This window comes from Carya illinoinensis, chromosome 14 (assembly GCF_018687715.1).
Source record: "Carya illinoinensis cultivar Pawnee chromosome 14, C.illinoinensisPawnee_v1, whole genome shotgun sequence".
Lineage (NCBI taxonomy): Eukaryota > Viridiplantae > Streptophyta > Magnoliopsida > Fagales > Juglandaceae > Carya > Carya illinoinensis.
Genome location: NC_056765.1, coordinates 1,792,382 through 1,844,852, shown reverse-complemented (window position 1 = coordinate 1,844,852; position 52,471 = coordinate 1,792,382). Strand labels below are relative to the sequence as shown.

Here is a 52,471-nt window from a genome sequence, read left to right as displayed (position 1 = left end):
AAGCAATGCTGTTTTCTCGTACACAAGGATTCTTTTGTCTTTAGAACATACCAAGATTGTGAAGAAAGCAATCTTAAGCATAAGTGACAACACACACACACACAAAAAGATAGAGAAAGAGAGAGCATGTGACATGATCGATCGGCATGCACAACATTAATTAATTAATCAATTAATAATAATACTACTACTAATAAAAAGTTGGCAATTAACAATATAGTACAAGAAAAAGGAATATTAAATGGTCCTATTTTCATATAATAGTTTGATAATGAATGTGGAAGAATGGGCCGTACGTACGTGGCCGCCGAGCTCCCTTGTTTTTACTTTTTATAGAGTATAATATTAAATATAAATCTCAAAAATATAAATTTTATATAAGTTATTTGAGTAATATTATGTATAGGTACTTTTATATACTCTATACACACTTTACTAATATATTTGACTATATAATTTTTTTTAATAATTAACTAATTATATTAATAGAGTGTGTAAAAAAGTATATAAAAGTGATTGCACATAAATTTTTTGAAATTATTTATAAAAAAATATCTTATTAATAAAGGATAATTTTTTTACATTTTTTATAAAAACTTGTACGAGACTTATCTATTTAGAGTTTGTACAGATTATTTCTCTTCTATAAACTCCATATATATATATATATAAATATATAATATTTACAGTATTAGAATATTGTATAAATTTATCCTTATCACTCTATAAAAAAAGGCTAATTATGAGATTTGTATTAAATAATTAATTTTTTAATAATAAATCTCATTTTTTTTTAAGAAAAATGCAAGAAATTTATACATTTTAAAACTGTATCCAACATAATATAGATATATATATACACACACGTACTAGCATTTTAGGATTAGGATTTGTTTGTATTATTCTTGTTCTACTAGGTAGATATGTATTATTCAACATTATCTTAAGGTGACATTTTCTCTCTTGTTTCTTTGTATTGTAGCATAGAGACCTTCACTCATTAGGTCATCTAATTAATACCAACCGGATTTACGGCTCTCTTTATTCCCCCGAACAAAATAAGTTAAGAGGATGCATTTATTGCCTTACAAATTATGTTGTTTTAGGATTTCAAATCGCAAAGGACAAGTGGAGTTAATATTATAATCTTTATTATTACAGTATTGATTACTGTAATTATTTTATTAAGGCCGTCGTCATATCTTAACTCATTATCTAAACTTCTCTATTATTAAAAATATAAAGGTCAAATAAATTTAGCATTTGTTTTTGTAGGTATATTGCAAATGGTAATATTATACAATCATTTGTTAGAAGACTTGACTTTGTAAAAACAAATTTTTAAATTGACGTAATTTTATGTAGTATATTAAAATATAAAATAATTTTTATTATAAAATAAATCTAATATATTATACGAAATTATGTAAATTTATAAATTTAATTTTATAATTTTATTTACTAATCTCGTAAGAAATGAACAAAAAAGAGAAAGCAACAAGGCTAAAAAAAGGAAAATAATTCTTATCATCCTCACATTTCACACACTATATTTATTTTAATATTTTTTTAATTTTTTTATAATAAATATGTATTATATGGATGATAAATAAAATAATTCAATTAATTTAATAAAAATAAAATGAAATAAAAAAAATAATAAAAAATAATATTTTAATATATAAAATATATAATGTGAAATGATGTGTAGCATTTTTTTAAAAAAATAGATAAGAAAACTTTACCAAAGATGTCTATCCAATCAAAACAAAACTGTGGACGACCAAGACAATTAAGCAGATCTAGTCGGAGTCTCGCAGGCTGTTGTACCTGGTGGCCCACGCACCATTACCAAACTGTACCTTAAAGCCTTGGGTGTCTTCTGATCTCCGATTCTCCATCAGGTCTGAATGCCGAATGAAGTTCGTAACCAAAACATGTGCATAGCAGCTCCAAGAGGCGGCAGCAACAACAACCGCAGCTGCTGCAGCATTTAACTCTCTCTCTCTCTTCATTCACAGCTCCAACGGAACCATAGTACGTCGTTGCTGCAGATAAGCTCACACCTGCACCCCCCCCCTCTCTCTCTCTCTCAACTGACGTTTGTATATATATATTTGCTTGTCTCTCTCTCTCTCTTTTCTAAAGAATTATTCCATTACCATGTCGTTTTCTTCTTCTTCTCCACCGCTTCCATGGCCGAACGTTCTCGGAGGCACGGTCTCGGGATACACCACACCTGCGCCACCGCATTCATCGTCATCCATCAACCCTAGCATTCTTATTATCATTTTCATCCTCGTCGTTACAATCCTCGCCTCCTTCTTCCTCTGCCTTCTCCTCCGCCATCTCAACCGCCGCTACATCCGCCGCCTCTCTCAGGCCCCTTCCACTTCCAACTCCAGTACTCGCACCGACTCTCAGTTCCTCTCCGCTAGCCGCGTCTCTCCGGAGAATCCTAACCGCTCGTTTGTCCAGTCCCTACCTCTCTTCACCTTCTCCTCCATCATTCGCCGCACATCCTCCACTGCCGACTGCGCCATTTGCCTTTCCAAGTTTGAGCCCAACGACCAGCTCCGTTTCCTCCCTCTCTGTTGCCACGCCTTCCACGCTCAATGCATTGACACTTGGCTCGACTCAAACCAGACTTGCCCGCTTTGCCGATCATTGATCTTTACTTCGGACTCCGACCTTATGAAGGCCTCGCTCGCTTCATCCACCGGTGCATCAGTCTCCGGAGAGAGTTTCAGGCTTGAGATTGGAAACGTGAGCCGCCGGCGAGCCGCGTCAGAAGCCATGGAGACGCAGAGGTCCTATTCCATCGGATCATTCGAATATCTCGTGGAGGAGGATTGGGAGATCAGTTTGAGCAATACGCACCGGAGGAGCTTGTCTGACAAGGAGGAGAGTGGAGCTGCGCAGGACATGGAATCCACTCTAGCTTCCGAGATAGCGGGCGGAAGGAGTTGGCTCAAGGAGTACGTAGATAGGATCTCATCCTCGCTCTCATCCCGTGCGATGTCATTTCGGAGTTCCGGAAGGTTTTGCTCTGGAAGCAGTCGCCGGAGCGAGATCACCGGCGTGGGCGATTGCGACCTCGAAGCAAACCGAGTCGGCGAAGAGATAAGCGAGATGTTCAGATGGCTCTCAGGGGTATGATTGTAAGTAGAATATTTTCTAGGTCAATTCTGAATTCTCCATAAATAATTCTAATTCTTCAAAATTTTATAATTTCTCTCATTCTTTTTTCGTTTTATTTTATTTGTTTGTTCCGTTGTTAAAGTACAGGGAATTGGGTTGGACTGGATGTAATGCCTTGTTTGGATACATAATTTATACGAGGTAAAATTAGATATTTAATAAAAAATTAAATAAAATATTGTTATAATATAATTTTTTAATATTAATTTTATTTTTAGATTTGAAAAAGTTAAATTATTTATTATATTTAATGAAAATTTAAAAAATTTATAATGATTATATAAGATAAGGTGAGATAAGATAGTTTAGTTTTACGTAACCAAACCAATAAAGAAAGAAACTTGAAATATGCAAATTATTACGTATTAGGAATATCTGTTATATTATTATAAGTTATTATATTTTCAAATCAAGACATAGAGCATATTATTCATATTGTTTAAATAGTAATAGTTAAATTTTTAAATTTATCTTCTAAATCAAATTATATTATTTAAATATTTTATCAAACATATTCTTACCGACTCGAGAATATAGAAAAATCAATTCCTCTCCTTAAAGGCCTAATAAGAGGAGTATGGTAACTTCTTATAAAGTCCAGGACGAGTTTGTTCATAAGCCATGTGAGACTTTTCAATACGCCCCTCACATGTGGGCTGATATTTCTGGTACCATTATCGTGAGTAGGTCACGGGAGCCTATTATCTGTCATAGGTTAGCATGCTCTGATACTATATAGAAACATCAATTTCTCTTCTAAAAAGGCATAATAAGAGGAATATGATAACTTTTTATAAAACTCATCCTAAATTACGTGGGATTTATCAATAGAGAATAACATAATTAGATAACATAATTATTACTTGTAAAATAAGAGGACTCTCGTATTATTATTTATAAGAATAAGGTATTATTTGGATAGTGAGTTGAAATGAAAATTAAATAAAATATAGTTAGAATATTATTTTTTAATATTATTATTATTTTAGTATTTGGAAAAGTTGAATTGTTTATTATATTTTATATGGCATTATAGAAAAATTGTAATAGATAGTGAGTTGAGATGAAAGTTGAATAAAATATTATTATTATTTTAAGATTTAAAAAAGTTGAATTATTTATTATATTTTATATGTGATTTTAGAAAAATTATAATGATAAAATGAGATAAAACTTATATCCAAACGAGACTTAAGTCCTCTATTCCTTAGATTTTTGTTTTGATTTTGTTAGTGCTTTAGATAGAGGTAAAGGAAACAAGTAAAACGGTAAAGGCTTGTTTAGTTATACAAAATCAAACTATCTCCTTCCATATAATTATTATATTTATTTGTTTAAAGATATGTGACCTGATTAGAATAACTCACAAGCTTTAAAATGAAAATATAGACTTCGAAACCTTCATTTTCTAAATGTATAAAAAAATAAAATAAATAATTATAAATTTTTTTTATAAAATATAATAAATAATTTAACTTTCAATAAAATATTTAATCTCATTTAACAAAACTCGTCCTTATTTTCAAAGTTCTGCTCTTTCTGTGGCGTTTTATGATCTGGTGGTTGATCGCGTACGGTGTTTCATTATGATCATCACCAACCATTTTGATGCCTTGCTTGCTGCTCTCATTCTTTCTCTCTCTCTCAACGAAGTTTGTAAAATTATTATTCAAAATTAATGACTCGTAATTATGGGACTCTGTTATAATTCCCAGACAAGAAAAAAGTCGCCGGATAGATAAGTATTGACTTTGTTCCCTTTTATTGGCGACTATTGATCGGAACACGAGAGAAATTTATGGACGGGGGGATCCCTTTCTTTTTGGCTGGGATTCCTAGCTTGCTGAAAATGTTACCTACAAGGAGAAAGCAAAATTCCTTGACTTAAAGCTTTCAAAGATTCTAATACTGATTATGAATAAGGGGCACTTTAGAAACTTTTCCTTGTTTTTCTTCCCTTTTGTGCCCAATATATATGTTAACACATTTACCTAATCTATGCCAGTTTAAAGCCAGTTTTTGGTGGGTTTTACACTAAACCTTCTTATTTATGTGTCAATTAGCTGTGACATTACTGTTATCATATTATGGATGAAATGAACCCAATATTATCGGTATAAAAGGTTGGGCTTGTTCTGGGTGGAGCTTCCAAAAGCTTCGACCCATGCTAAAGCCCACCTGGTGTGCTGAGGGGCCAAGACAGGACAGCACAGATGTTTATGAAGTTTTCTTTTGAGTTAGTACTTTTTCTTTTTTTGAAGTTTTCTTCCCCTTCTTTCCTGCAACTTTGTTGGTATATGATTCCATACTCAGCCACCACTTTTTTGCTTATATTTTCCCCATAAATTAGAGTGACCTTGTTCAATTGTTTGTGGGTTGTTTCGATCCTCCCATAGGTGACTTTAGGGGGTGTTTGGGAATGAAGTAAGGTTGCAATTCTTACTTGCATCACTTTGCGGCATGCACTGATTTCTTGGGAAGTGAGTTATATAATTCCACCATTCCATCGACCTACTCTTTTACCAAATGACATTCCAGGATTGACTGCTTCAATTCCAGTTTATGAATGTATTTTGTGTACCTAAACAGGTCATGCCATCCAATCTAAAACTAGAAATGTACATTCAATAAGAAATTAAACTACAAGTCTGAAAAATCGTACGCGATAAAAGTTGAGATTCTCTATTACTTACTTATCTTAAATGAAAGCAATTCGAGACAAAATTTTTGAGCATTGTTTGATGATGACATTCAGAGACAAATAAACTGTTACAACTGTTGTAGCATATAAATAAGTTGAAAGGCAATGGATATGATGATAGAAATCATAGCACTCAACTTCTGTCCCCCATTGCATGGAATACTGCTTCCACTGTAGCACCCTTTCTTTTGCTTGATCCCAATCCCATGATCTTCAAGAACAAATGTGGAGTTTGTCTTCCCGCTGCTAAATAAAATACACCAAAAGAAGGATCCTTTATGGACCCCAATCATGCCCACTCCCATTTCAGTATGTGATTTGTTTCTCAGAAGAGATAAAGATTTATGGTCCTTAACGAGAACATGGGAAAATGCTAGCAATGGCTCGAGATACTTTGATTGACAACCCACAATGTGGCCGGTTATGGTGCTAAAAGTGGGTAGCTCCACTCCACAATTGGGAGCAAAAACTTCAGTGAAATCATCTTCTGAAGGTTTACAGTTTACCGTGTTGTTGCTCGTGCAGTTCTCCCTGCATAATTCAACATATTGCAAGGCCATGCACCCAAGTCCAGGACTGTTGTTCAGGTGTGGAAGTTTCTGTGCAGTTCGATTCTTGTTGATAATGTCCACAAGATCATTTGCAGCATTTCCTGTGCAACAAACAGAAAATAACAATCTAATTACAAAATCCTGGTATGTAAGCATGCATGTTTGCTATTAACATATCAAAGTTCTTGATAACTGAGTTGACCATTGACCCATCCGTTTTCTTTTTCACCACCTTCTTTTTTGTCATGGATCTGTGGCAGACTAGCTCCCAAAATTTCACCTAATGATTGTGTTAGTAAATCTTACACTCCAATTCGATTCTAGATGCTAAATCATTCCTTCTATTTGTTCCTAAATAAGAATAAATGCCCTTTGGGGACAGGACTTATGAGGACACTGGAATCTTTGTGTGCCATGTAACCTTCAATTACATCAACAGTGAAAGGGCCTGTTATTCTAGCTGCAATTATATTTCAAAAGGAAATATGTATCCTAATCCTACAAAGGTTTCAAACCTTAATGAGCCAAAAGCTTAATGTTATTCGGCTCTATGAATGAGTAGATGCTACAGATTACACTATCTTCTTTCTAGTTTTTAGGTCTAATATTTAAAGTACATTCTTTCTAGTTTTATATGTCGATGACACAGGAGAGATCTCATAAAATACAATATGATTTTCTATGATCTATGGAGAAGGCTCTACTAAACATAATGAAGCTTCACCATTTGAGATCGATTATTGTCCTCACATGTTGCAGAAAATGATTTTGATCTAGGATTTCTATATCCAAGCAATGAAGCTTTAAATCTAGCTTCGACCTCCGACACTTACCATGTCATATATTTGGAAATTTACCCAAAAATACACTGGATGCAAATGTGATAGGGCCGGATTAACAAGTTATAGTTTTTTATTGCTTTTGTCGCATGGTGAGGAAAAGAGGGGCATAGAAGATAGGCTAAGAAGCGTAATTGACAGCAAACACTGCTCTGATTCCTAGACAAGAGATTCGAGACTAGAAATAAACGTTGTGAACTGCTTATCAAGCATGGTTGGACATGAGATGGAGATGTGCTCTTGTATTTGGTTGACAGCAGGACAACCATTTTTACCTTATTGAAGTTGTCTACCATCTCTTAGATGCTTGATAAAAAAACAGTCCCACTCAGTCACTCTCTCCATAGAAATAAGTAGCCAAAATCTTGCACAAACTCCTTGCCGAGGGCTTTAGCACCCCTGGGACCAGTCGGAAGCTATTCTCGGACACCCGGAGTCAAAAACAAAAAAAACAAGTAGCCCACGTCTGTTTGAGGCTTAGCGGCTCTCTAATTGGCTGTATATATCTAGGATCCTAATCATTTTCTCTAAATATAGCATTTTATCCTATCTTCTTGTGGTATCAGAAAGAATAATACTACATACAGCCTATCGTGTGCAAGTTTATACAGACGCTTTGAAAATGTGGATCTGCGCTTGCACAAATTATTTTCCATTTCTATTTGCCCTGGGAAAGTCACTGAATCTATGCAAATATCAGAACAGAAGCTCCAGTTGCATAATACACAAGCTCAAAAGATCAATGGAAGATGCTTCACTTCCTAATCTCAGAAACCACAGCTACAGAAAATACAAACTATGACATATGAATAATAAACTTCGCCACAAAAAGGGAAACAAACAGAAGCCAAAAGAACTACTTCGAAGGAAGATGGATGCTTTGAAATCAAAGTTTGAAAACCCAAAGGGGGGAGAAAAAGGAAGAATGCGGGACAACATTACCATGGTTCGTGGCGGCCACAACAGCAACAAGCAGCAGATGACATAGAAAAATCCACTCACAGTCGAAGAGCTTCTTCCCCATTATCGCTTAAATGTGAACTGAAATGGGTTTTGCTTTGTCTGAGAGAGAACGGAAAGGACAAAGAGGAAAGCCGAGTCCAAGAAAAGGTTTTGCTTTTGTTTATGAGATGTTTGTTCGATGGGATGGGAAAGAAAAATGGGGCTGAGCGTTTTTTCTCCAAGGAAAGGAAAGCATAGGGAGGAAAGTGAGTGACTACTGATGGAGTGTTGCAGAGTTTGGGGACAAAAGGTAGGAAGTGGTGGACCCAAATAGCCGTTTCTAACGTTTGTTTGTTCTGTCCATGGATTTCTTTTCGTTAAAAATATTAATTTTTGATGGACCCAGTTTTGACAATTGACAGAAATTACAGGCAAAAGAAAATGGTGCAGATTTCAAAACATAGAATTCTGATGGCCCAGCTTTGATAGAAATTTTGGGACTGTAAAATTTATCATCCTTCGTTTTAGAGATATCTGTTCATTGTGGGAGAATCTTGGCATATGAAAATGGCAAAGTCGAGATTTTAAGCAGAACAGAAAGGGAAGTTGAAATAAGTGATGAGACGGCAGTGCTAGAGAAATTGGCCCTTTGCAAGTTTACATTATCATATGAGAAATGTTTTCAAAAGAGTAATTCGGCAAATATCATTTTCCTTCTCATTTATGAATCAAACGTCATCTTCTCCTGCAAAATAGCGTTGGCTCAATTGTTCATTGATTAATGGCAGGAGCTGCTTTCGGGCATCATCCAAGACCGTTGATATACGTTTGCGGTTAATAACTCTCTCTCTAGAAGGAACTACGGCAAGTAGTTTACTTTTTACTGTTGGAGCCACACGTACGTCGTTTTTGAGGCTTTTAAAGAAGGATTTTTAGTTGGTTTTGCGCTCTCCCAAAGTTCCGAACACTCGCAGGTACAGGAGTCGCTCGCCTCTTTTCGTCTCTCGGTCTCTGTATTTCTTATCCATGGCGTCTACTTTCGTCACAGTGCCAAAACCCTTTCTATCCAAACCCAACGTCCCCTCTCTATCTTATAACCAGAGACTACTAGGTTCTACGCCAAACCCCTTTTAGAAATTAACTTCCACTTTGGTTTCGGTATTTTTCTTGAAATTTCCGTTTTTATTCTCTTTTTTAGAATTCCATTGAATTTCTGTGTGTCTGGGTCATCAACAGGTCTGCGGAGAAACTCTCTGAGAATCAACGCCATTTCCAAGAAATGGGAGCCCGCCAAGGTTTTTACAATTTCACCATTTATGTTTTTTGAAGTTTTCTCTGCCTTGCTAAATTTTCCTGACCTATTGGTGTTTTTGAGCTTTATACTTAGTGGTCTTACTTTTTGTTGCAGGTGGTTCCTCAAGCTGATCGAGTGCTTATTCGTCTGGAGCAGCTGCCCGAGGTATGACTTCTTTCGTTGCTTATGCTGGACAAGGTTTGGACAAAACTTCTCATGTTTCATTGGCGTGACATTGGAAAATTAGCGATTACAATCAACAATAGATTCAGTACATAGTTTTAGCAATTGGGGCGAGTCTGTTTTTGCCATTAAAACACTTTCCCGTATGTTTGCAAATGCACGGAGAAGGTGCTTTCTGGTGCTTCCGTAAGCTGATCGAGCGGGCCCTAAATCCCAAGTACTTTATAACTGAAATTCATCGATCTAACTTTAGGTAGTGACTAGTGAGCATTAAACTATGCATGTTGCTTCACCACTGGAGGGGCCTGCTTTTGTTTCATATCTAGTTTCCCCATCAAAACTGAATTCCTACCACGGTCTGGGCTACCGTTGCATGTATACACAAGTTCCAAGATATGAGATATGAGCATCTCTTGCTAATGCTGATATAGGTGAAATGATCTCTTCTTATATAAAAAAAAAAAAAAGGTGAAATGATCTCTTGGCCATTAGCCTAGTATGAGTTGGTGTTCTCTCTGTATAGAAAGGGTAGAATGGAAAAATAAGAGATCTTGGATTTTGAACATTCAGCCCGTTGTATTTATTCTGCGCTTGACTCAGAATCATAAGAAAAAACAAAGGAAGTTCACATTTTGACCAGGATTCTTTTAATGGCATTGCACGGGATTTTTTTTTAAGTAATTGTTGCGTATAACTATTCGTCTCATGAATAATCTGCTGTCTTATGCAACAGAAATCAGCTGGTGGAGTCTTGTTGCCCAAAGCCGCTGTTAAATTTGAGCGGTATCTAATTGGAGAAGTATGCAACATTCCAATTGTTGCCGTCTAGTGAAAATGTGGATTTTGTGTTTTTTAAGGAAAAAAAAATTGTTCCCTCTGGATACTTTGACGAGCCATGCAATATTTGTTTCAGATTCTCTCTGTTGGTGCTGAAGTTGGGGAAGTGGAGGCTGGAAAGAAGGTAAGCAATCAGAATGTGTTCAGTTTTGGTAAAGTTCTGAAGTGAGTGGCTGTCGCCCGAAACAATGTTGATGCTGCTGGGACCATAAACTTTCTGATGAATGAATTTTTTTCATATACTTTATTGTATTGTTTCCAACAAATCTTTTGATTGCTTGGTGTATCATCTAACTGGAGTAAATGATTATTTTGTTGCAGGTTCTCTTCTCAGACATAAATGCGTATGAGGTGAGTATTGTTTTATTGTGAAGTTATCATCTAGCACCTGGTACTAATGGCCTTTGCCCGTCGTATACTAAGGGAAAAACTCTCCTCTAGTATGTTATTTCTAATATTATGCATTTACCAAATAGGGTCATTATATTTTTCAAATTGAATTTAGACCTTGTTGTGCTGCTAAATAATTTTAGGTCTACTTGTACACACATTTCATGCTTTCACTGAAGATGTTCTTAAACTGTGTTTTATAAGTGTTTCATTCCTTTTTCACATGGTTTCAAGCTTACTGAATACTGTGATCAACAATCATATGGATTTCCAAGTAGGAGGAAATATGTTATGATTTTGAGATGGTCTTGCTTGAAAAATCTCTGAGAATTGCACGACTAGCTGTGGTTGCATTCTTCTACTTTGGGTGAAATCATCTTTTTTCCCTTATCTCCCAAATATGGAGTAAATATGAGTATAGTTCAACTATAATAATCAGACTAATACGAGTAAATCAAATTACCTGTTGTTTTGGTGCTATTTCAGGTTGATTTGGGAACGGATTCTAAGCATTGCTTCTGTAAGTCGAGTGACTTGTTGGCTGTGGTCGAGTAGTTGTCAGCAATTTGCTGTTCTTTGCGCGAGGCTACCTCCTATGATTCTTGGCCCTTCTTGTGCACTTCTTATCCATTTAGAGCAATGCTTTCTTCTTGCAAATCATTCTCTCTGTCACCCTGTAATAGAGTAATATCCAGGTCATGTTGAATTCTGTCTATTACCGTGCTTATGGGCACGAATTGTATTAGAATTTTACATCTTATGAGAATTTTATATTGTAGCACAAAGTAATTGTGCATTAAAAGATAATCATGGTTGAAGGGAGGGAACTTCAACTTCTACACATTTCCAGGGAAGTAACGTTGAGAGATGAATTTAGCCTTCATGGGAATTTTGGTTTAAGCATGATAATGGGGATTGAAACTGTTATTTTTTGGATGGTCATGATGCTGGTCTTCAAAGTTGGGATGGACTCTTTTTGGGTAAAATTAGAAATGCAGCTTTTTCTTTCTCTGCGAATGAGTAATGCGAGGAACGAAACTCAAATAGATAAGTTCTCAAATTTTTATTTTAATTTTAAATAAAAATTTGTATGAAATTTATCTATTTAAAATTTATACAAATCTTTCTAGCTTTCGGAAATTGCGAAAAGCTTTCTTTTTCCCTACCAGGCTAGCAACATCCGCTAGGGAACTAGTACATAATTTAAATATGGTATGTCAAAAATTAATAACAAACCCGTTATCATCTTCCTCCATTAGACTCAGAATCAAACCTAATAAATTGAACTCTCTTTCCTCTCCATCCTCCCCAACCACGCCTCAGTCAAAATCTCTCCCCCTCACACATACATACACGCAGACCAATGTTAAAGGAGATGAGAAAAGCAGATTTTGATTGAGAAAAGGGGAAGCTAAGCTGCTTGTGGATTCTGCAGTCAGTTTTCCGGATGAATGAAAATATTAGTTCCTAAGGCGGAAGCAACCAGAGCCATAAGCAAAGAAAAAACAAAGAGTACATATTAAAACTCAAATATACGGAACTCAATCATCCCTTCCTTTCTTTTTGGAGAATACCAAGCTACAACTTTCCCAGACGCTAGAGCCCTCAACGAGTAACATAAGCTGAATATGTAATCCTCCACATGCGGGCCGTGTCTCCCGGGCGAAGAACCCAGCGAAACACTAGAATCTACTCGACAGACAATTGGCCCATAAACCTGCAAAGGCAAGGTAGTATGAGTAAGAATTATCTGATTGATTTCAATCTATGCACACATTTATAAATAACTTAAATGCACTGGCTTCAAGCTGAGCCACCCATCGAGAATTAGTAGTAAAAATCTGCTAAAGTAGTACAAGTTCTCTTAAATTGCTGTACGAGACAAAAGTTTACCACCCGTGGTCTCATTCATACAACGCTCTCAACCAACAAGGAAAAACACAATGCACAACTTTGTCTCCTCTAACTATTACTCAAAACGAAGAAAAAAAAAAATGTTAGGAAACAATACTTTCCAGGCCATTCAATGGGGGCATAGCCTAATTTTCTAGATTTTTCATTTACATGGGCCTAATAAAGCACAAAAAGGTTTAAGGTGGTGCCTTCCCCTTTCAAAAGGTGGAGGCCGTGTGTGTAACCCTTAGAGATGGGAGATTGTGGGGTTCAGAGTTGTTGGCATACCTGCTGTTGGAAGATCAAATTGAACCTAGGGGAAGAGGCAGGATTTTCTGCTCTATTAACAGAAGACCTCTTCAGGCCATTGAGAACACTTGTGGCAAAAGCTGATGCTGAACAAATATCCAAGCGAGCATCTACCCTGGTCAGGTCACGGTATAGATTTCTGAAATTGCCATGCTGGAAAGTATAGCATAGCGAACCAAATAAATCAGCACTCAGTGGACTTCTCTTCCTAGCATTCACAGAAACGTCCTCATCTCCCTGTGATGCAACAGCCACTGAGCTCTCCCCACCCCCAAACCAGGCCGCACAGGTGCCACCTAAGATGTATCATCAATTGTAGATAGAAAACAAGTAAATGATTACATAGAAGTCTTCTATACTAACAGGTGAAAAAAAAGGAAAAGGAAAAGGAACTGAGTATAAAAAGGTAGAACAAGGGGAAATTTGATAACCAATGGCTTACTGCCATAAAAAATCTCATTAACTTGAATCTGAGGACAGTTTTCATGATTTGTTTGTATCCCTCACTAGTGCTTAGTGGAACTTAGGCATTTTCTATGTATACTTCTTGTGTACTTGGGCTATGCCTATTCCTATCAATAAAGTTTTACTTTTACTTACCAAAAAAAATCTCATTAATGTGAAGCGGTCTAGTTAGTCCAGAAGGCCTTCAAAACCACTGGAAAGGGGCCAGGCCCAGTATGTGGGGTTTGAAGCCACTTGATGGTAGTCTCTTTTAGGGATTAGTGGAGAGATAAGCTACCAATAGTTAAAACATTACCTAAGTCCTCAATAGATCAGAACGACTAGTTCTATGAAAAACGTATTACAAGTTATGGGTGGTAAATTCATTGTAACTTGAGAAACAGAGACAATGACTAGTTCTATGAGAAACATATTACAAGTTACTGGTAGTGAATTCATCGTAACTTGAGAAACAGAGACACGCTTACCTATATAGGAGAACTAAATTACCTGGTAGTTCCTACATTTCTCATGTCGTGATAGAATGGGGCAGGCTATCTTCTGTTTATGACAATTCCATAGCAATCAACTTGGTAATTCTTTCTCATGTATAATGTTTAATAAGAAACTTCTTCTTTCTCATGTATTATGTTCACTAAGAAACTTTCTTAGAAAAAAAAAGATCACAAAAAAAGAAAAAAATAATAATAAAGAAGATTTAAAAAAAAAATATATTTTCTATCTATTTTTATCTATTTTTGAAGAAGATACTTGTAAAAAAAAGGGTATAGCATTGAAAAGATAAAAAGTTGCACTTGATTTATCTAAAAAAAATGTAAAATCAGTTATAGCCTTATCACAACCTGAAAAAACAGAAAAATCTTAGGGAAAAAATACCTATAATTCCAGAGAGAGCTGAAAATGGTTCTCTGAGCTGCACATCATATGAAGGTCGCACAACCGTGCCCAGCTCTGTTTCCACCATGACATCTTCCCCTTCTTCCTTTCTCCAAAAGTCATGGCTCTGCTCATAAGAAATTGCAGCCTTGGCACATAATCCAGGCATTAAGGTCGAAGGTGCCTCACCATTTGTGGCATTAAGTGCCTGAGGATGACCTCTATTTTTGTGTAAACCAAAGCGGTAACGGAATCCAGAATCAGATACGAGTGATGAAATGTCTAATGATATTGACTCCGGTACTTCCCAATATTGTCCTTTGTGGTCCCTAAACAACTCGGGCCATGCAGCCTCCAATGTAACATCATGAAGAGGAAGCTGCAAAATGCAAATAAAGTGTTTAGAAACATTGCTCATTTGGTTATCCACATAACTAGAACCACAAAACAGTTGAGACATGAAAGGCTTAAAGTTCTGTGCTTATTCTTCACCAGCAGGACCTTTTATGTAGCCATTATGCAGATCAATATTTTTGAGGAATCATGGACATAATATTAGATATTTACAGAGAAATTGTGAATCAAGATGTTCAGAAAATCACTCTGTACAGATAATCATTTTTCAGAAGGAAGATACAAATTATCTGTGGCAAGGTACAGGTACAACGCAGAAACTAGCCAAGAGCAAAGAACAAAAATGCAATCAACACAACAGTCCGTAAAACAAAGAATATAGCTAACTGGGATTATCATAATACAAACGAAAACATAATGATTCTCAGTTCTTTCCAATAATTAAGATGTAAACATAAAAATATGGCTGCTTTACATGCCTGGTCATATAGCATCAATTTGTGTCGGCGTCCTTTTTTCTCCCCATGCCCTTCTGTGGACAACAGTACGGATGCCGTGGGAGTCAAAGAAAACTGTGACCATAATCCCAGCGAAAAGGGTGATTTGTCAATGAAATGCTTTGCCACATCTTGGAAGAATCCAGGGAACTCCAAATCATCAAAACTAGACAATCTAGACAATTCATCTTTAATAGAAGAAATTAATTTCTTTGGACGGAACTGCCCAACTAATCCAAGCCACCTGTACTCACATGTTATGTAAGGTACCTATTAGTGCGTGAGAAATTTAGGAATTCACTGAGGGATGTCATCCCTCGACAATATTGATAGATAATAATTTTTAAAAAAATCGAATTCTCATTTCCAACTCATGATGCATCCCTTTCTTTTTAGAATAAATGCTCTGAGCAACAAAAATGTAAGTTCCAAAATTTCAAGCATTTATGAAAAACATTCTAAACCCCGCAGGTAATTGTGTCCAAGTTGAACATAAACAATTATGAGGTGAGAATAATGAGTTAAAAGAAGTGAAAAGACAAGACAAGATCATGAAATAATTCAATCATTATCAAAGTCCAAATAAATTCAGGCATCAGAATATTAGAGTAACTAGGACAATTATTTATGCTGAACTAGTCGATTACAATCAAATAGAAGCATTCAATAGTGAAAATGTTTTTCAAACTTTATTCGGAACAGAATTACTCAAGTAACATCAATAAGGGAGTTAAGTCACAAGGGAGACCAGGAAACCAAATAGACTGCAGCATGAGAAAGTAAATGCAAATTTACCGCTACTGAAAGAGGGCGAATAACACATTAAACCCTGCCCTCCACTCATCTTCCAGCCAACAACTAACTACGAGTAATAAATATGGTTGAAGTGTATAGAAAAACTTGGGCTAAAAATATGAGATCCATGGAATACATTATACAACTTTGAAATAAACAGACACATTGGAAGAACTGATGGTGAGCTTAATAGGGGCAGATAACATGATTACAATGTGTAAGCTTGCTTGGGCAGCTACCACCTACAAGATTAACTTAGATAGAAACGTTAGCCTTAAAATGGAAAATTTAAAAGTAAAAGCGGATTGTTGCAAGCAGCAATAATATTTTAAAGATGAAAAACTCAAATCAGCATAGAATATTCCATATCTATAGGATGCTTATCGAAGAAATTCCAGATAACAATAGAATTTTATCTTGTCTTTTTCGGAGTCCCATTCTAGTGTTTAAATTTTAATACCCCTCACATTGCCACATCTTCCCAGAAACCAAACAAAGCACAAGGAAAGCTAATAAAACCCAACAAAGAAGAGGTTCGTCACCACTAACTTACCACCTAGGAGTTTCCGCATTGAGCAACAAACTCTGAAGCGAAAACGAGCCCAACTCCTTGAGAGCAGCAGGGCCATAGGAGGGAACAATTCCCAAAGGAAAACCATTTCCAAGCAGGGAGAGCTGCTGAACACGGAGTGCTCGGCTGCCTCGAGCCCCATCCAGCGGGAACGTTTGGCTCGGAACGGCCCGGACCGAGCCCTCCAGAGTTTGTGGGGAGGACACGCTCTGGTCCCAGAAGGAGGAGTCCATTGCCGACCTTAGGCTCGCCATTTTCAGCTACTCGCAGCTGAGACTTGAGCGAGTAAACTGTTTGTTTGGTCAGTAAGAACTACGAGGGTTTGGGAGGGGTTTTTGATGCGTTTTCCTTATCTGCGATGTTTTGCATTTTTCTTTTTTCTTTTTTGAAATGAATAAACAAATGGGCTTTGTATTGTCTGTGATGCCTTTTTGTTTGCTTTGTGGGCTTTGTGCTTTCCTAGGTGGCCTTGTTTGAGGTTTATCTGTTTCGGCTTTTTGAGACCTTGACGATGAAGATGATGATTCTGTTGGGTATTTCGAAAATAATTCTAAAAAATAATAATATAAAATAACATTCAATTAAAAAAATGATAGTTACAGTTGTGAGTATATAAATATTATACAATTATTTTAAAAAAATAAATAAATATGATATCCACATAAAAAAATTATTTTTTTAATAATACATCTCACTATTTTTTAAGATGACTACAAAGTATTTGCGTACTCCACCACGATTATATATAACATTACTCATTCACTTAATACTATCTACGTTATAATTGATTAAGAATAAAATTAAGAATATTTTTTAATAATAGAGTTAAAATTATAGAGACATAATTGTCGAAACATGTTCTTTATACGGAAAAGATAAATGTCACCATACTATAAGATCATTGACATTTCAGCAAATTGCAATGACATACAAATGGTGTGTGATGCAAAGACTTTTAAATAAAATTATCTTTTAGAAATAAAATATTTGTTTATAATGTGTCTCTTCCTTCAAAATGAAATGCAATTTTCAATTAAATTACCAATTAAAGGCTGAAAAACATATAGAAACGTGTTAGAAGAGCAAAGCCCATTCTGTTGTATCATGTGATGTATGTTTTGGATAATGAGTATGGGAAATAAAATTTGGAATTTGAGAGTTGCGTCCAAAAATGTTGGTAACTAAATATGGGAAATGAAATTAGGAATTTGAGAGTTGCGTGCAAAAGACTTTGTAATCCCAAAAGAGATAAAAGCAATACATGATTCAGTTGCATATGCGTAGTGCATTATAAGGTTTATAAACGTGTATCAAATTTTGATGAGTTATTATATTCTCAAGTCGGTATGCAGATCAATACGTCATTCACATCACTTTAATTATAAAATTTGAAATTTACGATATTTCAAGTTTTAGAAATTTTTATACAAATCAAATTATGTTATGTAAATACTTTACTAAAAATATTATCCACACGGACTTATATGCAACGTCGTGTAATTTCAATACATAGACAATCATATATACAAGGAATAAAAAATCCTAAATTTTTAAGCGAATTTAAAGATTTTAAAGGAGAAAGATTGAAATCTTATAAGATTAATTTCATGCGACTGTCTATCTGTCTATCATCATTCTCTAGCCATTTGAAAATCTCAAATTTAGGTAAGAACTTGAAAGAGCATCTTATCCATGTAGTATTGGACCATGATAGTACTTGTCTTTTAAGGCATTGATTTGTTGATTCAATCGCTTGGACAAGGATATTGACGATGACATATATAGAAACTTAGCATGTGCAAAAGTCAAGAAAGTCACGAGTTATCCACTTTTAGATTATCTAAATTGCTTATAAAGGAAAATTCTATACACCATATTACTATTTTACTCTCATTCTACTATATAAGATGTGGCACATTTATCACCATTAGATTATCTTTTATTAGATTATTCTTTGTCATTTAATGATAATAAATATCATATCTTGCGTTGTGAGATAAAAATAGAATGACAATATGGAGTGTAACGTTACTCGCCTATATAAATACCCATATATTCACATGATTTACATAGAACTATTCTTCAAACAAAAATGAGGCTTCCCTTCTTTTACCTCTCCCTCACTATTTGGTTCTTCCTCATGTTCTCCACCTTCCATGCCAAAAATGCCAACAATCTCATCCCAGAAACCTGCAAAAAATGCGCGCAGAAGGATCCAAACCTAATCTACAACTTCTGTGTGACCTCTCTGCAAGCAGCCCCAGGAAGCTACAGTGCTTCCAATCTTCGTGAACTTGGAAAGATCTCGATCAACTTAATCAACCTCAACGTTACAAACACGACGCGCAGCGTGAAGAAGCTCCTGGCGAGCAAAAAATTGGACCCTTATGTTAAGGCGTGCTTGAATGACTGCTATGATCTGTATTCCGGTGCTGGTACTGCGAGCAAACAAGCCATGAAAGACTACAAGAACAAACGCTACGAAGATGCCAACATCGAAGTGAGTTCGATCATCGATGCCTCTACAACCTGTGAAGACGGTTTCAAGGAGAAGAAAGGTGTGGTTTCACCTTTGACAAAGATAAACAACAGTACGTTCCAGTTGTCTGCTATTGCGCTTTCGATTATCAGTATGCTAAGTTAATGATTATCATGCACCTCGGAAACTAAGATCCAGCCGGTAATTGTCTGATCTTTTTTCACTATTTTGAACCTGATCATGATCTTTGGTTCTTTTTTTTTTTAATTAATTTCTTCCTTAATTATTCTTTTTATAATTAGCAGCTTAATTATATATATATGGACAATATATAATATTGTTGGGGTGGCATATGTTGTTCTCATGATACATGAGATGATGTCGACAGATATTGTCTTCATGTTGATTGTATTTTGAAAGTTTCTATCTTTTGGTATATAAAAATAAATTGAAAGGATAAATTGATGTTTTGTTTTGAAGCAAACTTCTAGCTAGATTTCCCTCTCTTTCCTTTTGGATTTTTTGTCATTCCTACCAAGGACAATTAGATTATTATTATTTTTATTCTTGGGGGTTCTGTTAATTTACTGATTATTATTATTTTTATTCTTGGGGGTTCTGTTAATTTACTCAGATTAATGTAATATGTGGTCAAAGATGCCATGAAAATTTCTGCTTATAAAAACATTTGATCTGTTGATTGAAATCATGAACATGGTATATGCCTGCATCACAACCTAATATGATTGATTTTAGCTTTGTACATACTTGTATTCAAATACAATTAATAGGATTAAGACCGTGGTGCATGGTGTCAAGCAGCACACGATCAGTTCTTTTGTCTTCATCACTGAATTGCCAAGATATCGAGCAGGAAATTATGGCAGTTGATGTTAGGTTTTAATTGCTCTTGGTTTGTTTTATTTGTTTAATGGCAACAAGTTTATGAGTAATGCTACATACAGTCCTAGGATACACAAGCCCCGCATATTCCTTTTGAAGTAAAGTAATACTACATATGGTTCTAGGATATGTGTCTGGAATAACATATAGGAGATGTGTCTGGAATGAAGAAATCTAAAATGAATAACATAACGTGTGTGCGCGTTCATGATTATGAAACAAATAATTGTGTGTTACCGGGGAATAACGTTTTGAATTCCATTGCCAACATAACAATCATATGTTGGAGTAAAGTCTAACCTGATAATGGATTGCCTATCTACTGCACAGGTTAGATTAAGATGGGATAACTAAAAAGATTATTATATAAATTTAAAATAAGAAAGAAATTCACTAGCTATCAATCTCACCATCTGACTCATTTTCAAAGTTCTCTCTCTCTGTTCAATATAATGTACATACTTCGTGCGGTTCCATTTTATAAGGAAAACTGTTGGAGAGAAATGCGGTCACAAGGAAAGGCTTGGTTGAGTACTTGCATTATGATCTGTGAGGGATGTGTGTGAAAATGATGATGAAATTTGAGGGAAAGGAAAAACAAAAATTATATCATTGTGAGAAACATAATTCCCTGCAATCAACAAGAAAAGAAAATGAGGGGAAAATTTTCTTCAAAATGTCAGCCTCTCTTCTATGTGATCACACATTTTGGGAAACAATCATCATCAAAGTTGGTGTTGTTTGGAGTTACTCCAAAAGAATAGTTACACGTGATTGATGCTTTGTCTCTGCTTAATGGGCTTGAATGCTACATACTGTTACAGCCATTAAAAAATAATAAAGATTATAGTTTATGACAAGTTTAGCATTCAGATCTTCTAGGCCCTGATATTTCTTAGAGTTTCAGGTCTAAGATGGAAAAAGATAGACGCATCAAAATATAATAGCAAAAGAAGGAAGAAAGACGCTTTGGCAAACACAACCATTCCGATGTATTCTGGAAACAAAAGAAACTGATACTGTTTAAATAAGAAGCATCTCAGATTCTCAAGCCAACTTCTGGAAAGGCTACTCATCTTTAAACAGTTTTCAAATTATTTTCCACCGCAAATTTGAAGATCACTCTACAAACATCCAACGAGTAGACCAAAAAAAAAAAAAAAGCTGAACAGCTTACTGTTCTACAAGTAATTCAATGAGAAAAATGAGCTTGGGCAGATTATATCAAGTTAACCAGCCAATGGATGGTTGTAGATGTATTCAATTGCAAGATTACAGGACTCAATTTTATCGGCTTCCTTATCTGGAATCTCCAGCTTGAACTCCTCTTCAAGAGCCATTACGATCTCCACATTGTCCAAGCTATCCAAGCCCAAATCATTCTGGAAATGGACATCAGCATTCACCTGCAGATGAGCCAAAATTGTAATTCCAGTAGTATATTTTCTATAATATTGTGACCAGTTAACTACAACTAGGATTAGATAGAAGGGCACCAACTAACAATTAAAAATTATCCAACATAAGCTTCTTAAGAAAAGAATGCGCTGAAAGTAATCAGCCACAGAAGGCTGCAGAACTTCTTTAATATCTAATTGGCAACTACCCATCAAGCAGTTTAGTATAGAGGTTTTACCCCTCTACTTTTTTCTCAACAATGGGAGGCTGTTCGGAGATAATAAGATCAACAATACGCAATAGCCAGTAACCATATAGCGAAAGTGAGAATTCATTAATATGCTCATACATAGTTTCTATTAGGCAACATATAGTTGTCTAGGAAACAACTTTAGCTCCTCTACATAACTAGTTTGTAAACACAGTTAGAAGCAAAATGTATTATGCGATGAGATGAATTTATGCTTCAATCAAGGAATGAAGCAGAATCCCAAAAAAGTGGGGGAGGAAATGTAACCTATAAAAAAGTCTTGTCAAATTACTTAAGAGGCAAAGTAGCATCATGTTCACTGAAGCCAAGAAACTGAGAAGAATGATGTCCTGTTTGGGATTCGTTCTATTAACGCATGGAATTCCCTTGCCCTTCTATAAGTAGTCACAAAATAATTTTCAATGAGAATGAGGGAAAAAAAAAAAATAGATAAACAATGGTGTAAGTGTAACAACAATCCAAAATAAATAAAAGGCAACCTATGAACCTATTTTCCATCCAATCCCAGGTGAGGGGAAGCCTAAAAATCCATTAAATTATAGCATCCAAAAGCAAGCAATATAATGCACCAAACAATGACTTTGAGCTGAGCATTCATAATTCATGCTTCCAAAGATTCATGCGTCTGTATGTCATATTCCTTAAAGAAGGCAATGAATAATATACACCACGCATTGGACCAAAGCTCCAAAAGGGGCAAGCTATAGATTAAAATAAAACAATGACATAAACCAATGAATCTGTAAGTTGTGACGTATCTACTTTTTGGTTACAAATTAGATATGGCCTAATGGGAGAGAAACCAGGTGATGATAAAAAAACAACATGTGAACTCTCTCCAATATAGGGCTTTTTAGAGCACAAAAGTCATTCTGAATGAAGCAACTTCTCCACAAAGAAAATCAGAATTTTACTGGAATTGTCTAAATAGTAACTAAAATAATATCATAAGTCAGAAAAGCATCCACTTGATCGTTTACTTCGAACCTTACAAGTTCAAAATTTTCCTACTTTTACTTGTAATATGGTGCAAACCACAAGATTTTAATTATTTAAATCAGAAAATGAAACCCACATCAAATATAATGGCAAAGGACATTTGCTTTGCTTATAAAAAAAAGGACATTTCAACGAAGTCTTGAATGGTTTTTACTTGGCACATCAAGATTTTGGAAAACAAAAATTAGCTGAACAATCAAAATGTTTTTACATCTGGAAGAAGATCCTAGGCAGATCAACAGCCTCAATAAATAGATAAGCAAACGAATTAAACTTAATCGAGGGAGATTTACGATTAATCAACGCAACAGAACTAAAGAAATCATCAATGGCGGTAGCACATCAAGCTCGATTTTTTTCTCACTGGTCACATATTCGAGGGAACCAAACAGACATTTTCCAAGAAAAAACGGAAAACGAGAGGGAATCGGAGAGCACATGAGAGGCACACAGACAGACCTTGGAGGGATCGACTTTGGGGAAGCTCTTGACGACGGAGAGGACTCTGTCAATGACCTCGTCCTTGGTCAGATGATCGTCACCGTGGGATGAAAGGAACCGAAGGGAACCACCGTACAGAGCCCGTGGCTGCAGTTTCGATCCGGTTATGATTAGGGTTTGAACCGGGACTCGGACGTGACGAAGTATGGCTGCCCTCAACGCCATCTCTCGCTCTCTCTCTCTCCCCGACTCTCACGGAAGGGAAACAAGATAGTAAAGAGAGAACAGAAGTACAGGAGCACGTGATTTGCACGTGATCGACAAATTCTCTCTCCTCAATAAGTAAGTGAGACCCATGATCAAGCAAATCAATATAACTAGGAAGTGCGAACGCTACAAATGGCACTCCGGCGAATTCCCCGATAAGCCAGCGGCCGAGATATCGACGTCGATTCCGATCCGAACAAATGGCTCCGGTATCGGCTCTAGCCAAATACAAGCTCGTGTTCTTGGGTGACCAGTCGGTCGGTAAAACCAGCATCATCACCCGCTTCATGTACGACAAGTTCGACAACACCTATCAGGTTTAAGTTTTCTGAACCCGAAAATAAACTACTCAATTTTCTGATCTTGTTAGGGATCGGAGGTTTGGAAAAATTTTGCTTAAGTGGTTGGATCTCATTCGCTCAGTTTAACCCTTTCGTTAATGGTGCCGGAGTTTCTGTCTTCGAATTCACTTTAGATTTGTGATGAGAAACTTTTATGTTATATTTGATCTTGGTATTTGGTGAATTTTCACTAAGTGACAATTTTTTTTTTAGCTGTTATATTCTCGTTGTTCTATGGATTCTTTTGATGAATTGAGTGACTGGATGAACACTGGGTTTGAATCATAACGTGTACCTGAGTTTGCTGCTACATTAATAGTTTAAAACTATTAGGAAAATTTTTTTTGCAGTTTTCAGTTTTCTATACACTTGGTACGTGCCAAACATCAGTCTCTCTCTCTCTCTCTCTCTCTCTCTCTCTCTCTCTCTCTCTCTCTCTCTCTCGCGTGTGATTTTGCATTATAATGTATGCTGTTAGGTCCTTTTATTCCCATCTAGAAATGTTTTGGTAATTGTTCATCAGTTAAACCTTTTTTTCGGTCTTTGCTCTCTCTCTCTCTCTCTCTCTCTCTCTCTCTCCGCGTGTGATCATACATTGTATGCTGTTAGTTCCTTTTATCCTATCTTGAAATGTTTTGGTAATTTTTCATCAGTTAAGACCTTTTTTCTGTCTTAGCTTATATGTGTCATTTACTGATGACCAGGCCACAATTGGTATCGATTTTCTCTCGAAGACTATGTACCTTGAAGATCGAACAGTTCGGTTGCAGCTCTGGTGAGATTCTAGTCATTGACGTTTTAGACCAATATTGTAGTCTTAAAATTTATTGTCATTTCTGTTTTCCATCACCTTCCATGATGATTAGTATATTAAGGGGGGGTGTAAGGTCTTGTGTATATCTGTCATGATGGCCATGAATATGTGTGCATATTTGTATATTGTACTTGCTGTTCTCGTGGTTAGGACTTGGGACAATTCTGTGTTACTTTTGTATATTTGTTACAAGGTTCAAAGATAAATGTTTAATATATCTCCCAAAATACAGTACATTTATGCACTCTGGAAATATTTTATTTGGTGATAATTCATTTTCATGTTTGAAACACCAAATCTTGAAATGCATGACAGGGATACTGCTGGACAGGAAAGGTTCAGGAGTCTCATTCCAAGCTATATCAGGGATTCCTCTGTTGCAGTCATTGTCTACGATGTTGCAAGTGCGATCTTTACCTATTCTTTTGGCTATGGAAACATCTTTTTATCTTCTATAGATTTTTATATCCATATCCATGTTCTGTTCATGGATCCTGAAAAGCAATATAAGTTACTCGCTGCATCTTGAACAAATGCAATTACTGAGCTCGTAGGATGTCAAACTAACCTAAAATGTATTGAGTTGGGGTTGCTTATTCAGAAACTTAATGATTTCTCACCTTATGTATTTAAATTGATTGCTGGGTTTATATGAGTAATAAATAAAGCTGTGATAAAAAAAAATGTTTAATAAAGCTGCTAATGATTTTAGTATGCATCACGTTCTTAGGTAGAGAGTCCTTCTTAAACAGTTCCAAATGGATTGAAGAGGTTCGCACCGAGCGAGGTGAAGATGTAATCGTTGTACTTGTTGGCAACAAAACTGATCTTGTGGAGAAGAGGTAATGATTTACTACTTTGGCTGTGGGATGTTATGGGTGAAGTTTATTGCTAAATCAGTTACTACTTTGCCTTGGCTGTGGGTATTGCCATTTTTATTCAGAAGTGAAGATGGAGAATATTTTTTTTGTTTTGGCATACATGAAGCTGAGGAGAGCACTTTACTGCTCAAAGTTTCCCAATGGATCTTTTTTCAATGTTAATTATGCTAGTTTCTTTGGGAATCTTTTATGCTTATAACATGGGCATCATGTGAAGGACAGGCAAGTTTCTACAGAGGAAGCAGAAGCAAAAGCTCATGACCTCAACGTTTTGTTCATTGAAACAAGTGCCAAGGCTGGTTTCAATATAAAGGTAACTATTTGTTCTATCTAATTGCAGGCCGTTTATACAAGTGTCATTGGGTTGATGCTGGCATGTAAATGCATGTGATAATGGTTTGGCATGCTCTGAATACTCGACTTTATTTTTGCCAATGAAATGGGTTTTAAGTGAATTGTGCTAACATCTCGTTGACAAAGTTCCTAAAAGTTTTGCTCTCTTAAGAGGGTTAAATTCATTTTATGGGTCTTTTTGTTTTAATCAGAAGAGTATTCTAGATGACAATCATCTAATCAGCACAATGATGGCATGATTGTTTCTTTTCTCTGAGAGAGAGAGAGAGAGAGAGAGAGAGAGAACGATAAACAAATTATATCATTTTAGCTACTGGTTGTTTAATGTATTTCTAAAAATCCTTTTGTGTCCTACCTATTGAGTTTTCCTCATCAATCCATTGTCAGGCGCTGTTCAGAAAGATTGCAGCAGCCTTACCAGGAATGGAAACTCTTTCTTCAGCAAAGCAAGAAGACATGGTTGATGTCAATCTCAAATCTAGCAATGCATCTGCGATTCACTCACAAACACAGTCAGGAGGATGTGCCTGTTGATACTTGGCAAGGAACTATGCTTGCTCCAACTTCATTGTCCCCATTCCCTCATTGGTTTGGCTGATCATATCAAATGGTCTGCAAAGTTTCTGTCCCTCTCTTGTAGCCTTTTTGGGTTTTACAATTGTTGAAAGTGATTTAGGACCGGCTTGGCTAAAGATTTTTTCATAAAGTTGGAAGTACCTTCAATTGAGAAACCAGTCTGAGAGTTTAATTGAACAGCAATTCTGTGCACCGTGGCTGTTTGAGTTAGATCTTATTGCTTTGTCCCACCAAAAATATCCATGAAAATCATCTATAACCTATAGAAAATTTTAAAACAATTCATTCAAGCTTAAAGGAATTTGAAAAAGTCATATCACTATCCAAACAGCTCTAAGAGTTTGAAATACTTCTATGCACAGCACAGGAGCACAAGCGTTATTTAAATGGACTCCAAGCCTCATCCAAAATACACACACACACACACACACACATATATATATGGAAATATATACTTACAATTTTATTTACATAACTATACGTGCTGGCGTGACAGCTAATAAAAATGGTTAAAATTTTAAAATTCGAAATTTGAAATTCAAATTAAAAAAGAAACACTGATAAAATGGGATGGTCGTTGGACGTGTTGCGCTGCTCAAAATGAATGATGCTCCATTCCACTCATGAAAAATCTTATTTTTTTAGTCAAACAAAGAGTGATGGAAGCACATTTTCTCTATTTCCAGATACGATACGATCAAAATCAACTCAAGTGAGCTTTCTTGTTCGAAGCATTTTATTCGTCCAACAATAAGAAAAGTTGCAACAGCTGCGCATATTGCTCTTCCATTATTCTCCACTTGTTTATGGTAAATTACACGTGCCACTCTCTAATTAACTCCCTTCCTAAGTCTCAGCTTCATCGTTGAGACCTTGAATAACAAGCAGCTGGTTTGGATAAAACCGAATAACAATAGCAATCGCATTACACTTTTCTTTGACTTGCTTGGTTGAAGAAATGCATGGATTGAAATAAAATTTAAAAATAAAAAAATTTAAACGTTTTCCCCATTATTTTTTCACAAAGAAATTTAAATTTGCTTGGTTGATTAGGATAGAATAAAAAGAAATTATATGAAATTAAACAAATAGAATTAAAAAAAAAAATCTTTTATTTTTTCTCTTATTTTCAAAAGAATATCCATTTTCCCCATTATTTTCATGATTTATTTTTTTGCCCCTGCGAACTAAGAAGAATGAAGTGCACATTAATGAAAAATTATCTAAACTATATAGTTTATGAGTTCTATTAAATATAATCATTTTTACGTATTTTTTATGTACTTTAATAATGTGATTGGCTAAAATAATTATTTTATATTAAAAAAATGACGTAACCAATCATATTAATGGAGTGGGCAGAGAATATGTAAAAGTGACTATAAATAAAACTTTTGATTGTTTATTAAAAAATAAATTTAATTGCAAAACTTTTTTTAATTGACAGACTGGCCACAGTGAAGTAAGTTACAAGTAGAAGATCAAAATGGCATAATTCTTAATTAAGATACTAAACCATCCCTTTCCTTAATTCATTAATAGTAAAATAATAATAATAATAATAATAATAATAATTAAAAAAAAAAACCCCAACAAATAGAAGCCATGGTATGAAATTTTTGTTGCCGAATAGGCCACTGGCCCACTGCACTCATAAAACCTCTCTTTATCCTCTCATTGATAGCAGTCCCAGACTTCAACTTTGAAGTGCCAAGCTCTTCCGTTAATCCCTGTGACTCTAAGGACCATGCCAGGTCTCTCTCTCTCTCTCTCTCTCTCTGTTATATTAACTTATTTTGAGTAAGGCTGATTAAAAATAAAATAAAAATAAAAGAAGTAGGAAAACTTTGAGGATGTCTAATTTCAATGATTCGGGAATATGGAGTTGGGTTTCATTTTTTCTAACCTTTATGTTTCTGGGTTATCGTTGAATCAACATCTCATGCTCCGTTTGGTTGCTAAGAAAAATGTGTGAAGCAAAGAAATTGGAAGTTTGAATCTTAGGTACCCAAGAAAATCATAAAGTCCTGTATCTCGTAAATGTCTCTACTTCTTGTTCTGGGAGATGAGGCTTAAAATGTATAATTATGAAAATATATGATTACTCCGCTATTTTCTCTGGAATCTAATTGATTTTAAGCGTTGTTTTGCACAATTGATTCATCTCAAGCGCCTTGGACTTTTTTAGAAATATAAATAAAGATAAAACTTTGATAGATGGTTATATAGTCTCACATATATTTAAATTGAGCGGTGCATGTAAACTTATCAGACACACTAAGGTAGTTAATCGCAAATTAGCATCGATACACTAGTAGTTTTTGTGTGTTTTTTTTAAGTTAATAGATAGCAATGTTTGTGTGTGTTTTCTATCCTATTAAATTAAGGAATACAAGGTTATTCCATCTCCACTTATCAAAAAAGGAGTACAGGGTTTTTCACATGCCTTTTACCCCCTGGACAACACTGGTTTTGCGTCTTGTCAGTGATACAAGGATGATCACAAAGAGGGCTACAAAGTGAAAGTGCAAGTTTTTACAACATTATTTGGAATAGAGGTGTCTATTTTCCATCTCTTATTAACGCCTTTTGAAGACTGGATATGTGCGTGTTCTCAGATTTAGTATTGAGGAAAGCTTCTCTGCTTTCCTTTGGAGTTATTTATTCTGGCTAAGCCATCAATTTACTCTAGGCTAGCTTTTAGCATCACTACTCTGGGTAGTCAATCTGATGGATGCTTGCATGTGGCAAGTGCATTTTATAAAGAAGACATCTTTTATCTTTGGTGTTACAAAAAAAAAAAAAAAGTATCTGACCATCTTTGCCAATAGTAATATTTGTTTAATGTTTTATAAAGAATATCGGAAGAACAGATGTACTAGGATTTTCTAGTATGGGGGCATCTCGTATGTTACATTCTTTCTCCACTTTTTGAATTGCATATTGCCACACAGGTGTACTTACTAGACCTTGATACTGTTATTTTGCATATCAAATGGTTTGGATGAATAGCAATTGCCATATACGGTGGTTCTAGACTTCTAGTTATGTACCTGGTATATCAGAAAACTCAAGTAGTATAGAAAGAGTCTGTAAATAAATTTTGCTAGACTTGATTTTCTGTTTTAGTGATGATCTCTTTAAGCTTATATACCTTTCCAAGTTTTAAATATATACAGTGGATCGGTGAAACCCATCTGTTTTATGAGGATACTAAACCTGTTTAGATGCTTGATATCCAATTACAGATATTCAAGAACCCTCAATCGAAGATGGAACCTTCACTAATCAGTTAGCTTTGAGAAAACTAAACCGGTGGCAATGGTGGCTTTTGGTAGCACTAAGTATTTTCTTCCTCATTGTTGGCCAATCTGCCGCTGTTCTTCTTGGGAGATTTTATTATGACCAGGGTGGAAATAGTAAGTGGATGGCTACTCTTGTGCAAACAGCTGCCTTCCCAGTCCTTTTAATCCCACTCGTTCTTATTCCTTCTCGGGAGCCTTCAAGTTTTTCGGCCTCCCCACCCTCTATTAAGATTCTTGTCTTGGTCTACTTCTCTCTTGGAGTGCTCATAGCTGGTGACAACATGTTGTATTCTGTTGGACTCTTGTACCTCTCTGCCTCTACTTATTCCCTCATATGTGCAACCCAACTAGCCTTTAATGCGGTTTTCTCATACTTTATCAACTCTCAGAAGTTCACTGCTCTAATTCTTAACTCTGTGGTTCTCCTCTCATTATCTGCTGCCCTGATCGGTGTCAACGATGACTCTGAAGGACCATCAGGAGTTTCCAAGGGGAAATATATCATTGGCTTCCTTTGTACCCTCGCAGCGTCTGCACTCTACTCTCTTTTGCTTTCCCTAATGCAGCTTTGCTTCGAAAAGGTTCTTAAAAGGGAAACCTATTCTATAGTCTTGGAACTGCAAATCTATACAGCACTTGTTGCCACCTGTGTTTCAGTTGTGGGCCTTTTCGCAAGTGGGGAATGGAAGAGTTTGCATGGGGAAATGGAGGGTTTTGGTGCAGGAAGAGTTTCTTATGTAATGGTGTTGGCTTGGACTGCAGTGGCTTGGCAAATTTGTTCTGTTGGTGTTGTGGGCTTGATATTTGTGGTGTCGTCTCTCTTCTCCAACGTAATCAGTACTGTCTCTTTGGCTGTTACTCCTATTGCGGCTGTGATAGTTTTCCATGACAAAATGAACGGCGTCAAGGTAATTGCCATGCTTTTGGCTCTTTGGGGTTTTGCATCATATATTTACCAAAATTATCTTGATGATTCTAAGGCAAGGAAGACACGCAATGGTGTTGGAGAATCTTATAACAATTCTTAATGTTGATGAGTTTGGAACTTGATAGAAACAGAACATCATGGGTGATCTTTGAGGAACTGGTTTATTTGCTTTACAGCCATTCTTCCGAGTTAGGAAAATTATCCAGTGACTGGTGATTTGATTAATTTGATAGAAGTGTCGTAATCTATTGCAAATAATTTAGTCCATCTAATAAGTTGATCAAGTTATTTAGGGTATGGTCTGATAGACTAAGGAAGATTGTTCATAAATGTATTTTCTCCGAATTAGAGAATGTGAAGACAGTTTGAAAATGAAATTTGAAAGAAAGAAATGAAACTTTCAAGGATATGGTGTGTTTGGTAGCCTCTCTCTCTCTCTCTCTCTCTCTCTCTCTCTCTCTCTCTCTCTCTCTCTCTCTCTCTTATTATTTAAAGAAACCTCTAGTGGGAAGGTTTGGGGGGAGAGATGAGAATTTTGAGTTTGAGATGAGAGTTTAAAATATTATTTTTAGTATTATTATTGTTTTGGGATTTGAAAAAGTTATATGAAGATTTGAAAATGTTGAATTGTTTATTATATTTTGTAGGAAAATTTGAAAAAGTTATAATAATGATATGAGAATTTTAAATTTGAAATGGGAATTCTCATCTACCAAACCTTCGAGAACATAGTATCATGACTTCTTTCACTGCTTTTTTCCTCACTGTGACATCCAAGATTCAAGTGGTAATGGGTAAAACAATAAAATGAATCCCATAAGAAATTAACTTAAAATTTAATGATTGGGGTTTGGTATTTTTAGGTTCGGAACAAAACAGATAAACTCCATCAGACACAATTAATAAATGAGTAAATTTAATTTCATCCCGCAAAACCATTCTATTAACCCCTATATAAGGAGAATAAATTAAAATTATTTTTTTTTATTACTAATTTAAGCTTAATTAGAACTTGTAAACCCTTGTATTGCAATGTGATATTTTGTTTGGAAAGATTTTAATTAGTTTTTTGTAAAGATGAACTGTAAAAGCTAGTTTATATGTATTAATTAAGATGTTGGATTTGGATCCATTCAACCATCTTAATCAATCATTAACCGATTGGATTTTTTTTTTCATGACTAGATTGTGATATTACCTTAATTAGATTTTAATTGAGAGGTTAGGGCCTAACCCCATTTCTTTCTATTTGTCTACTAGTGAGAAACACACACACACACACAAAGGTCATTGCCTTGTCTATTTATTAATGACAATTTCAAATTACCTTTTCCAGAATATATATATATATAAATATAGAGAAATGATAATTGTAATTATGAGTATACAAGTGTCACATAATCACTTTAAAAAAAAATGAATAAATACGAGATCCATATGAAAAGAAAATTAATTTTTTAATAGTAGACCTTACTATTTTTTAAAATAATTACACGACACTTACATACTTTACGACTATATATAACATTATTTCTAAATATGATTCAAATGAGAGGGAGCATAATTCAAAGTGTTGAAAAATTTTTCTTTTACAACTCATATTTTTATAAAAAAAAATTGTGCGAAATTTATCTATTTGATACGAGGAGTAAACCTACTTTACAAAAAATATTTTAGATATAAGAAACATATATAGCCACGTGTCGAATGGATAACAATTTAAACACCCATATTGATTTTCTTTTATTTTTTTAATTTGGAAAGTAAAGTCGTAGAAATAACGGTTAAAGGACATTGACCGTACTGAGTCCTAGTCCCGAGGAAACTGCAAGCTCTCTTTAAATTTGTGGACCCGACTACACAAATTACATCTGTCTCTACAAATTTTTAAAAATTTATAAAGTATCCCGATCCTTTTTCGAACTTATCATTTGACCCCATTTCTCCTGACCCTTAGATAAACAAGATTCTTGTATCCACGTTATCGTCCATTAGATCGGGTCCTCTCGTTTGCCCACCGGAGTCACGGAATCCTGACACGTGCACACGCACAAAGACACACAAAGCTACGCAACATTAACACCAGCATCATAGACAGTGAGACACAGACCCAGCATTCAATTTAAGGATGTGCGAGTTGGGAAGGGAAAGTAAAAAAATCAATTAACGAGGAATTCACACCACATATATTATTATATATATATATATATTTAAATAAATAAAAATTAAATCTTTAGAATTATTGAATTAAAAAAAATTATAAATTTTAAGTATAAGAAAAATTAAATATTTAGATTGGATTTAAATTAAATTAGATTAAATTAAATTAATCTAACACAATCTTACAACCTAACGGGACATTAATCTTGTGAACACCGAAAAGCATAGGATGCCACCTCATTCTTAATTGTACAAGTGGACCCCACCGCCTCAGCTTTTTCAGTTTTCAATCCCTTGGCCCACCACCCATCTACTTCCAAGTAGTTAATACTATCATTAACTGAGGGGGAAAGGAGCATCACCCACCATGCTCCCAAGAACCACCCAATAAAATCTCCAATCAAGGTATTAAAAGGATAGAAAAGTCATTTCAGCTCGAAAATTACGTATTTACAGAAAATAAATCAATAATTTGGATTTGTGATAATGGAAATTCCTTTGTATAATGAGAACGCACGGAGCTTCTTTTATTTTTTTAACCCTCGCACGCTTTAATTATTTTGAAACGGAAATCTAAAGGAATAGGGGCAACACCGTACTTTTGAGGACATCACATCAGCGCGTCGAAGGCGATGTCAACGGTCAAGGAAATCAATGGTTGTAGCCGACTTTCCCCAAATCCGCAAGCTTCCTCGACCGGCTTTTGCAAAACGACGCCGCCGTTTTGAGATGTGGCTTCCCCGGCACCCTAGTATCGCCGGAGACGGTTATATCCGGCGGCAAACTCTTCTGGTTCCAGTGCCTGTTGGGGCTCGCCCTCACCAGCGGGCTCAAGCAAAACGCTATTCCGGACGGGTTCCGGCTTTGTCCCTGCCGAGTCCGTCGTACCGCGAACGCCGGTGAACGCCACGCCTCCGAGGAGTAGCCACTCGATGATACCGGATGATTGGCATCTTCATCGGAATCCGTCGTTCTCACTGGCGACATTCCTCGATTAGCTCTCCGACCAGGTCTTCTGTCTACGTTGGCGGTGGATTCGTCGACAACGAACGGCCGCGATTGCTTTCTCCGGTTTCCGTTGAAGATTGTGGTGAACCAAGAGGGAGAAGAAGATGATGTCGACCATGAAGGCCCGCAAGATTCCTTAGACGAAATTCTGGGATCGGGCTCCAATTTCTCGGATCTGGACCCGAACAACTTGGACAATAGGAAGAGCCTGATGTTCTTCTTCTTACAAGATCCGGTGGTACTGGCGAAGGTAGATGAGGCGTAGGTAGGACCCACCTGGGGAGTGCTGTAGAAACGACGATCATGACGGTCGTGGTGCTGGTGTTTCCATGTGGCGTCGTCCGACTTACGGCGGGAGACGTAGGGGGAGACGGAGCGAGGTAAAACGAGCGGAGGCGGAGGCGGAGGCAAATTGGCGTCAGATATCCGGGTACCCACAGGTACGTCAGCGGGACGATATTGAGTCGGGGAGAGCTGCTGGTGTTGGGACAGGACCTGAGCCTGGGCCTGCGCCGCGATGAGGACTAAGAGTCGGTCGCTGAGGCAGGATGCACAGACGCCGACGGTGCTGCTAAGGTCGGAGTTATGCTTCTTACACCTCATTTACTCTCACTCGCACACACATATAGGAGAAACTAATTCGTGCCCAGTAGAAACGAAATGATCGGAGAAATCTCACGAGGAAATCAAAGAAAGAGCTTTGTGTTCTCGAGTTCTTGTTCCTGCTTGTCCGCCCGAGGGAGAGAGAGAGAGCAGAGATTCTTTGTTCAGGAAAGCGAGAGTGCTTGTGGGCGTCGAGGAAACGCGATGAGCATTTTGTAGCCTTTATGAAAGACTAGAGAAGGAGCCATAAATAATGGAGAGAAAATTGAGAAAGTATACTCCGGTAGCATTTAATTACGTTACGGCAAGGCGATCTTTGAAATTGAAAACAACTTAGAAAGAACCACATCTGATCTCATTTACGAGGAAGCTGAGAGTAATTTGTGTTTTTAAATGCTTTAATTATAATTTTTTATAAAAATAAATTTCTAAATTCATGAATTTATTAAATCATAAATATAATAATTTCTAAATTTATTTAGAGTATAATAATTTTATATTCTTTATATTTTTAAAAAATATAATATTATATCTAAAAATAATAATTTTATAAATTGACATAAATTTATTTAATATGTTAAATTTATTTTATTATTAAATTAATTTTATAATCTGATAAAATAAGTCAAATCATATCAATTATAAAATTATTTTAACGTAGTGTTTGTATTTATTCCCCTTTTAAAAAAAAAAACTACCGCTGTTGACTTTAAACTTTAGTTATGATCCTATTTCGTAGATTTTTAATGATCTTGCCTGGTGGCTGGTTTTACATTTTTAACTGTCATCTTCGACATGTTTCACCTTTCTCTACCTGAAAATGACGGCTAACAGTTATGACCGAGCAGTTATCATTATCCTATATAGATTTATATAGATATAGCTGTCCACCCGTATATTATAATTCTTAATTCAAATTAATAGTGTCAATTCTTTATTGTTAATAATCTAGGCGCACTTGCGACAAAGGTTAGTGTTATATGTATTTATGTATTATATTTATTTTATAATAAAAATAATTATAATTATAATTTTGTAATCAGATATATTATTTTTATAAAATTTATTTATATTTAAAATATTTTTTAAAAATGAATAATAAATAGTAATCTGTACGGTACATGAGCTATCCTGGTAGGTGATATAGTCGATTTTCCACAACTGTCTTTAAGCTATTGCACACGCCTATATTATATACTACATTGGCTAACTGGCTAGAAGGGACAAAATTGATGAGCATCATTTAAAACAAGGTTGTTTGGTCAAATATAATGGCAACAAGAGCCAAGTCCGCCCATTATGAACCACCCATTCTTATGGTCTTTTTAAGTCCTTTGTATTAACCATAATTGCACATTTTCTGCAACCATGTTGTCCTGCTCCATGGTGCACGTATAGGGAAGTTCTGGCTTGGCCCCATGCCTCTAATCTTTGGGTAACCATGTGAAAACCTCGATAGAATCTATCTTGTAAAAAAAATTTTAAATACATATACGATCAAAATGAGGGGATAAACTCAGCTGGCATATTAGCATTTTTCAAAGATAAAAGGTGGTTGTCGGAATAGACTGCATTGTGTTCAAAGGAATAAGCCTATTGAAAGGCATTGCTACCAATGTTTTGAATGCCGTACCGGTCAAGTCACTGAAATGAAATATTTTGATACCGGTACCGTTTCGTGTACCATTTTAAGATAGTCAATATATAAATAATTTATATATATATAAATTATATTTCAAAATAATAGTCTATATATGAATAAATTATATATGAATACATATGTATATATAAGTTATAAATAGTCTAATCTGAATTGGAGGCCAAAAAATGCGATTATAATTTGAAAAAATGAAAAAAAGAAGAAGATAAAAGTCGAAATATCAACCGATACAGGTCAAAATTTAGGCCGGTACGTCGATATTTCAACTGATACGAAACAGGAACTATACCTATACCGGACCAGTGACCTGTACGGAATGTACCGGTCAGTACGGTACAATACCAAAAACAATGATAGCTACTCCTTCCACTCTAGACAAGGATTATACCAAGCGAACAGTAAGAAAGACAATGATATTTGCATATTAAATTATGCTTATTTTTAAAAAAAAAAAAATTAAGAACTCATATAAAAGAATATTAATTTTTAATAATAAATTTCATTTTTTAAAAAGATAGTGCATGCACAAGACTTGCATGTTTTAAAGCTGTATCTAGGATTATTAAAAAAGAAATGAGAGAGAGATGGGGTCGAGATGTCACATATCACCTGCATATAGCACTGCATGATATACTGCAAATTCAATGCATTAGATGTAAATGCAACCAGGTATGTCCTCCTCTCAAATGCAAAAGGAAAAATATATTAAAAATTAAAATGAACTTGAACATAAACTTATATAAAATATGTGTTGATGTTTCACTATCATCGTCAAAGCCAAAGGCCTTTCATTGGCCGTATTCATAGCCTACAAAAGTTGTGAATACGCGTCTAAGTACATAAAGCATGCTTAAAATAAATACTATATGGTGCTATTCATTTCAAATAATCACTCTAAGTACTAGTCAACTCACAACTGTGCCTAACATTATAAAATTAGGGTACATAATTAAATGTTGGATTATTTGGTGCGTCACATTAGGCATAACCCATCAAGTATTTGGTTCAAGCTACAACAATGAGAAATGATATTTATATTCGTGAATTGTGCAAGCGTTGTGCAGTCTATTTAAAAAAAGTGAATAAATACGGGACTCGCATAAAAAAAAACTAACTTTTTAATCGTGGACTCCACCCTTTTTCAAAACGATTGTGCAGTGTTTGCGCACTTTACGACTATATGTAATATTATTCTTTTTTATTTTTTTGCTATTTTCCTTAGATAGTTTAAGAGGAGTGTTACAACAAAAGAGAGGTTACACAAAAATAATTCCACAATTTGATAAAAATTAATGTGATCCGTTATATTTACTTTGTAATAAAAATAACTTTATAATCTGATAAATCATATTAGTTTGTGGGATTAAATTTGCGTAATTCCTTTGTGATTATAGTATTTATCATACTTTAAAATATTTTAACAATACCTCAATGAAAACTACCCTTGCAGATGGAATCTCCATCAATTTTCAAACTTTAATTTTCTCATCATCCTATGATGTGGTACAAGATTATAAATTTATAAATAAATATAATAAATAATTTATAATCATCTAATATCACATTATAAGATAATGAGAAGATGACGAGTAGTATTACTCTTTTTATAATTACACAAAACTTATCTATTTGAAATTTATAGAAATCATTTAGTAGTCGATGATCCTCACAGAGGGACACGATCATAATAACACGTTACGATCGTAGGGTTACCTCAATCGCATTGCGATGATATTAATAAAAAGTAGACACTTGCCATCGTATCAAAGTGACATGGAAAACTATCACAAACATCAAAATTATATCAATGGAAAACAGTCATGGTGACCTTTACATGACCATTTTGTCAAATATTTTTGTCCATTCTTGAGATGATCTTCTTAGGTTTGAAGCAAGAAATGACATTTAACATTGATCAAAATGGAGCCAACAAGCAAGTGGCTGGGAGTTTCTAATTGTATGGACCCATTCTAACAAAATTCTGCATTGCCTTTTGTAGTTTTTATCTATATGATCTCTTTTGTTTCCCTTATTTTTTTATGCTCAGCGTATTTTATTAGAATGACAGTGTTACGTGAATCGATATATAATCGAAGAAATAAACCCATGACAGCAAAATGTACTTTTTTCTTCTTCTTCTTTTCTTTTAATTTTTTTATATAGTTTTAAATATTTTTTTAATAGAAAAAATTAATTAATTAATATTCAATTCCTTAACCATTAAAAAAAAATAAAAAAAAATCAATCAATCACGCTTATCGATTCAACTAATATTTTCCTTTATTAAAAATAGTACTTTCAATTTAGACAATTTGCGTGAAAATCTCACTTATCACAAAAACTTAAATTGAGAAAAAGAAATAAATTTAATCATTTATATTTTATTTCAACAATTTGGACGGTTTTGATCGCTTTCATCAGAAGTTATTTTGGACTTTACTCGAGGGCCCACGTGTAAAAAAAAAAAAGAGAGAGGGGGAATGAATAAATAGTTAAATATAGTGGGTCTTGGGTGACAGATCAATTAGGTTCATAATTTAATTACAAAATCATCACTTATGATGTACAAACTGTTTATAATTCAACAAACTCGCCTATAAATGTTGGGTTTCGGTGATTAAATACTAAAACAGATGTAGGGTTAAGCGCAAATCATGCAACTAAAATGATTTTAAATACTCCTACAAAAGTCTCCCTACTAATAAGTCAAAACATTAGGATAAATGAGAAATGATAATTACAGTCGTGAGTTTTTAAATACCGTATAATTATTTTGACAAAAGTAAATAAATACGGTATTCACATAAAAAAAATAATTTTTTAAAAATAGACTTTATTTTTTTTCAAAGCGATTATAGGGTACTTATATAATTTACGACTGTATATAACATTACTCTTGATAAATTTATTAAGAAATTCCTTAATTTTAAATTTATTTAGAAATTCCTTAATTTCGTACCTTGACATTAGCATTTATTGGCGGCTAATAAATTATTAAGAAATAATTGTCATCTAAAATCGAGAAAATTTTAAGGAATGAGTGACGAAACAAACAAATTAAAAGACAGAAGAGAGATTATGGGAATTTTAAACATTATCTTTGCATAGGGAAGCAATCCAATATGGGTATTAATTAGTAACTATATAATTTGCCACTAAACGTGGTCTAATTTGTCAAGAATAAACTATTTAATCATAGGCAATTATGATGATGATAATGATAATGTACTAAAATACGGTATCGTAATATAGCAAACCAAATTCATAATATTATTAAACTTTCAAAAATTTATTTTTGCATATTCTTTACGTATTCTATTAATGTGATTGACTATATTATTTTTTTAATTGTTAAATCCAAAGTTTCAAGTTTTGTGTAATTATATATCTATACATGGATTTTGATGAAAATAAATGAATTCAAAAAATAAAAGAGTCTCAAGTTCAAGTTGTCTACACAATGGAGTCAATCATATTAAGAAAACAAGTCTGAGCAAGAAGGGAACAAGTTCACATTAAAATTATAGAGTAATGTTGTAAATATCTTAAAAATTCGAAATTAAGATTAAGGCTCAAACTTAATTTTTATCATAAAACATTAAAATACATTTTCCACATATACATGAATATTTTGAAAATTAAATTTGAAAATTTTGAAAAATGATTGATTGTCATCTTTCACATGTGTATGCCTTGATTAAAGGTTTGAACTTTGAAAATATTAAAGATTATTGATTGTTATATTTCACATGTGTATGTTTTATTTGAATATTTTCAAAAGTGATTGATACTTTTTTTGACTTATGTAAAAAGTAGATGTTTTTGTTTGAAAATTTTGAAAAGTAGAGTGTACTCCTCTTGTCATAAGTAAAAAGCAAAAGATTAGATTTGAATTTTTTGAAAAGTAAAGTATACACCTTTTGTCATATGCAAAAAGTAAAAGATTAGGTTTGAAATTTTTGAAAAGTAAAGTATGCTCATTTTGTCATATGGCAAAAGTAAAAGATTAGGTTTGGAGTATTTGAAAAATGAATAATGTTATCTCTTGACAATTGAAAAAGTGAATGATGTTGTTTTTGATATGTGAATCTTTTTAAATTTGAATATGAAGTCTTATATGCCTATAAATAGATCATTTGAGAGTTTCACATTTACAACATCCAGAACATACAACATTCATTCAAAATTTTTATTCTTTCTTTTCTAAGCATTGAGCCTTAATCCTTATTCATTTTGAGAGAGATATAGTTTGCGCTGTATTGTTCTTATTTTACTCATTTGTGAGTGTTTTCAGCTTTTATATCAGTAAAATAGTATGTATAACCCTTATGCGTGTAGAAAGTGTTCTGCACAGAGAATAGTTGAATCACCACGTGTAAAGTGATTGCAAGTGTAGAGAGTGTTCTACACAGATCCTTTGTAGCGGTGTTGTTCAAAGGTGTAATAGGTTTCTATCTCCACCTGAAATAGATTGAATAGTGAATTTGGGAATCCTTAAAGGGTAGCTTGAGGTGAAGACGTAGGCAGTGGGGTCGAACTTCGTTAACATACTGAGTCTGCTTCTATCTTACCCTTACTCTTTATATTTATTGCTATTTCGTATTTTATTTATATTTTATATTGTATATTTGATTTATCATTGTTATTTTTTTTTAATACAACTCAATTTCACCCCCTCTTATGTTACTCATCTAGGCAACATTGACCAATCACATTAGTGAAGTGAGCAAAAAATATATAAAAGTAACTGTATGTAGCAAAACTTTAACATTTTTTTAATAATATTAGATCTAGTTTTAAAGTGTATAAGTCTCGCGCACTCATTTTGAAAAAGAAATTAAGTTTATTATTAAAAAATTATTTTTTTATCTGGATCATAGATTTACCCACTTTTAAAAAAAAAAATTACGCAAAATCTTGACACTTTAAAATTATAAATATATATATATATTTTTTAAAAAAATTTCCAAAGTCAACTTTATAAAAATGTATTATCCAATAAATTAGAGATGAATCTTTTGTGGGCTCATGTATTCGAGATGTTGGGAACGTCCACATGCATAGGTCCAGAGCTCAATGCTCAGATCCACCAAGTAGTCTGGACATGGAGTGACCTGAAGCCTGCCTTAGGTCCTTGAACCTCTCTTTGTTACAAACATTTGCTCTTAAATATAGAAGTTCAAAAATGATGAAATGGGCCGTTAAAATAGCAGTTTTTTTAATCATTCACAAAAATATAAAAAATCTCGAGGTACAAGAAAATTATAAAAAAAAATTCAATAAAATAATGTGATTTAATATAAGAGATCATATAAACGTAAATTTATAAATTGATGTGATTTGATGTAATATATTAAATTATAAAATTAATTTTATTGTAAGGTAGATCTAACGTACTATATCAAACTACACTAATTTATTAATTTATTTAAGTGGATCTCTTTATGGCATGTTTTTAATATAATAATTTAAATTATAAATTTATTTGACTATAAAATATATTTAATATATAATATTAGAGAAATAATAGTTGCAGTCGTGAGTGGTAAATACAGTGTAATCACTTTGAAAAAAATGAATAAATATATTATCCAAATGAAAATAAATTATGATTTTAATAATAGATCTTAATTTTTTTCAAAGCAACTGCACGGCGCTACACATATACTCATAACTGTAACTATAATTTCTTGCCAACTAAAATGGTCCTCACAATCTTTTCCCAATTTTGACATTAGATTTTCAAAGTTTGGAAGGATTTTGATTTACGCCTTATTTGGAAATGAGATAAAATAAAATATTTATGAATAATAATAAAATAGTTTGTGAACGGTATTGAAATAATTTGAATTAAGATATTTTATTGAGTTTTGAGAAAAGAATAAGAAAAATTATAAGGTTAAGATATTATTAAAATATGATTTTTTAAAATTATTTTTATTTTAGAATTTGAAAAAATTAAATTTTTTGTGTGTTTTATTTGAAAATTTAGAAAATTTATAATGATTAAGTAATAATTAGTTAACAAAATTAAAAATTAAAAATCTAAAATTGAAAATTTTTTATTTATTAATAATATTTGATAAAAGAAATTATAAAAAGTTATGAGATAATATGAGAAAGTTTATATATCCAAATGAGGACTTAGACTTGTTTGTGTTAATATGTTGTTTGAGTTTACCTTTTCATTTTGACAGTCTATACATTTTTTAAAAATTTGTTATTTAATGGTTAAGAAAATAACTTTTAATACATTATTGTATTTTTTTCTTTTTTTTTGAAATATTTAAATATGTTAAAACACATATTAAAAGTTGCTGTGGCCATTCCTGGGGAAAGCCTAGCATCACTCAATATCTCAAGAGTTTTGTTATATATAAACACAGTCGCGTATTAGTCTGTGTACTAATATTGGTTCATTCATACTTAAAATTTAAATTAATACTGTTTTTAATAAAATCTACTTTTTGACCAATCACATCACATTAATACACAGATTAATGTAAAATTATACTTATAACTATATTTTTCCATATCTCAAACCTTAGAAGTTGCATACCAATTTGTAATTTTCTTCTTGGTGAACGAGGTATACATACATATGTTAAAAAATATATATTAATATTTTATATAAAATCATATTAATTTATAAATTTATTTTTATAACTGATATTAAAAAAAAACACGGGAAACTAACTATTTTTTAATATATATTACAGCTTAGGAAAAATAAAACAAATATTGTCTGAATCTCCAGACATGACAGATGATTAATAATTTAATTAACAACAAAAAATAAAAGATCCCATTAATCTTGAGGAATCTTAGTTAGCGCCGCAATTTACTTCAATCTTATTTCATAGTCGAAATTAAGGAAAAAAACATTTTGCAAGTAGAGTTTCGATATGTACCAATTCATGATATTTTTAATATTGATATATAAGGTATATGATACATGATATTTTTAATTTCTATAAATTTATTTAAAAAAGATATATAAATATATAATTTACATGAAAAAATTATTTTTGTAATGATGAATTCCATTTCTGTTCAATGAAAATATTGTGCAGGATTTGTACACCTTATAACTGTATTTAACATTATTTTATATATTATTTGACGCATTTACAACACACATGAAGTAGTACTATGTATCGTCTGAGCCTTACTTAATTCAAAAAAAGATTTACACAACTAATTTCACAAAATTAATGTGCTTATATATTTTTCTTGCGAATAGTACTATTTGGTAACAAAAATATTATCTGCAAACCTTTTCTGATGAACTGAATTTTGTATAAAAAAGTAATTAATTTTTACAAATTGTAACTTGTGACAAATAAAATGGTTTAATAACAATATTTGCGACGAATATTTACCAACAACGTGAATTTTGTAGCAATTTGTAATTATTTGTCACCAAATAGTATTCGCGAGAAATATTTCTTTTCTAAAAATCACTATTTGTTGTAGTGTAATCATTTTAATTTTTATCATCCTTCCAATTATTATCATATAATATTGTATTAGATAATTGAATATTATATATTATATTTCAATTGCAAACTTATGATCTAATGTTATATCATAGAATGATGAGAAAATAGATGATGAATACATATATTTTTTTATACAAAAACCACATTACCCAAGGCATAAAAGAAGTCGAAGATCACTGTTCCGGTTGTAGAATTGGCTTTATACATAGCCGTATTGCACATTTGGCTGAACGCCTTTGTCAACAGGAGTGCCCCAAGCAATGGTAGATCAGTAACTCAAGAACACGATGATGACCGCTGCAGCCAAAAGACACACCAGATCAGATGGAGTTCAAGTTGGCCGTGAGATGGCCGGCCGGGAGAGCATGACAAAGTGAACAGAGGCAAAAGATCATAATGAAGGATGTTAATTTGATATTTTTACATTCTGGACAGACGTACGGTATGATCAGCGGTTTCCCACCGGTGACGATATAGACTGTGTTCACACCAGCCTGCTTGATTTGATATTATCCTCAACAGAGGCCAGCCATGCATAACGGATTTCAACGTTCCAACTACCTTGTACGTACTAGTATTGTTTGTTTGTTTTCTTACGAGAAATTCACTTCAAATTATAAATTCAAAAGGTGCAAGCAAACATAGCATGCATACGACTTTGACATTTTTGGACGTATATGAGCGATGATGATGATCTCCAATTAAACCATCTCAATCATGAGGCAAAGTCATAATTATCTCCACAAATGATGTCACGAACAACTGCGTTCTAGTTATTGGATTCTAGGTTTGCAACTGACTTCTTAATGTCGAGAGCATCGTTACAAGAAAAATTATAGGATGTCGACGCGGAGTGGAGGTGGAGGAGATGATGTGTGAGTAGGGGTGGGATACAGACGGAACACGAAGAGAATGAAATCAGAAAAAGAAAATATATTTTATTATAGAAATAAATTAGTCATTTTACTTCATAATACATAAGATGTGTAAGAGCTATTTCCAAACAGGAACTACTGTCAATATTTTTTCATAAAAGATGAGATCACCCTGAAACTCACGTAAACAAAAAATTAGGGGTATTTTATAGTAATTAAACACACTCTAATTAGATGGTACATCTGTTCATAAATAATATCGATCGATCAGTCGCTTCTAGTATTTAATTAGGATTTAGACTCAATTTCTAGGTACCTAGAAACAAGGAATTAAAAGGCCCTGGACCTATGTTTTGTGGCTACTTTTTTATAGAAACCACCGACGTGGGACCGCACGTAGAATTATGAGCACCATCTTGGACCAGTGGCCACGTCCCAATAGCCACAGTCTTTGCTATCCTTAAAAACGTGTGTATATGTATATCTAAGAGGATCTTCATCGGATTATTCAAATATAAATATAAAATTTATATAATATGAAATAATTTTATATTTAATTAATCCATTTAAAATTTATTTTCATATTAAATTATCTATTTATTAATCAAAATAATAGTAAAATATAATAAATTTAATAATAATTTTTTTAAAATTTTTTTCTATTATATATATTTTTTAAATTAAGAACTTATATAGAAATACATTATTATTTTTTATTCAATAATGTGAAAAAATAATGCAGGAGAAAGAATGAGAATAGAGGGAGAGAGAGAGTGTACAAATATATTATTTTTTATTCTTTTGATTGTAATACGGTAATAATTAAATTTAACTGCTAATCTTCATTTTACTGTACCTAAAAGTCAAAAGTTTTGAAGTTAAATAATTCAATATAAAACATTTTTAAGTTCTATTAGTTAAATTTTCCTTTGAATTTGCATTCACATAATCCAACGAGGATACTCTAATAATGCTAGACGTCTTACTATCATTTTATTAACTAAAATATGATATATTTGTTTTTTTACATTTGGAGAGAGGGTTTTTGAATCCAAGATCTCAATTTTAGAAGTTTGAGAGTTTTGCAAATATGACAAGATATAATACATTTATTACTGTTAGATGATAAAAAATATATAATAAATGAATATATCATATCTTACTTAGTAGGATGGTTGTATGGTATATAAAATTTTTCTATATACCTCTTTATGAATATTATTAGTGATTTGTTTAATTGCTTTGTCTGTTTACATTTTTATCCTTTAGCTTTACAATGGTTTAGGTTGTATTTTTGGGGAGATATTGGTAACCCTCTAACCTATGCGTGTCTGTACGTTTTGCTTTGTCTAGTGGTATCTCTATGACGGTAAATTTGAAATTGCATGATTATATATATTTATAGAATATAGAAAAAAGAAAAAACGTGCGGATTTTACTTAAAATATATCTGATTGTACAGTGAAAAATGTGTCTTTGATAACATGTGTGTATATATAAGAAAATTTTATGTGCAAGTCATTTTCGCGGACTCCTTTGTGCACTCCAGTGATATGATTAGTTGTGTATTAAAAAAAAATTAATCCAACTAATCATATCAGTGGAGTGCACAAAGAGTGTACAAAAATAACTATATATAACATTACTCGTATATATATATAATGTTATCGTATATCTCATGTCATTATTATTTTTTTTTTTTGTACGTGGTCACTGCAATATAAATGATCATTGTCATTTTGTCCAAATTAAAAAGACATCTGTCTTGTAATGGGTCGTGCATGTGAGATTTTACTGTGCTTAAAACTCAGTTGTCTATTTGGCACAGGTGGAGCTATATTAGGGCTAGTTGCGTGGTCCTGAAAGTTCATTTATTTTTCTAAAGTGTATATATGATTCCCAACACATAAAATCGTGTAGTTCGGAGAATTTTATTATCAAGTTGATGTGTAGAGCATACTTAATTAATAAAATATTTGTATGATATAATTTTATATGAAAGATAACTTTTAAAATTTAAATGTTATAAATTAAATTTTATCATTGAGTTTATTTATTTTTTACTACTATTCACAACTCTCCTTAACACTTCTTAATACCCAAACGTAAAATGATTGGCCTTTGTCCCTCATCAATGCCCGACCCACCATGGCCCTAGTCTTTCTCAGCGTCTACAAACCATGTGAAGGGATGCGAGGAGATGAAGGGGATTTCCAATTCTCTAATGTGCGGCCACACGAAACGTATGTTGTGATGTCTATGTGTCACTTTCGTATTGGGTGGCTGTTATTTAGGGGTTATAAGATTTCTTATTTACCATTTAAATAATATGGACGAAATGCTCTATGCATTAACTTGAAAATAGAATAAATCAATTTTATTATGCAAAATTAGCATATTATCGAAATCTTCTTTGATTAATGAGATATTTTGTTAAAAATTAAATAAAATATTTTTATAATATAATTTTTTAATATTAATTTTATTTTAATATTTAAAAAAGTTGAATTGATTATTATTGGAATTAAGCGCAGAGGACACAATTTTTCTAAACTATTTTACATTTATGTCTTAAATTATTTAAGGATTTTTTTTTTAAAATAATGATACTTTTAAAACTTTATTTTATAAAAATATCATTTATTTTAAACAGAAAATGGGGTAATAATTAAACATGTATCGAATAAAAAAAAACAAGAAAGAAAGAAAGAAGGGTAACGCTGCATTAATCCTTCTTGATTAGTTCATTTAAATCAATAGCAAAGAAGAAAGAGTAGTACGATTGCATTAATTCCGTCATATGATCTTCCTCGTTCTAATTTGTAACCAGACATGTACGTACTTGGATGCAAAATGCAGCCTCCAATTAAGATGTTAATGCATATACATATGCAGCCAACAATTAATGAAAACTACCTTAGCTAGAAGATGCCTCCTTCAATTTAGAATGGATTAGTCAGCACCAATTAATTTCATAGGAGAAATATTCTATTAAAGTGATGTAATTTGATATGATACATTAGATTATAAAATTATCTTTTTCATAAAATAGATATAATGAATAACATAAAATTACATCAATTATCATATAGTTTAACATACGTAGCACTTCTCATTCCATAATGCATTTTATAAGATGAGATAAGATATTATTATCATATAGTTTAATTACATAGGTTATGAAGTAGTACTGCGTGGTCATGAAAGTTTCTAAAGCGAACGGACAATTCTCCATCCAATCCAATTTCTTTATTTTCTGAGGTATATATGGTCCTAATAAGGCAAGAAGAAAATAATGCACTCAAAGTGTTTGCTGAAATGCCTCAAATGGCTGCTCCAGTATTCCGAAAATTCTTCTAACTAATTCTGTCATTACTCATTTGGCTTTAGTTAATGATCGAACAATAGTTGGTTGCTTTTTGAATCCCCATAAAATAAGATGCGAACAAAAAAATATACAAAACATACCAGTAGACTTTCTATCATTAGGACAACCGACCCAATTGGCATTAAAGTAGGCCAAAATATTAAACACAGAATCAGTAGAAAAGTGCATTCCAAAATGAGTAGTTAAATGCAGATAATGAATAATACACTTTATAGCTTGCCAATAGGGATTTTTTGGATAGTGCATAGACTGGCAAACTTTGTTAACTGCAAATGATATATTTTGAAGGGTAAATGCCAAATATTACAAACTTTCTACAACACTTCTATATATATGAGAATCCTCAAAGGAGGAACTATCAAGAGCTGTAAACTTAGTGGAGGTTGACATAGGAGATGAGACAACTTTAGCATTATGCATATTGGTGCGATGCAAGATATCAGTGATATATTTGGACTGACTTAGTAAAGACCATGGTTGTTCTGAATAACCTCTATATCAAGAAAAAAATGTAAATAACCAAGATCTTTAACAGGAAAATGATTACTCATGGTAGTGATAAAATCTAAGATTAACAGAGGATGTGAGCCAATAACAATTATATTATCAACATAAACTAAGATAAAAATGGCATGACCAACTTGTTTAAAGATAAATAGAGAAGAGTCAGACTTGGACTCTTGAAAACTATGAGAAAGGAATTGAGAACTTAGCTTGAAGAACCAGGCCTGAGAGGCCTGTTTAAGGCCATAGATGACCTATTTTAGCTTGTAGATTTACATTAAAAAATCGGGATTGACAAAACTAGGAGACTAATGCATGTACACTGCTTCTTCTAAGTCACTATGTAGGAACGCATTTTGGATATCTAGTTGGTGTAAGGGCCATTTACATGATATAGCAATGGAAAGTAGTAATCGGATAGTGATGGATTTCACAATGGGAGAAAAGGTTTTAGTATAATCTACCCTAGGCTGTTCATGAAATTCCTTGACAACAATACATGCCTTGCGCCTTTCAAGGGAGCCGTCAGCATGCATCTTTGTTTTTAAAACCCATTTTGAACCCAGAACATTGAGAGAGTAAGATGGTGGAACTAGATCCCTAGTGGAGTTTTAAAGAAGGGCTTAGAACTCAAGTTCCATGACTTGATGCCATTCAGGGTACTTAGCAACATTTGTATAGGACACGGGTTCTTCAGGATTCTCGAATGAGGAAGAAACCGTAAGAAAGTCAGAGTGTTTGGTAGGAGGCCAGGGAAGAGTTCCATCATTTCACATTGGACATTGGCTTTCAATCTTGTGATCATTGGGTGGGTATTTTCAGAAGGGAGAATCATGGAAGTAGCAGGTAGCACATAGATGATATTAGGGTTTGGAAGGTAGCACACCTGCTTTGCCTTGGGTGCAATCTGCTATAGGTTTGCCTTGAGTACGTGCTGCTATGATTGCCTTATCAGGTCCCAATACATAAAATCACGAGGTAATATTATTGAAATTTTTTTATTATCAAATCGATGTGTAGGGCATAGTTTTAATAAAATATTTATATGATATAATTTTATTTGAAAGATAAATTTTAAAATTTGATTGTTTCAAATTAAATTTTACTATTTAAATAATGTGAATAATATGCTCTACACGTCAACTTTAAAATATAATAAATCAATTTTATCATGCAAAACTAGCATATTATCGAGATCATTTAGGCCTTATTTGGTTACGCAGTTCAGATGATTATTTTTACAATTATGTCTTAAATTAATAAAGAATTTTTTTAAAAAAAATATAATAATACTTATAAAATTTTATTTTAAAAATATAATTTATTTTAAACAAAAAATCGAGTGCTAATTAAACATGTATCGACAATAAAAAAAGAAGAAGAAGAAGAAGAAGAAAAGGTGCCGTTGCATTAATTCTGCTCGATTAGTTCATTTCAATCGGTTAAGGAAGAGTAGTACGATTGCATTAATTCAGGCTGATGATCTCTCTCAACGGAAATACTGTGCTGTTGCTCACGAGATCAGAGTTGTCCTGATTGGTCTCGATAATTTATTTTTATTTAATAATTAAAAAAGTATTTTTTGGATGATATTATAATTTTTAAAAATATATATAATTAAAAAAATAAAAATAAATAAACTTACCTTTTTGCTCTCATCGGAGCCGTCTCGTGCAGCACGGCTCTCTTCCTCCTAATTCGTAATTAGACATGTACTTGGATTCAAAATTTCAACGCATGCAGTCTCCAATTAAGATTTTAATGCATGAAAACTACCTATTCAGCCAAAAATTAGTGAAAACTACCTACTCTAGCTAGGACTGTGCATATGACCCATCAATCCGATGAGCCCGATTAAAATGGCTTGACTCGGTCCGTATTTTTATCGAATTATGATATGATCAGATCTCCAACCCGACTAGTTAACAAGTTTTCATTTTATTTCAACCCGCCTGTATATAAGCATCTTATCTTCACTTCTACAACCCTAGTCGCCCAAAGTAAAACCATATTATCTTTTACCTGTATGTGACGATATGGATTGCCTTCGGCTTCAGAGTCTTTGTCTACAACAAGTACATTCCCAATCTCGCTCACCATGATTGACATGGCCTTCTGCTCCTCTATTGCCTACCTCCTCATTTGTGTCTTCAAGGTCGTGGAGGAGCCCGTTTGTCGTCCCCATTGGCGCCCTCTACTCCCTCTCCTTTTGATTCTCCAATTCTACTTATATCTACCTCTCTGTCTCCTTCATCCAAAAGTTCAAGACACTTTCGAGTCTGAACAAAATAATAGAAAGTTTGTGGTTGTCTTTTACGATAATTTCTAGGTGTCGATTGAAACAACGAGATGGGATGTAAGAGGATGAGAAGGTGATGTTGGAGAGGCATGAGAAGTTAGGGAACGATGGAAAACGTAAGGCATTGTAAAGAAATATTTATTTTTTCGAATACATCCGTGTGGGTTTTTTCTCTGTATTTGAATAGAATCTGTTGTGGTTTTGTTGTTTGGCTCATGAGAAACAAAGGAAAAAATAATCCCAATGTTGGGTAAAGAAAAATGAAATGAGTTCCTGTTGTGGAGCATGGTCTGTGGTGGTTTTTTTTTTAATAAAAGGTCTGTTGTGGTTTTGATTGTTTGGCTCATGAGAAAACGAAAGAAAAAGAAAAGTGTGATGACCCACCTTTAAGTGTATTTTCGCTGAAGTATTTGTTTTTATTTAATTAATATACTAGTTATTTTATTTTAATGTATTTGCGTTTTTAAAATTGGGTTTTAATTTAATTTATTTGAGGTTGTGTTTTATTTCTTTAAGTTGTTTAGTGGTTTTAATCTTTTTGGCGGTTTGTTTCGTTTTCCCGGAGTGAGGATTGGACCTCATCTCTTTTCACATCTTTTTCCCTTTTTCTCTTTTTTCCTTTTTTTTTTTCTTTTTCCCTTCTTTTCCTTTTTCCTTCTTTTCTTTTTCTTCTTTTTCTTTTTCTCTCTCCTCTCTCCCCGATTCGGACCCCCCCCGAGCTCTCTCTCTCTCTCTCTCTCCTCCCTCTCCCTCACGCCGGCGCCACCTTCTCTCTACCCTACCGCCGCCGTCCGGCCACCAACCGGACCCCCACCGGTCCCATTCTCTTCCTCTCCCTCCGGTGCACCACCCCTCCAAAACCCACCCCCAACCGGCCGGCCATTTGGCCGGAAAAAGCTTCCAAAGGGCGCACGGATTTCACTCCGATCCGCCGCCGTCGCTCCACCTCCGGCCACCATTTCTTCACCACTTCATCACCAGCCTCTTGCTGTCCTAACCCACCCATTTCCGGCCTCCAACGACCACCGGAGCAGCTCCCACGAGCTTGTTTTCCGATTTGCCATTTTCGGCCATTCCGCCGCCACCCACGGCCGTCCGTCACTTCCAATAGCTTCACAACCACCTCTAGACCATTCCCTATCAATCCCGTGTCCTAGTTTGTCCGCGTTCAAAAGTGGGTTTTTCAGACCCACGGCCACAGTGAATTTTCACTGTGACGTTGCTGTTTTTCAGCCGTTTGCAACGCCGCTTGTTTTCTAAAATTGCCATATAGCGCTGTAAGTATTTTTCAAACCCTATTTTCAGATTTTAATATATATTGCTCATTCATTTATTTACTGTTGTTGGTTGTTGATTCCGGACTGAGTCCGAGGAGTTTCGGGGGTCGGATGGATGGAGGACGGAGTTGTCTGTTTTATTGATTTATGTTGGTTGGTTATTTTATTATGCATTGATTTGGCATTTCATGGTGCATGCACGTGTGTTTGTGGGACTGTGTGAAAAGCCTGTGTATTGGCGTGACTGGTTTTACGGGTGCGTGTGTATCACGAGCCCAAGCCGGGATGGGTTATTATCTCGGTGGAGCTCCTCTGGTCACTCGGGAGCGGAATAAACTGAGTGATGTCCCCTGAGTTGTCGAGAGAGATGACGGGAGCGGGGCTAGGGGATGCTTGGCTACGAACGTGCCGGGCATGGAACCGGGCATCGCCCTACTCACCGACTCCGTGGCCCTTCGCTGGCGAGGGCTAGAGGATGCTTGGCTACGCACGCGCGGGAGGCGCGGAACTGGGCATCGCTCGTTAGGTGTCACATGCGTG

The 52,471-nt window shown here is 34.1% G+C and overlaps 9 protein-coding genes across 9 annotated transcripts; 5 read left to right on the top strand and 4 right to left on the bottom strand.

The window, feature by feature from the left end:
* Positions 1–1,786: 1,786 nt before the first annotated feature.
* On the top strand, positions 1,787–3,387 carry LOC122293880 (E3 ubiquitin-protein ligase ATL4-like). The gene is made up of 2 exons (XM_043102318.1): positions 1,787–3,153; positions 3,284–3,387. Exons 1-2 carry the CDS (start codon positions 2,164–2,166, stop codon positions 3,344–3,346), a joined length of 1,053 nt encoding a protein of 350 aa, XP_042958252.1. The 5' UTR covers positions 1,787–2,163; the 3' UTR covers positions 3,347–3,387.
* A 2,473-nt stretch (positions 3,388–5,860) lies between these two features.
* Positions 5,861–8,665, bottom strand: LOC122294141. The gene is made up of 2 exons (XM_043102634.1): positions 8,235–8,665; positions 5,861–6,554 (listed from the first exon to the last, which is right to left on the bottom strand). The coding sequence occupies exons 1-2, from the start codon at positions 8,314–8,316 to the stop codon at positions 5,971–5,973; spliced, it is 666 nt and encodes a 221-aa protein (XP_042958568.1). The 5' UTR covers positions 8,317–8,665; the 3' UTR covers positions 5,861–5,970.
* Positions 8,666–9,039: 374 nt separating this feature from the next.
* On the top strand, positions 9,040–11,880 carry LOC122294142 (10 kDa chaperonin 1, chloroplastic-like). Its single transcript, XM_043102635.1, has 7 exons — positions 9,040–9,345; positions 9,471–9,529; positions 9,643–9,693; positions 10,445–10,510; positions 10,625–10,672; positions 10,870–10,899; positions 11,425–11,880. Exons 1-7 carry the CDS (start codon positions 9,261–9,263, stop codon positions 11,491–11,493), a joined length of 408 nt encoding a protein of 135 aa, XP_042958569.1. The 5' UTR covers positions 9,040–9,260; the 3' UTR covers positions 11,494–11,880.
* Positions 11,881–12,314: 434 nt separating this feature from the next.
* Positions 12,315–17,074, bottom strand: LOC122294140 (protein TRIGALACTOSYLDIACYLGLYCEROL 4, chloroplastic). The gene is made up of 5 exons (XM_043102633.1): positions 16,681–17,074; positions 15,315–15,576; positions 14,482–14,860; positions 13,120–13,436; positions 12,315–12,655 (listed from the first exon to the last, which is right to left on the bottom strand). The coding sequence occupies exons 1-5, from the start codon at positions 16,950–16,952 to the stop codon at positions 12,458–12,460; spliced, it is 1,428 nt and encodes a 475-aa protein (XP_042958567.1). The 5' UTR covers positions 16,953–17,074; the 3' UTR covers positions 12,315–12,457.
* Positions 17,075–18,761: 1,687 nt separating this feature from the next.
* On the top strand, positions 18,762–19,656 carry LOC122294627 (putative invertase inhibitor). The gene has a single exon (XM_043103525.1). The coding sequence runs from the start codon at positions 18,791–18,793 to the stop codon at positions 19,340–19,342; it is 552 nt and encodes a 183-aa protein (XP_042959459.1). The 5' UTR covers positions 18,762–18,790; the 3' UTR covers positions 19,343–19,656.
* A 1,392-nt stretch (positions 19,657–21,048) lies between these two features.
* On the bottom strand, positions 21,049–23,414 carry LOC122294628 (acyl carrier protein 1, mitochondrial-like). The gene is made up of 2 exons (XM_043103526.1): positions 23,208–23,414; positions 21,049–21,486 (listed from the first exon to the last, which is right to left on the bottom strand). Exons 1-2 carry the CDS (start codon positions 23,412–23,414, stop codon positions 21,310–21,312), a joined length of 384 nt encoding a protein of 127 aa, XP_042959460.1. The 3' UTR covers positions 21,049–21,309.
* A 225-nt stretch (positions 23,415–23,639) lies between these two features.
* LOC122294626 (ras-related protein RABH1b-like) lies at positions 23,640–26,614 on the top strand. Its single transcript, XM_043103524.1, has 6 exons — positions 23,640–23,773; positions 24,502–24,572; positions 24,927–25,015; positions 25,342–25,453; positions 25,715–25,805; positions 26,234–26,614. Exons 1-6 carry the CDS (start codon positions 23,657–23,659, stop codon positions 26,378–26,380), a joined length of 627 nt encoding a protein of 208 aa, XP_042959458.1. The 5' UTR covers positions 23,640–23,656; the 3' UTR covers positions 26,381–26,614.
* Positions 26,615–28,045: 1,431 nt separating this feature from the next.
* Positions 28,046–31,062, top strand: LOC122293164 (probable purine permease 11). The gene is made up of 2 exons (XM_043101654.1): positions 28,046–28,176; positions 29,671–31,062. Exons 1-2 carry the CDS (start codon positions 28,170–28,172, stop codon positions 30,753–30,755), a joined length of 1,092 nt encoding a protein of 363 aa, XP_042957588.1. The 5' UTR covers positions 28,046–28,169; the 3' UTR covers positions 30,756–31,062.
* A 1,301-nt stretch (positions 31,063–32,363) lies between these two features.
* Positions 32,364–34,749, bottom strand: LOC122295202. The gene is made up of 2 exons (XM_043104317.1): positions 33,415–34,749; positions 32,364–32,688 (listed from the first exon to the last, which is right to left on the bottom strand). Exon 1 carries the CDS (start codon positions 34,424–34,426, stop codon positions 33,467–33,469), a length of 960 nt encoding a protein of 319 aa, XP_042960251.1. The 5' UTR covers positions 34,427–34,749; the 3' UTR covers positions 32,364–32,688; positions 33,415–33,466.
* Positions 34,750–52,471: the final 17,722 nt, after the last annotated feature.

Excerpts from the sequence above, each read along its gene's own strand:
- LOC122293880 (XM_043102318.1), top strand. The coding sequence starts at position 2,164 with ATGTCGTTTTCTTCTTCTTCTCCACCGCTTCCATGGCCGAACGTTCTC. Across the intron at positions 3,154-3,283 it reads TGTTCAGATGGCTCTCAGGG|TACAGGGAATTGGGTTGGAC; the intron begins GTATGATTGTAA and ends CCGTTGTTAAAG.
- LOC122294141 (XM_043102634.1), bottom strand. The coding sequence starts at position 8,316 with ATGGGGAAGAAGCTCTTCGACTGTGAGTGGATTTTTCTATGTCATCTG. Across the intron at positions 6,555-8,234 it reads TGTGGCCGCCACGAACCATG|GAAATGCTGCAAATGATCTT; the intron begins GTAATGTTGTCC and ends TTTGTTGCACAG.
- LOC122294142 (XM_043102635.1), top strand. The coding sequence starts at position 9,261 with ATGGCGTCTACTTTCGTCACAGTGCCAAAACCCTTTCTATCCAAACCC. Across the intron at positions 9,694-10,444 it reads GTCTGGAGCAGCTGCCCGAG|AAATCAGCTGGTGGAGTCTT; the intron begins GTATGACTTCTT and ends CTTATGCAACAG. Across the intron at positions 10,900-11,424 it reads CAGACATAAATGCGTATGAG|GTTGATTTGGGAACGGATTC; the intron begins GTGAGTATTGTT and ends GTGCTATTTCAG.
- LOC122294140 (XM_043102633.1), bottom strand. The coding sequence starts at position 16,952 with ATGGCGAGCCTAAGGTCGGCAATGGACTCCTCCTTCTGGGACCAGAGC. Across the intron at positions 15,577-16,680 it reads AATGCGGAAACTCCTAGGTG|GTGGCTTGGATTAGTTGGGC; the intron begins GTAAGTTAGTGG and ends ATGTGAGTACAG. Across the intron at positions 14,861-15,314 it reads AATTGATGCTATATGACCAG|CTTCCTCTTCATGATGTTAC; the intron begins GCATGTAAAGCA and ends TGCATTTTGCAG.
- LOC122294627 (XM_043103525.1), top strand. The coding sequence starts at position 18,791 with ATGAGGCTTCCCTTCTTTTACCTCTCCCTCACTATTTGGTTCTTCCTC.
- LOC122294628 (XM_043103526.1), bottom strand. The coding sequence starts at position 23,414 with ATGGCGTTGAGGGCAGCCATACTTCGTCACGTCCGAGTCCCGGTTCAA. Across the intron at positions 21,487-23,207 it reads CCAAAGTCGATCCCTCCAAG|GTGAATGCTGATGTCCATTT; the intron begins GTCTGTCTGTGT and ends GCTCATCTGCAG.
- LOC122294626 (XM_043103524.1), top strand. The coding sequence starts at position 23,657 with ATGGCTCCGGTATCGGCTCTAGCCAAATACAAGCTCGTGTTCTTGGGT. Across the intron at positions 23,774-24,501 it reads AGTTCGACAACACCTATCAG|GCCACAATTGGTATCGATTT; the intron begins GTTTAAGTTTTC and ends ACTGATGACCAG. Across the intron at positions 25,454-25,714 it reads ACTGATCTTGTGGAGAAGAG|GCAAGTTTCTACAGAGGAAG; the intron begins GTAATGATTTAC and ends TGTGAAGGACAG.
- LOC122295202 (XM_043104317.1), bottom strand. The coding sequence starts at position 34,426 with ATGAGGTGTAAGAAGCATAACTCCGACCTTAGCAGCACCGTCGGCGTC.